The following is a 61,077-nucleotide window of genomic DNA, read 5'->3' as shown; positions in this document are numbered from 1 at the left end:
ATGGTAACAAGGAAGTGATTCTTCAGTGAGGAAGAAGATAGGCTTTCACTACATGAGGGGCATTCCATGCATGCCTGTGCAGTGGCGTAGATTCTTCCTAGTTTGTACTTCTAGTTTGTTTGTTTTTTGTCGTGAACAACAAAAGACTCCATTTACTACTGCATCATTAATCAGGAGAGGCTCTAACCCTCTCCTCCTCCTTTCCCCTCCCTCTCTTTCGTTCTCCCTATTTCTCTCTCTTTCTCTTCACTAAAGCCAAACAGAGCCAGTGATCTCATTGATGTGGATGTGTCATAGTCAGAGCCAGTGTTGCTCCAAGTCTGTCCAGCCTGTAAACATTGTATGTCTATTTTTGGTTACTGTGGTGCAAAATCAGTGTGGACCCCGGAAACGGGCAGCAACCTGCCATAGTGAGTGAAGTACTGTCTCTCTGGCAACGGCTCACAGTTTCCAAATGGGCATGGCTTCAGCACATACTTCAGCACAAGGTGTACCGAAACTCACTAATCCTAGGAAGTGAGGGATAGAATCCAAGCCACATGGTCCACTGTTGTTTTTTATATGCATATAATAAGAGGGGGGGGGGGTGATCTGCATTTCAACTAATGGGTGGTTGTAGTCTCAGTCTCAGCACTCAATCGCTGGTTGAAAACTGTTTTCTGCCCCTCCCAAAAGATAGAATTTGTAGATAATTGGCCCTCTTTCTGGGACTCACCCACAAACAGGACCAAGCCTGACCTGCTGAGGAGTGACGGACTCCATCCTAGCTGGAGGGGTGCTCTCATCTTATCTACCAACATAGATAGGGCTCTAACTCCTCTAGCCCCACAATGAAATAGGGTGCAGGCCAGGCAGCAGGCTGTTAGCCAACCTGCCAGCTTAGTGGAGTCTGCCAATAGCACAGTCAGTGTAGTCAGCTCAGCCATACCCATTGAGACTGTGTCTGTGCCTCGACCTAGGTTGGGCAAAACTAAACATGGCGGTGTTCGCCTTAGCAATCTTATTAGGATAAAGACCTCCTCCATTCCTGCCATTATTGAAAGAGATCGTGATACCTCACATCTCAAAATAGGGTTACTTAATGTTAGATCCCTCACTTCAAAGGCAGTCATAGTCAATGAACTAATCACTGATCATAATCTTGATGTGATTGGCCTGACTGAAACATGGCTTAAGCCTGATGAATTTACTGTGTTAAATGAGGCCTCACCTCCTGGTTACACTAGTGACCATATCCCCCGTGCATCCCGCAAAGGCGGAGGTGTTGCTAACATTTACGATAGCAAATTTCAATTTACAAATGGCGTTTTCGTCTTTTGAGCTTCTAGTCATGAAATCTATGCAGCCTACTCAATCACTTTTTATAGCTACTGTTTACAGGCCTCCTGGGCCATATACAGCGTTCCTCTCTGAGTTTCCTGAATTCCTATCAGACCTTGTAGTCATAGCAGATCATATTCTAATTTTTGGTGATTTTAATATTCACATGGAGAAGTCCACAGACCCACTCCAAAAGTATTTCGGAGCCATCATCGACTCAGTGGGTTTTGTCCAACATGTCTCTGGACCTACTCACTGCCACAGTCATACTCTGGACCTAGTTTTGTCCCATGGAATAAATGTTGTAGATCTTAATGTTTTTCCACATAATCCTGGACTATCGGACCACCATTTTATTACGTTTGCAATCGCAACAAATAATCTGCTCAGACCCCAACCAAGGAGCATCAAAAGTCGTGCTATAAATTCTCAGACAACACAAAAATTCCTTGATGCCCTTCCAGACTCTTTCTGCCTACCCAAGGACGTCAGAGGACAAAAATCAGTTAACCACTTAACTGAGGAACTCAATTTAACCTTGCGCAATACCCTAGATGCAGTTGCACCCCTAAAAACGAAAAACATTTGTCATAAGAAACTAGCTCCCTGGTATACAGAAAATACCCGAGCTTTGAAGCAAGCTTCCAGGAAATTGGAACAGAAATGGCGCCACACCAAACTGGAAGTCTTCCGACTAGCTTGGAAAGACAGTACCGTGCAGTACCGAAGAGCCCTCACTGCTGCTCGATCATCCTACTTTTCCAACTTAATCGAGGAAAATAAGAACAATCCAAAATTTCTTTTTGATACTGTTGCGAAACTAACTAAAAAGCAGCATTCCCCAAGAGAGGATGGCTTTCACTTCAGCAGTAATAAATTCATGAACTTCTTTGAGGAAAAGATCATGACCATTAGAAAGCAAATTACGGACTCCTCTTTGAATCTGCGTATTCCTCCAGGGCTTAGCTGTCCTGGATCTGCACAGCTCTGCGAGGGCCTGGGATCGGGAGAGACACTTAAGTGTTTTAGTACTATATCTCTTGACACAATGATGAAAATAATCATGGCCTCTAAACCTTCAAGCTGCATACTGGATCCTATTCCTACTAAACTGCTGAAGGAGCTGCTTCCTGTGCTTGGCCCTCCTATGTTGAACATAATAAACAGCTCTCTATCCACCGGATGTGTAACAAACTCACTAAAAGTGGCAGTGATAAAGCCTCTCTTGAAAAAGCCAAACCTTGACCCGGAAAATATAAAAAACTATCGGCCTATATCGAATCTTCCATTCCTCTCAAATATTTTAGAAAAAGCTGTTGCGCAGCAACTCACTGCCTTTCTGAAGACAAACAATGTATACGAAATGCTTCAGTCTGGTTTTAGACCCCATCATAGCACTGAGACTGCACTTGTGAAGGTGGTAAATGACCTTTTAATGGCGTCAGACCGAGGCTCTGCATCTGTCCTCGTGCTACTAGACCTTAGTGCTGCCTTTGACACCATCGATCACCACATTCTTTTGGAGAGACTGGAAACCCAAATTGGTCTACACGGACAAGTTCTGGCCTGGTTTAGATCTTACCTGTCGGAAAGATATCAGTTTGTCTCTGTGAATGGTCTGTCCTCTGACAAATCAACTGTACATTTCGGTGTTCCTCAAGGTTCCGTTTTAGGACCACTATTGTTTTCACTATATATTTTACCTCTTGGGGATGTTATTCGAAAACATAATGTTAACTTTCACTGCTATGCGGATGACACACAGCTGTACATTTCAATGAAACATGGTGAAGCCCCAAAATTGCCCTCGCTAGAAGCCTGTGTTTCAGACATAAGGAAGTGGATGGCTGAAAACTTTCTACTTTTAAACTCGGACAAAACAGAGATGCTTGTTCTAGGTCCCAAGAAACAACGAGATCTTCTGTTAAATCTGACAATTCATCTTGATGGTTGTAAAGTCGTCTCAAATAAAACTGTGAAGGACCTCGGCGTTACTCTTGACCCTGATCTCTCTTTTGACGAACATATCAAGACTGTTTCAAGGACAGCTTTTTTCCATCTACGTAACATTGCAAAAATCAGACATTTTCTGTCCAAAAATGATGCAGAAAAATTAATCCATGCATTTGTTACTTCTAGGTTAGACTACTGCAATGCTCTACTTTCCGGCTACCCGGATAAAGCACTAAATAAACTTCAGTTAGTGCTAAATACGGCTGCTAGAATCCTGACTAGAACCAAGAAATTTGATCATATTACTCCAGTGCTAGCTTCCCTACACTGGCTTCCTGTTAAGGCAAGGGCTGATTTCAAGGTTTTACTGTTAACCTATAAAGCGTTACATGGGCTTGCTCCTACCTATCTTTCCGAGTTGGTCCTGCCGTACATACCAATACGTACGCTACGGTCACAAGACGCAGGCCTCCTAATTGTCCCTAGAATTTCTAAGCAAACAGCGGGAGGCAGGGCTTTCTCCTATAGATCTCCATTTTTATGGAACAGTCTGCCTACCCATGTGAGAGACGCAGACTCGGTCTCAACCTTTAAGTCTTTACTGAAGACTTATCTCTTCAGTAGGTCATATGATTGAGTGTAGTCTGGCCCAGGAGTGTGAAGGTGAACGGAAAGGCTCTGGAGCAACGAACCACCCTTGCTGTCTCTGCCAGGCCGGTTCCCCTCTCTCCACTGGGATTCTCTGCCTCTAACCCTGTTACAGGGGCTGAGTCACTGGCTTGCTGGTGCTCTTTCATGCCGTCCCTAGGAGGGGTGCGTCACTTGAGTGGGTTGAGTTACTGACGTGATCTTCCTGTCTGGGTTGGCGCCCCCCCTTGGTTTGTGCTGTGGTGGAGACCTTTGTGGGCTATACTCGGCCTTGTCTCAGGATTGTAAGTTGGTGGTTGAGGATATCCCTCTAGTGGTGCGGGGGCTGTGCTTTGGCAAAGTGGGTGGGGTTATATCCTTCCTGTTTGGCCCTGTCCGGGGGTTTCTTCGGATGGGGCCACAGTGTCTCCTGACCGCTCCTGTCTCAGCCTCCAGTATTTATGCTGCAGTAGTTTGTGTCGGGGGGCTAGGGTCAGTTGGTTACCTGGAGTACTTCTCCTGTCTTATCCAGTGTCCTGTGTGAATTTAAGTATGCTCTCTCTAATTCTCTCGTTCTCTCTTTCTCTCTGAGAACCTGAGCCCTAGGACCATACGTCAGGACTACCGGGCATGATGACACCTTGCTGTCCCCAGTCCGCCTGGCCTTGCTGCTATTCCAGTTTCAACTGTTCTGCCTGCGGTTACGGAACCCCTACCTGTCCCAGACCTGCTGTTTTCAACTCTTAATGATCGGCTATGAAAAGCCAACTGAGATTTATTCCTGATTATTATTTGACCATGCTTGTCATTTATGAACATTTTGAAAATCTTGGCTCTCTCTAATTTTCTCCTTCTCTCTTTCTTTCTCTCTGAGGACCTGAGCCCTAGGACCATACGTCGGGACTACCGGCCGTGGTGACTCCTTGCTGTCCCCAGTCCGCCTGGCCTTGCTGCTATTCCAGTTTCAACTGTTCTGCCTGCGGTTATGGAACCCCTACCTGTCCCAGACCTGCTGTTTTCAACTCTTAATGATCGGCTATGAAAAGCCAACTGAGATTTATTCCTGATTATTATTTGACCATGCTTGTCATTTATGAACATTTTGAAAATCTTGGCTCTCTCTAATTTTCTCCTTCTCTCTTTCTTTCTCTCAGAGGACCTGGGCCCTAGGACCATGCGTCGGGACTGCCGCCCGTGGTGACTCCTTGCTGTCCCCAGTCCGCCTGGCCTTGCTGCTATTCCAGTTTCAGCTGTTCTGCCTGCGGTTATGGAACCGCCACCTGTCCCAGACCTGTTGTTTTTCAACTCTTGATGATCGGCTATGAAAAGCCAACTGAAAATTATTCATGATTATTATTTGACCATGCTTGTCACTTATGAACATTTTTGAACATCTTGGCATAGTTCTGTTATAATCTCCACCCAGCACAGCCAGAAGAGGACTGGCCACCCCTCATAGCCTGGTTCCTCTCTAGGTTTCTTCCTAGGTTTTGGCCTTTCTAGGGAGTTTTTCCTAGCCACCGTGCTTCTACACCTGCATTACTAGCTGTTTGGGGTTTTAGGCTGGGTTTCTGTACAGCACTTCGAGATATTAGCTGATGTACGAAGGGCTATATAAAATAAAATTGATTGATTGATAAAAGTCTGAACTTGATTCTGTCATAATGTTTAATTGCTAGGCAAGAAGACAGGTCTTATGTGTTTTGAAAATACTTGGTCCGGCCTCATTCTCAGTAGTGTTGGCCCTATAATGTAGTGCTGACCCTTTTAACTGCCAGCTTTCACTGAAATACAGTAAATTACAGTGGCCTTTCCAATCAACAAAGACGTATGAGGTATGTCCAAACTCACAACCCACTGGGCACAGATGTAATTTCAAGGTATAGTTTTGATTTAAATTTGGTTGTTGTCAACTAACGTGAATTAAACAAAAAAAGGAACCATGTCATTGGATTTAGGTTAATACAAAATTATTTTATGTTGATGAATGTTTGCAATTTCAATCTCTTTTCCACATTGATTCAACATCATTACATTGCATTTTTTATGTGAAAACAACATTGATCCAATCAGTTTTTGCCCTGTGGGAAAGGTCTCTTCAAACAAAGATTGGGTTTATAGTTACGAATATACATTTTTCAAGTCTATCAGATTTTTGTCTCAACTTTTGCCTCAGCAAACAGTTAGGCTCCAGTCAAGTCAAATAACTTTGATAATTTAGTTGAGAACAAGTTCTCATTTACAACTGCGACCTGGCCAAGATAAAGCAAAGCAGTGCGACAAAAACAACAACACAGAGTTACACATGGGATAAACAAACGTACAGTCAATAACACAATAGAAAAATCTATATAAAGTGTGTGCAAATGTAGTAAGATTAGGGAGGTAAGGCAATAAATAGGCCATAGTGGCAAAATAATTACAATTTAGCATTAACACCGGAGTGATAGATGTGCAAGTAGAGATACTGGGTTGCAAAAGAGCAAAAATAAATAACAATGTGGGGATGAGGTAGTTGGGTGGGCTATTTACAGATGAGCTGTGTACAGGTGCAGTGATCCGTCAGCTGATGCATAAAGTTAATGAGGGAGATATAAGTCTCCAGCTTCAGTGATTTTTGCAATTCGTTCCAGTCATTGGCAGCAGAGAACTGGAAGGAGAGGCGGCCAAAGAGGAGTTGGCTTTGTGGATGACCAGTGAAATATACCTGCTGGAGCGCGTGCTATGGGTGGGTGTTGCTATGGTGACCAGTGAGCTGAGATAAGGCGGGGCTTTGCCGAGCATAGCCTTGTAGATGACCTGGAGCCAGTGGGTTTGGCGACAAATATGAAGCGAGGGCCAGCCAACGAGAGCATACAGGTCGCAGTGGTGGGTAGTATATGGGGCTTTGGTGACAAAACGGATGGCACTGTGATAAACTACATCCAATTTTCTGAGTAGAGTGTTGGAGGCTATTTTGTAAATGACATCGCCGAAGTCGAGGATCGGTAGGATAGTCAGTTTTACAAGGGTATGTTCAGCAGCATGAGTGATGGAGGCTTTGTTGCGAAATAGGAAGCTGATTCTAGATTTAATTTTGGATGGTAGATGTTTAATGCGAGTCTGGAAGGAGAGTTTACAGTCTAACCAGACACCTAGGTATTTGTAGTTGTCCACATATTCTAAGTCAGAACCATCCAGAGAAGTGATGCTAGTCGGGCGGGCGGGAGCGGGCAGCGATTGGTTGAAGAGCATGCATTTAGTTTTACTAGCATTTAAGAGCAGTTGGAGGCCATGGAAGGCTAGACAAACTATGAAACTCATTTCCATTCCATCAAATACAAACAAATAAAATGCTCAACATAGATCATGCTGAACTTCAATAGTCTCAATAACCACAGACCCATCATTAAAGATCCATACAGTATACTCATTCACACGAGCGTTATCGTCACATTCAGACACTATCTATGGAACACTTCCTCAAACATTCCAGTCACATGTGTAGTGTTTGTGTGTCTGGTTCTCTCACCCATCGATCAATCAGCTACTGTAATAATAACAGACTGAATCCAGCCTCGGAGTGCAGTACAGAGACACGAGGTCATGTCTAGCACTGTGAATGGTTGACATCTCACTGGGGATGTCATCCTTAGTTAAACTTATAACACAGTTATAGGGAGGGACATTCTGACCCATTTACATATGTACCACTTTCTACAGCTTTCCCCAGCACAACGACAAATAGGAATGAAGTACCATTGTTGTCTATGGCCTGTGTAGGGTATGTATTGAGTTGACATGCTCATGTCTGTAGAGAACAAAATAAGTCTCTTTCCCATTTCCACAGAATATAAAGCAGTTCATATCCACTGAATTAAGGTGTCTCTTGCGAAATAGATTTTATCTCAATGAGACTAACCTGGATAAATAAAGGTTATGTAAAAATGAAGAGAACTCCTTTCCGTTATATTGAAATATGAATTGTTATTTCATGCAGTTAATTTGAAAGATGTATATAAGAAACATAGCTAAAGTTAATCAAATGGAATTATATCAAATGTGTCTTCTACGTTCAACCATTACTGATGAGTCTCATATGTATTCATGAGTTTCAATAACTGTCATCAGAAGTTTAGGAAGTTCACTATCAAATCAAATCAAATTGTATTTGTCACATACACATGGTTAGCAGATGTTAATGCGAGTGTAGCGAAATGCTTGTGTTTCTAGTTCCGACAATGCAGTAATATCTAACAAGTAATCTAACCTAACAATTTCACAACAACTACCTTATACACACAAGTGTAAAGGAATGAATAAGAATATGTACATAAAGATATATGAATGAGCGATGGCCGAACGGCATAGGCAAGATGCAGTAGATGGTATAGAGTACAGTATATACATATGAGATGAGTAATGGTAGTGTATGTAAACATTGTATAAAGTGGCATTGTTTAAAGTGGCTAGTTATACATTTATTACATACATTTTCCATTATTAAAGTGGCTGGAGTTGAGTCAGTATGTTGGCAGCAGCCACTCAATGTTAGTGGTGGCTGTTTAACAGTCTGATGGCCTTGAGATAGAAGCTGTTTTTCAGTCTCTCAGTCCCCGCTTTGATGCACCTGTACTGACCTCGCCTTCTGGATGATAGCGGGGTGAACAGGCAGTGGCTCGGGTGGTTGTTGTCTTTGATTATCTTTTTGGCCTTCCTGTGACATCGGGTGGTGTAGGTGTCCTGGAGGGCAGGTAGTTTGCTAGAGATAGCTTTAGGTAATAAAATACAGACATGGGCGAGTTGTTGAGAAGGAAGGATGGTGCTCTCTTCATCCTGATTTAATCAGAAATTGGACAAAGGGAATATCATCATCATCATAATCAATGGGAAGTCACCTCTGTGTCGTACTGTATGTCCTGTGCTGTCACTATACGCGTCACAACAGTCACACTACTCTCTGCAGCAGAACAGACATCATGGCAGACTCACAGGAGTAGGTAGGAATACTTTTGGTCTTTGTATAATGAATAGTTACATATTTTTAATATGGAGGAAAGACCACCAGGGTGCCCCTGAAGGAGAGCCAGATGTTGGAAGACCTCCATCTCCTAGCCCCAGAAACATCCCCCTGGACTCCCGACTGGTCAACCCTGTGAGGCGGTGGTGGTACTCACTGTGAGTGCAACTGTGGAGGTGGCAGGACCGAGGTGACCAGAAAAGCCAGAGGCACTGTGGGAAGTGTGGCCACATGCTCCTGGCAGTATTCTCCCGTCATAGCAGTGGGAGTGTGCATGATGGGGACTGTTGTAAACTGGATAAGGACACATACTCAATTGATTCATTTGTTTTAAAAGAAAATGGAAATCACTGTCAACTGTATATGTTTAAAGAGACTGACGGGAGTATTCACAAGAGACAGTAGCATAGCGAGAGAGAAGCTGAATCAGGCAAGTCTAAAGAACTCATGTGTAAAAACACTTACATTTGTACTTAAACTGTTTGATACTGTATTTGATCATTTGATAATTGCATCACTAAAGAAGCAATGTTTGCCTATCAAATGTATTGTTTACTGACTACCTGTCTGAAATGTAATTTAAAGGCTACCATTAGTACAAAATGTATCAGTTTTCTGCCTTATCCGCTATGCCCTCTAGTGGACTAATGTTGCAGCGCATCGGCATGACCATACACCGCTAACTGTAGTGTCCACACCACTCCGCAAATACAGGTCAAATCATATTGCCCTATACTCGTCAGTCAACAGTTCCCCAGGGTAAACAACCAAATGATCTAAACGTTGGTTGTGATGATGTCCCCCAAATGGCACCCAATTCAGTACACCACTTTTGACCAGGTCCCACAGGACTCTGTTCAAAAGTATTGCACTATATTTTACCTTAATTTAACTAGGCAAGTCAGTTATGAACAAATTCAACAAACTATAGGGAATAGGGTGCCATTTGGGACAGATATATTGTCAGTAGAAAGTAAAACATGTTCCTGGTCTATTGGTATACCTTGATAAGAGTCCATCAGAGCAGAAAACAGTTGTGTAATTTCTTGCAAAGTCAACCGACTGAGCCACCAAAATAACGGTTGGTGACAGACCACTGTTAATTCATTGCAAATGTTTATTACAATTTATGATGCAAACAGTAAGTCTCTCCCTTATTGGAACAGTTCATGGAATATGAGGAAATGAAAACACCAAGGGGCAGAACAGGAAAAAAATGACAGGTTTTGAGATAAGCACTCAATTCCTCACATTGTAATTTGGCATTTGCTCCCTCTTGTTGTACTTCTGTATATGGTCGATAAAAAACAAAGAACAAGGCATGCATAATAGTTTTATAATGCACATTGATCAAGGAAACCGCTTATTAAAAAATCCCATGTACATTTCATATGGTCCCTTTCTGCTAGGTTTTCACTCGTGGACTATTCCTCATATCTAACTTGGACACTATATTCATCCTGTTCAGGGTCGGGTTATGTTTCTAAGGTGAACCCGGGCCCAGCTCTGCTTGAGGGAACTCAACTGGCTTTCTAACATTGACAACTACTGAGATGTTACATAGCGCCAACCACTTTTTACTGCATGTTTTCATCAAGCTACTTTCAATAATTTCATTCACAGTTAAATATCTTTCTGATCTTGTCTGCTAGCTAACAATTTGAACCTTGAACCCCAGAGAGATGGTTATATAGCCAATATTATTCCTTTTCATTCTTCCAAATTAAAATGTCCCCTCCCATTGTTGTATATGGTCCTTTCTATCTTACCACAGCGTGTCGACCCCCAGAGTTCCATGCTGCCTACAACCCATTGGCCTACCTACACTCCAGTCTTGGCGCATGGGACTAGTCCGTGTCCACAGACAACACATTGCTGTTTGGAAATGGGATTACCTTAAATGCCAATACAAGTGACAAACTCTTAAGAAATGTAACTATTTCCAATACATTAATGTAGATCAATGCAGGGCTCGGTTTATTATAAGACAATGACACAGCCAGAGAGACGGAAGGGTTTTCTTTAAGGTGAGTGCTGCTGTCTACGTGGCCACACTTCTTACTATGTAAAAAATATAGGATGAAGAAAAGACATTAATGAAACATGATCAAACACAAGTCATGTCTGTATGTTGCCTTTCCTGTTAAAAAAGTGTATTGCGATGTGTACAACTAATCAGCTGTCTCACTGCTCAAAATGTGTTGGAAGGTGGCAGATTAGATTATCATTAGATTCATTTACAGATTTACAATTATATACTGCATTTGTCACACCAACAGATGTCATGGGGAGGCGAATAGATGGAAACAAAATAGAAAAGAATAATCCATTAGAATTTTTTTAACACTTCTGCAGAACCAATGCTATGTTAATTCTCTTGGAAAAAATAGAAAAGTGTAACCCAAAAAAAGTGTTCTGGAGACCAATAAAAGTCTATTGGGTTCAAGTTGTACTGTTTTTTTTCTGGTGGCGGAGGCAGACTTTCTAAACCAAACATGGGACTGAGTATGGTGGCGGTAGAAGTGGGGTGTCTCCCTGTAGCACCTCCTGGTGCCGGGGCTCTAGTCAATGTACTGGGAGAGCCAGCGGAAGCCCTCGCCGTAGCCCTGCCTCTTCAGCACGCTGCACATGAACACCTCCAATGGTCTCGTGTTCAGCTCCTTCATGGGAATGTTGCCCTGGAGACCAGACAAACATCGTCAGGGAACCACATCATTAAAATGTATGATTATTCTAAGCAGCTTTGGGGCTCCGTTTGTTTTTGTTCTTTTGTTCTAAAAACCTTAACTACATCATAGAGGTGGCCTTTCAACAGGATTGCTTTGGTTAATGGTGGGGCCAGGAGCTGACAGGGTGAAACTGTAGGCCCTAGTTATAGCCATGTCTTGTCCCTATGAGCACATAGACCCTTGAATGGATGAGGGTTTGTATCATTCTAAAAACAGTAGCACTGTTATTTGTTGTACAGTTCAGTAGTTCTACTGGGAGGAGAAGAGTGGGTGGGACAGTAGTATCAGGAGATGTGTGTTAGTGCAGGGATCTCCTTACCTTGCCTGTTGTCTGGCCATATAATCCAAACAGCTCACGTAGTTTCTCCTCACTGACGGCTTCTGTTTTGTCAATCTTGTTGCCGAGGACCAGGATAGGCACGTTTCCAATGGTCTCATCTGTCATTAGAGCCTGTGTGGACCACAGGACGGAAATGTCTGGTTAGTTATCACAATAGTCCACACTAAACATGTCATGATCTTCGACATTATCTACCCGTGAAACTGCAAGGCATGCCTTCATTGCAACTGACAAAATTAATTTATTTTAACCTCTTTATTCTCCCCTATTTTGTGATATCCAAATTGGTAGTTACAGTCTTGTTCCATCGCTGCAACTTCTGGTCAGACTCGGTAGAGGCGAAGGTCGAGAGCCGTGTGTCCTCCGAAACACAACCCTGCCAAGCCGCACTGCTTCTTGACACACTGCTCGCTTAACCCGGAAGCCGGCCGCACCAATGTGTCGGACAAAACACTGTACAACAGGTGACTGAAGTCAGCTTGCAACTCGTTAGAGCGCAATGGGACAAGGAAATCCGGCCGGCCAAACACTCCCCTCACCTGGACCAATTGTGCGCCGCATCATTGGTCTCCCGGTCACGGCCAGCTGTAACACAGCCTGGGATTGAACCCGGTGCTGTAGTGACGCATCAAGAACTGCAATGCAGTGCCTTAGACCGCTCAACTGACTAACTTTTAGCAGATATCATGAGCCATCATGAGACGTTAGGAATGGTAAAGAAACTATTGTTTCATCAAGCATATAAAGAAATCAGTATGAAACAAATAAACTGCTTATGAAAAGGCCATCTGTTTTAATAGAACATCTTTGGCATGGTTTAAGTTGAAATGTGATAGTTTTCAGTCCCATCCATCTTATGAGGTTTTTCCAATGTGGCTGTAAATCAATGACACTCACATCAAGTTCTGTTTTGGACTCTGGCAATCTAAGGAAGTCAATGCAATCCACAAGGAAGACGATGCCGTTGATGGCGGGGAGGTAGTTTTTCCACACTCTGCGAGCTTTGTGAACACACGCACAAAATAAGAGAAATTAGTGCAGTTTTGCTGGGATCCAAAAATTAACTAATCAATTCTCTCTCACACACACACACACACACAAGGGCAGTCGGGCACACATACCTTGTGCATGGCCTCCAAGGTCAAAGGTGGTGAAGGTCATGCCAGCGATCGTCAGTTCTTCCGAGGCTGGTGGGTAAAATGGGTCATGTTTACATTGGGAAACTACTACCCAAGCTCAGTCAATTGAGTAACCATCAAATAGCACTGCCTTTAATGAACAGAGAGGATGATCCACACTTCACTTGATTGTCGAACCATTAGGTCTGTTCAGAAGCTGGATTGAAAAATGATAAAAACGTGACTATAAAAGATCTACTCACTTGGATGTAAAGTTGGCACATGCTGTCCCATTCTGTCATCTTTGAGCATGTGCAGTAGCGTCGTCTTGCCAGCATTGTCCAGTCCAAGAAATACTAATTTGCCCGATTTCTTGTACAGTCCTAAAATGTCATTTAAATGTCTTTCTGAATTTTTTTTGTTCATTGAAAACAAAAAGAAGCTGTGACTTTATCACCTTATCCTGTTGAGACCTGTTGTCTTTCCTTTGCCTAACAATGTATTCACAATTAAACCAAATCTTTGGAAAGTCTAAGAAATAAATCTTCTCACCAACAAAAGAAGTCAAACTTGAAAGTATCAAGTTAAAACAGGTATGCATAAAATATAGTGAACAATACTTTTTCTTTTCTGAGTCAGCTCTTAGGCCTCGTCGTCATCATTACGCAACACCAAGAGAACCTCAGCAGTACCTGTTTAACAAGGTAAGCAGGAGTGCCACCACACCTCTCTGAGATGAGAGCTAGCTAGTGTCACAGAAACTAGAGAGGGCTCTAGAGGGAGGCTAAAGGAAGTGGTAGCAGCAGCCTGAAGTGAGCTTGTTTGTGTTTCACTGTAGCTAGGCAGTGGGGACACGTTACCATGTTCAACCACAAGAGGGACAACGTGGATTTCTAGGAACGACAGACAGCACCACACTTGTCAGTCTTTACAACAAGTGGAAATTAGGAAATAAGAAAAATAAAAGTTATCAGTACTGAGTAGCTTGAAATCCAGCTTCCTATTCAAGCCATTCAGAGGACAGTATTGAAAGTGGAATAGGTGATGTTTACATGGTACTTACCTAGAAACTGCAGTACGCTACTGAAACCACTATAAATCCAATCAAATATGAAGGACATATCCGGAGCTGGTGAATCCTGTAAGAAAGCAAGAACAGAAGTGATGAACAGGCATGCAAGTACAGCACATGACAAAACAGTTGACTGATTACTTGGCTCTGTAAACTTCCTTTGACACATGCACAAAAAAAACATTAGGCCTAATAGAAGCTGTTTCCTAAATCTCAAAGGAGACGTTGTAAATCAGCCACAAAGACAGCGATCCTGAGTGGCGCAGCGGTCTAAGGCACTGCATCGCAGTGCTAGAGGCGTCACTCCAGACCCGGGTTCGATCCTGGGCTGTATCACAACCAACCGTGATCGGGAGTCCCATAGGGCGGCGCACAATTGGCCCCGCGTCGTTCGGGTTAGGTGGAGGGTTGGCCGTATAGGCCGTAATTGTAAATAATAATTTGTTCTTAACTGACTTGCCTGGTTAAATAAAAAGTAATTTAAAAAAAAATCTAACAGTGAAGTATATTACTTATTTATCCCCGGATTCCAAAACTGTTGATAATCATCAATCTATATTACAAGTCTAAGAGTTGGCTACTTCAACCAGCAGAAGTATCAGTGACACAGGCAAAGTAACAAGACACGATTAGGATAGTATATTTGACTTTCCAAAGATAAACTAACAACAATTAACAAACTAACAACAATTAACAAACTGACAACAATTAACAAAGCATCTACAACCTAGAAGACATTACAATCCCTGCTATCAGAGATCAGCCTGAAGAACATGGTACATGTTGCACAGTTGCAAGGAGAGAGGCCCTCCTATCTGAAGGATTTAGCCACACGTGATAAGAACCATAACAATAATTGGCTCCCCTCAGGAAGTATCATCTTGTTCCAGTCGGATTAATTGGACAGAAGTACATGCAGTTCAGACCAATCTTCACACGGTCTCTTTCCTAACAGCCAAGACGTGTGTTCCTGAACATAGCCTTAACAACACTGACTCAGAGCATGCTGAAGTGCACCATGGGTCTTAGAAATGGATAATCCCAACCCCCACCAGATTTTGTTTGCCAAACTTTATCTTATTGTACTTTCCATGACAAAAGAACAAAGATTTCTGCATTGCGCATCCTTAAAAACTGTTTAACTAAACAAACCAATGACCATCTAAAAGTCCTCTAAAATAAGTTTGCATGCAGCTTTCTGTACATCTCAAAATAAACTGCAATTCACACTCAAAAGGTCAGTTACCCTTGAATATCTTATTCCCTTTCCTATTTTTCACTGCAACAAATGAAACGTGCTCTAACGTCTACACATAAATTCTTCCGTCAGTGAGCACTGAGCAGGATAAAAATAAGAAAAAAAGAGACGTGGCTGGCTGAGGTGGCTATTTTCCACCGCAATTTCACGACACCAAGACTTTTGTCTCAACACTCAGACTCAACTCTCTCCCTGGCTAGAGTGGCACCACAATGTGCCAGGCAGGCTGGCCAACCTGTGGCTCTAGTTACACAACATGCAAACAGCTCCAGGGCTAAAGTATAAGGGAGCTAAAGGTCAAGACCATGCAAATACAGCTGAACTAGGCTACACGTCAGCAGGAGCTCTCCCCCTGGCTGGCTCCCAGTGTGTGACGTGATCCAGCAGAAGATGCTGGTCTAACAGTGTAACCAGCAGATATAGGCTAGTGGAGATGTATCACCAAGCTATCAAAGCAAGATAGTAGAGCCCGAATCTGAACAGTTACCTTGATTACTTTAAGCTGGCGACCATACCATTCTGATTTTAAATGACTACAGTAGTCACCCTGCATAGAGATACAATATATTTAGTATTCTATTGTGTTTTGAAAAGCTGGAATCCTTAAGTCCTACTATTTCTCTTTAAGCAAGGGGTGAAGCCGATGACAAAGGACACCATCAAGCCAACTCGTTGAATGGCATACTCCAACCTATTTATATGTACATTACTGTATTTATACATGGGATATTGTTTTTCAACAGGAAAAGTTTTTTTTTTTTTTTATAGCTGGAGTGTACCTTTAATGGTGAAACAGCCATGTCTGTTTGCGATATTAAAACAAAGAAGTTGCAAACAATGAACAAACACTGTTTAATCCTCCTTGGACATCATTGCACGCGCGATAGGTGAGCCCAATATGTATTTCATTTTTTTTGTTTGCCATGCTGCGCGGCACTCATCAGCCTGGGGGGGGGGGGGTCTATGCTGACATATGGAATTGTTTTTAAAATGATCATACCATGGATCACTTAGCTATTTGATATAGAATTTTAGGACCCCTTTAGTTATCTCCCACAAAAAATAATAATAATATTGATTTTGGCCTTTACTACTATAGCCCATAGAAATGCATTGAATAACACATTCATAAATAGCAAAAAAGACAGTCAAATGTTTTATCATAAGGAATAAGGTTATGAAGTGTCTGTCCTATATCTAGGAGATATAAGAAAGCTCATGAAGTAAATAAATATATATGACAGATATTTAACCCATTTTTTGGGGTAGGTACAAAACTAATTTAATTTATTTTTATTTCACCTTTATTTAACCAGGTAGGTCAGTTGAGAACAAGTTCTCATTTACAACTGCGACCTGGCCAAGATAAAGCAACAACACAGAGTTACACATGGAATAAACATACAGTCAATAACACAATAGGGGAAAAAATCTATATACAGTGTGTGCAAATGAGGTAGGAAAGGCAATAAATAGGCCGTAGTGGCGAAGTAATTACAATTTAGCAATTAAAACACTGGAGTGATAGATGTGCAGAAGATGAATGCGCAAGTAGAGATACTGGGGTGCAAAGGAGCAAAAAATAATAATATTACGAAACTCTTTATATTATTTATATTAGCGAGCAGAATAGTGTCCAACTAATGCAAGAATTCACCAACTACACCCCCATACATTTTTTACCAAGTACCGGTTACCTTCAGACGATTCCTGTGACACTCACAGAGCAAAACGGAGAACACCATCATGTTCGCGAGAACCTCCCCTTTCCACAGTGGGGTCACATTAGTCTGCCCAAACGGTTCAGATGCTACAAACAGAGGTTGGCACCTCAGCGGTACCAACTTCAGCCGAGTCCCATGGGGCCAAACCGTTCGGACGCCGCAGACGTTTTCATGAGAAGACAGATTGTCGGGATGTCTCATGGTCTGACAACTGTATCTCGGCCACCTAACACTGCAAATGCGGAAAGCCACCATAGGCAGAAGCGGTGGATCTCTAGCATAAACTGGCAGGTTTTGATGCGATTTTTTACATCAATAGAGTCTAGGGGGTTAAATAATGTTCTATTTAATTATTTTCATTCCTCTGAACATCACAGTCCTTTATGTCATTGATCAATATAAGCCCAACAATAATATTTAGCATACAGCATGTAGCTTAAAAATATAAACATATATAGGAAAGTAGCAATGCACATGTGCAAAATATTGTAAGATATTTAAATATTAAGGTCAGAGGGCAGTGAGGTTTACTTAAGGATAATAGATAAAATATACTTCCAGTAGGATACCAGGGGTGTATTCACTAGGTATCAAACACAACCTACCTGAATTTGTCCAATAGAAACCAAATTTTGTTCCAAAACGTACTGTTTGCAACCGTTTTCTACAGTTTGGACTAATGATTACACCCCAGGCTCCCAGACAGATTTAAATGCCAGCCCAGCTGGCTCATGTTCTCACCTTGTTGCTAGAGCCTCTCAAATTGAAGGATTTGAATTAAACGGAAGCAAACTACAGGTTCTGACAGCTCACTATAATTTACATACACTGATCAATCAAGTCACAGTTTTCAGCTCAAAGTTTTCTAGACCTAGTAGAATTTGAGGTGAGAGCAGATAGCTAAAAAATAGCTGCTATAAATGGTGGAAAGGTAATGTTACTGGGATTAAATTCAGTGTAGTCCATATCAAACTAATCTGAAACATTTAACATTGGCAGGAATTGGAAGACAAAGGACAGTCACAGTGGAAAACCCGGTAATAAACATTTATTTGACTGATTTAGCTATTTATATCAGCGAGCAGTAGTGTCCAACTAATGCAAGAATACACCAACTCACACACAAACAAATGTGGATTATGTCTCCGACACATATCGATTTTGATTTCTTTGACTAAAAATAAAAACAATTTGAGCTCGAAATGGTGGCTGTCCGTAACATTGAATTGTAATTTACGATGCAAAACCGATATAATTAATAATATAGTTATGACGACTATATCCAGCTGGCTAACTAACGTTTGATAGCCAAGCTAGCTAAAGGATAGCGAGCTGTGAGTCACAAATTGTACCTTTAGTTGGCAGCGAGAATTGGTTTTGTTATTCACATTTATTGTAGCTTGCTAGTTTGCTAACTAACATTAAAATCTAGCGACAGTAGCGTTGACATAGTTACACAGGTAAGTTGCCATTAGCTAAGTTAGTGCATCTGAATTTATAGATACGTGTCATTTTCAGAGATAACTATAGTAGCATCGAGTTAATTGCAAACATAAGAAAGCGCTAGGTGTATTGACAGTAAAGCTGTTTGTTACAGCTAGAGAACATCTCAATATAAAAATGCACATACAAATAGGCCTACTTTAAGGTTACCACATTACGTGTCAAAGTAACTTGAAATTGTTAATTAGCTACCGTCAGCAATTTGATTGAGGGTTCCTGACCGACTAACTAACGTTAGCATATACCGTTAGCTAGCTATCCGCGCTAGCCTTAATAGTGAACGTTCAAATACACTTTCGAAAACCCCATATTTGAAATAATTAATGCTTACACTTACCCGTTATCTAAGTGTAGATCAATTGACTAAATATGTTTGCTCATAAAATCATGAAAATTTGCTTTATGGTCAAATGAGAGCACACACTTCACGTCTCAACCTTCGCGTTATGTTACAGAGCCACGACACAGCAATGCAATCTGTGTCCAATAACTCTCCAGGCCCAGGCATAGCCGCTTCCTGTTTATGTTTCACAATCATCTTTCCGGTAGGGGAACAAAAATGTGAACCATATTCTAGCACTCCTATAATCTAAACGTGTTAACACAGAACACATTTGATTTAAATAATGTTATTTGATAACAAGGCAGTTTAGTATGTCTATATTTCTGATGTGAACATGTTTCTACTTCCAGTCCAGACTCTTCAACTCCAGTAAATAAATCACCCTGGAGAAACGAATTAATTAAAAAGTGAACCATTAGTCTGGTTTTATATAAACTAATTGTATTTGTAATAGACAGTCTGTCACTATGTATTTAACCGATCCTACATGTTTTTACTCAAACATCAGAGGAAGCGAAGACAGTACAACATTGCGAGTGTTTCCAGTACTGTAGAAATCCAATATGCACAGGAAGTGCCACGTGTACCAACTGCGCATGCTTGAGGAGGTTTCACGTTGTTCGTGCTGGTTGGGGAATCCCAACTTCCTGTGCAAGAAGAGAGAAGCAACACAGATATTACGGAAAGGAGTCTCACACGATTTTATTGACAAGGCCTACACCCGTAGTTGGACGGGGAACGGTCCTAACCATGGTCTGTGATAGCTAACGAGTTGGCTAATTCACTTTTTTTTTTTTTTTTTTTACCTGAAAGCCTGTGATAAAGACGCTCGGTTAAACAAACAGATCCCATTGCTAGCTAACTTAGCTGGTTAGCTAAGTAAGACGCAGCTAGCTATTCGCCAACGTAGCTTTTAAATTTGATTACGGTCGGTGTCTATTTCAAGATGTCCAGTACGGGGTTCAACTCTCAGAATGGGCCAGGAGGACAGCCATACGCAAATGGTGAGCATTTTCGCACTGTTAGCTAGCTAACATTACTGCCTCACAACTGTTTAGTAACTAACGTTAGCGCGTTAACAAGATAGGCTTTTACTTTATCCTAATCTGATTTGGCTGGTTAGCAGCTGGCTAGCTAACTACATTAGCTTGCTGCCTTGCTAATAATGCTAACCTAAAAGATGGCTAATGTTAGTGGTGGGCTAACTTACTCTTATCAAGACTATAGTTTAAAAAAAAAACATTGTTCATGTTAGTTAAGTTAGAAATGTGGATATAAGTGATCGCTTTGATTGCCCACTACGTAACTTTTAGCTAGCTAGGATAATCTGTTTTAGCTAGAGTCGTTGACAAATTTACTCACGTATCTAGCTATCTAAACTTAGTTATAGCTGCAATTTGTGTCAGTCACTAGTCTAACTGATAATTAACGTTAGCTAACTACTAGTGCTACCTTGAATGACGTTAGTCATAACTCAATTGAAGATCAAGTTCAGGGGAGAGACTGATAGTTTGGGTCATGATGATGCTACAAGTTGTCAGTTGAGTTAGCCAATTTGCTACTGTAGTTAGCTATAACTAGTTGACTCGTACGTGGGACTTAGATTTGGGTAATTGACCAAAAAGATTAGCTATATCATTTGAGTCTTGTAATTTGATTGATACCCTGTCGACTGATAAACTGTCATCCTCTAGTTGTCTTATAGGGGTTTAGTCTTTGTTTAGGGCCAAACTTTCCTCTCATTTGTTGAGGTTCTTTGGGTAAGGGTCGCGTGACTGTTTGTTGCGTACTTCGTTGCCTTTTTCGAATCACTTGGCTGGTGTCACATAAAATGTAAAATGTATAGTTATAATCGTATTATGCTTTGCAACGTCTACTCAGAAGTGAATGACGTACCACAGCGCTTTTCTTGTGCTCTACTTCTGTGTGTACATGTGGCACATTGGGATGATCCGTTTTAGTTGGATGACTTTTTTTTATTTTTTTTTATTAAGTAATATAAATATACTTTTTGTCTGGCATTTCTCTCCCTGAATGACATGTAAAATATTTATATACATACATACATACATACATACATACATACATACATACATACATACATACATACATACATACATACATACATACAGTACCAGTCAAAAGTTTGGACACACTTACTCATTCCAGGGGTTTTCTTTATTTTTTACTACTTTCCACATTGTAGAATAATAGTGAAGACATCAAAACTATGAAATAACACATGGAATCATGTAGTAACCAAAAAGTTTTAAACAAATAAAAATATATTTGAGATTCATCAAAGTAGCCACTGTTTGCCTTGATGACAGCTTTGCACACACTTAGCATTCTCTCAACCAGCTTTGAGGTAGTCACCTGGAATGCATTTCAATTAACAGGTGTGCCTTGTTAAATTCATTTGTGGAATTTCTTTCCTCAATGTGTTTGAGCCAATCAGTTGTTGTGACAAGGTAGGGTTGGTATACAGAAGATAGCCCTATTTGGTAAAACACCAAGTCCATCTTATGGTAAGTACAGCTCAAATAAGCAAAGATAAATGACAGTCCATCATTACTTTAAGACATGAAGGTCAGTCAATCTGGAACATTTCAAGAACTTTGAAAGTTTCTTCAAGTGCAGTCGCAAAAACCATCAAACGCTATGATAAAACTGGCTCTCAAGAGGAACGCCACAGGAAAGGAAGACCCAGAGTTACCTTTGCTGCAGAGGATAAGTTCATTAGTTAACTGCACCTCAGATTGCAGCCCAAATAAATGCTTCACAGAGTTCAAGTAACAGACACTTCTCAACATCAACTGTTCAGAGGAGACTGCATGAATCAGGCCTTCATGGTGGAATTGCTGCAAAGAAACCACTAAAAGACACCAATAAGAAGAAGATATTTGCTTGGGCCAAGAAACACGAGCAATGGACATTAGACTAGTGGAAATCTGTCCTCTGGTGTGATGAGAGCAAATTTGTGATTTTTGATTCTAACTGCTGCGTCTTTGTGAGACGCGGAGTAGGTGAGCGGATGATCTCTGCATGTGAGGTTCCCACCGTGATGGAGGTGGTGATGATGTGGAGGTGCTTTGTTGGTGTCACTGTCAGTGATTTATTTACGATTCTAGACACACTTAACCATCATGGCTACCACAGCATTCTGCAGTGATACACCATCCCATCTGGTTGGTGCTTAGTGGGACTATCATTTATTTTTCAACAGGACAATGACCCAACACACCTCCAGGCTGTGTAAGGGCTATTTGACCAAGAAGGAGAGTGATGGAGTGCTGCATCAGATGACCTGGCCTCCACAATCATCTGACCTCAACCCAATTTGAGATGGTTTGGGATGAGTTGGACCGCAGAGTGAAGGAAAAGCACCCAACAAGTGTTCAGCATATGTGGGAACTCCTTCAAGATGGTTGGAAAAGCATTCCAGGTGAAGCTGCTTGAGAGAATGCCAAGAGTGTGCAAAGCTGTTAAGGCAAAGGGTGGCTCCTTTGAAGAATATCAAATATAAGATATATTTTGATTTGTTTAACCTTTTTTCTTACTACATCATTCAATATGTGTTATTTCATAGATTTGATGTCCTCACTATTCTACAATGTAAAGAATAATGTAGTACACACACACAGTCAAAATAGAGAAGAACCCTTGAATAAGTGTGTATAAACTTTTGACTGTGTGTACAGTTTGATAACTGTTTAATATCAATAATTTCTGGAGGGAAAGTTAACCATCCAACTGGACTGAATTAAACACTAGCTGTCAAATTGTGTTATTTGTACAGTACCAGTAGTATTCATTCTTTGTCTATAGATAACCAGAGAGAGTTTCGATTAGAGCAGGACATGTTCTTTATGCTGTTGGGTTTGGCTATTGATGATTTATGATTAAACTCCCTAGTGTAGAGTTCATCTGGCCTTCATATTTTCCTTATCTCTGTATTAGAGGCAATAAAAAGTCTCTACTCCAATATAGGTTTTTGAACTCTGATCATTCTGGACAGAGTGGATTTAATCTAGGGTGAATTCATCCTACTTAATTTACTTTAGGCCTAAGCAGTGCCTTTATCGAAACAATGGCATATTTTATCAGTGACCTGTTTGCTGTACAGTTGTGCTAAGATTTTGACTCCATGTTTGACTCTTATACTTGCCTCTGTAATTGGCTGAGCACGTGTACTCGGCCCAGGCCAGGTTCACTGTGATTGGAGGGAAGCCTTCAATACAACCACCGTGGCCAGCAGGCAGCTTAATGTTGGAGATTTCACTGGCCTGCCCGGAAAGACAGGGATTATGGGTGTTCATCTTCACCATTGAGGAGTTGTTTTCTAATCCCACCTTCTCCACCTGTTTATCCTGGCTTGTAATGTAGCTCAAGACTTCTTGGACATGTAGCACGCTGTTGCCGCCAGTCAGTCATGACTATTTAATTATAGGAAACCCTGTTTCTACCTAACAATCTTCAAGGTTAGGAGGTGTATTTGATTGCAAAAGCTCTATTTCTGTTCTGTTTTTGTGTCTGGTATCATTTGTTCAGATCCTCTATTTACACTCACTGTCAGTACAGGAGTGGCGTCCAGGTGAGATTAGACTATATCCTGCACTGTTACTGTGTTGAGAAATGTGATTGCTGTGTCAGTCTGTCCACATATCGTTTGCCTTATTTTGGAGACTTTGTCTGTATTTTCATCCCAATTTCCCTCGCTGCTATTTAGTGATTGGGGGGGGGAATCAATAGTTACATATCGGGATATTATTTTTGACAATATATTTTCATCAATTATAACTATTATTTAGTTTTGACAATATCACAATATTATTTTGGGCAAGTTTGCTGTACCTGCACCAAAACTCCAGTATTTGTCCTTGCATATTCTCCATCTTTTGAAATGGGGAGCCAATTTGTTTTCAGCACGTTTATTTCTGTGACTGATCTAAACTTGTTTTCTCGTGGCTCTCTTGTCCCTCTGCATCAGACATATGGTGAGCATATTGTTTGGACATTGAAACGCAATGAAATCACAGTATCGAATCACAATACATATAGAATCGTGAGAATCGCAATACATATATACATATATTGTATTGGCACCTAAAGTATCGTGAAAATATTGTATTGGGAGGTCCCTGGTAATTCCCAGCCCTATTGCATTTAGCCTGATGTTTTTGCTACTCTCAAAGTTATCTTGCCCAAATCCTTCTTCAGAGCCACAAACTGTTGTAGGACTAGTCAATAAATACTGCCAGGCAGTTTTACATCTAGTAATGAAACATTTTTTCATGTTTTTTATTAACTGACAGGCAAATGAGGCAGTCAGCTATTACTCTTTAGACCTTCTTTGGAATGCAGACTATAGTCATGGGATATTCACATGGGATGTCAGTGTGTTGCTGTATTTTATGTCAAACTCTGGCCTGGAATCTAATCTCTGTCATGATCCTGTCTTCCAGGTCCCTTACAGAATCAAGTAGTGCTGCAGCCACCAGGACCGGGTTACAACATGGCCCACCAGCCTCCATACAACCCAATGCAAGCCAAGGGCCCCATGCCGCCTGGCCCTGGACTCTATAACTCTGGGCCCTACCAGCCCATCCCACCAGTCAGCTCTTACCAGGCCTCCCCAGGTCAGCCCATGTTAAACAGGCCTCCTATGGGACCTCCCCACCCCATGACCTCCCCTCAGTCCACCAGCCCTTTCCCAGGCCCCAGGATGCCCCCAGAGCAGGCCACCCCTGCTCTACCTGTGTCTGCTAACAGCTACTACCAGCACCCCCCAGCCTGGCAGTATGGGGCCCTTCCACTGATGGGAGCTCCTCCACCAATGGGGGTGCCGCCTCCTATGGCCACGCCTCCCCTCGCGTTTGTGGATAATCACGTGACCTCCTCGCCTAGCTTGGCACCACTCCAGGCCTCCTCGGCGGGGTACAGCGCAGCTCCTTCTCCTGTCTACCACAACGCCATGCAACCCTCGGGTCCTCCCTTGCCTCCAACCTCCCTCCACAGATACACCCAGCCAGGTAAAACGCAGTGCAGGAGGGCTCTGGGATTAACACACTGTTACATATGCTACAGCAGTTTGACCTCCTACGATGAAAAACACTTGGTTGAAAAACATTTAGGCATTATGATATGACATTGACTGGTGGTTTGACTGTGTAGTGACACTTCATATCAGGATTAACAACAGGTCACTATGATGTCACAGGGAAGCGCCAGAAGTGTTCTAGCAAGCTGATGTTGGAAGTGGACATTGCCCCCTGCTGACACACACACACACACACAGATCCAATTGGCTGCACATATCTCCTTGGCAGAGACTCTTGAAAAGTTGTCCAGGGACCGATGGAGAGTTCCAGTAACCTCTGGTGATATACAAATCCATCACCAATATCAAATCAAAAACAGATTTTATTGCCGCATGCGCTAAATACCACAGGTGTAGACATTACCATGAAATTATTGATTACAAACCTTTACCAACGATGCAGTTAAACAAATAAATAATACAAAATACAAGTATTAACACAAGGAGTAAAATTATCAAGAATGGAGCTATATACAGGGAGTACCAGATCAATGTCCAGAGGTACGAGGTATTCGAGGTAGACATGGGCATGAATGCAGGGTAAAGTGACGAGGCATCAGGATAGATAATACGGTATTTGAGGTAGATATGGACATGAAGGCAGGGTAAAGTGACGAGGCATCAGGAGATGTAGTAATAACAGTAAGAACATGGTAGCAGCAGGGAGAGTGTGCACCTGTTCTTCAGTAAATGTTGGTAATTTATACTGGAATAGCTGAAAATAAATATTAATTCATAGTATTCCTTTTTTATATCTGTTCATGAGTTTTTAGTAGATAATTATTTTTTTTGTCTAATTAATGAAAAAAACATCTAATCAACAATGGCATTATTTTCAATTAACTCTGCAACTCTTCCACCTATTGACTTATTTCACAACTGAACAGTTTGCTGCCAAAACAAAGACAAATTAACATAGTAAAATATGTCTGCGCTATATATAATCACGCTGAAACCGTAATTTTAAACACCAATAGTATTCACTAAATTGAAAACCATCTTATTTAATTATTTCAGATATTTTTATGTGATGAGGCCACACAGAGAACCTGAGGTAATTAGATGTCTGTAAAAATCGGATGATTTAGATTACATAAAATCCTTGAAATTCTGGTTAAAGAATCTGGTGGTTTCTAGTAATATACCTTCCCTTTGCAAACCTGTGTGTGTGAGAGAGTGTCAGTGCGTGTGCATATATAGTCTTGTGAATGTGCATAGAGGCAGTGCAAGATAGTCTGGGTAAGCATAATTTCCTGGGTTCAGATAGACATTTTAGTCACTTACTCAGGACACACCCACACCACTAGCGGTATTTATGGTGTGTGGCTGTTGTGGTCAGAAGCCATCAGTGATTCATGAATGACAATCAAGGCCATTATCGCATTATGTAACAATGTGGTGTAAGAAATATCACGTTAGTCATCAAGGATGACTCCTTGATGACTGATTTTGAATAGGATTCACTCCAATTTGGCCAGTTGACTATTTTCATTCAAATTGATTTGTTATCTTGATTTGATGACAGAATATTTATTCACACTTACAATATCTGAATGACAGATTTTTGCTATTGGAAGAATGGTTCACTCTTGTCTGAAATGCCCCAGTCAGTGTAGTCTCTGTAGTAACTGGGGTTCATTGACATTAGCTAGCTCTGGGTCACCAGCATCAGCTGTCGTGGGACTCGTCACCTCCAGTGTAGGGATATAATGTTACTCTCCTCAAAGGGGCCTATTTTCCTCTTATGCACGATAGTCCCCATACCATATACGATATATTCAATTTCTCTATGGCTAATTGGTCTTTTGACCAATCATATCACATCTTTTTCAGAGTCAAAAGACTTGGTGAAATTAAAATCAGAATTGGGCTGCCTGTGTAAATGCAGCCATAGGCTACATTGTCATGATATGCATCAGGTATCATCATGATGCAGCCTGTAGGTGCCGGTTTTATCGCCTTAGGTTAGGCCTATGTACAGGTTAGCCTTGACCGAGCCAGTGATGCATGGGCTGGCAGCACAAGACTATGTAGGAGCCACTTCTGTAAATATATAGTTGTTATGTTGACATTTTGCCCAAGGTTTGTGTTGATGGTTGTGATAGGATACTGTATAAGACATTTTAATATGTATGGCAAATGATCCTGAATGATGTAATGTTGTTGTGGTTGTCTAGGCTCTGCCCCTCCAATGAAACCCGTGGCTCCTCCTCACACATACCAGCCAGGTATGACAGCACCTTACGGCCAGCCACCTACAGGACCCCCACCCTCGATGAGACCCACTCCACCCCCCATGGGCAATGCTACCCCTCCCCTTCCCTTTGGCCCCAAGACTGATGGTAAGGAAATATCAGTTCTGGGACTCTAGTCTTACATCTCAGAGCAGGAGTGCTGATCCATGTTCAGTTTTGTATTTTAAATCAAATGAATAAGAGGGTAACCTGATCCTAGATCAGCACTCCTACTCTGAGACATTTTGTTTTTATCCTCATCTAACAATATGTTGTTTACCTTGGTCTTTGAAGCATCCACAGATATTTGTAGTTTATTTGTTGTAAATTGAAGTTTTAGTGGGGGGGGGGTGTATCCCAGAGTATCTCCAGCAGCCACCCTTGGGGTCTCATTTCCTTCTCTTTCCTCCCACCATGACAGCTCAGTGTGGGAGTGATGCTAGTGATGATGCTGCCCACACTGAGTACGACAACCAGGAGAATGATATTGAGTGTCCAGGTGTGGTTTAGTCACTATCAGTGTTGTGGTACTTGTGTTTGTGTGTGTGGTCCCTGTGTACTTTTGATGTCCTCTATTAGATTTTTAGCATGGTTTCTCAAAGGAGGAAAGGCCCAGAGAACTTCCATGGATCTTTCAGATATTCTGTGTTTACATTCAACACTTTCTAAGTCTGTGTCTTAGTTTTTGCCATTATTACATTTTAGTGACCTCATGGGTATCCGATTTTTCATTACATTTTTCATTAAAGTGTCTTAATGTCTTTCATTGTGAGTGAATTAGGTGCGTTGAATGATGCAATTCCTACATTTACTCTATCATGTGGCAATGAAACAAAGTGACCTGAAACATAAAACAAAAATATCTATGCTAATTACTAAGTTCTCCGAAAACATTTAGTCAACACTTTCCCCCCCCCAAAAAACTGAACTAAACTCATCCTGACTCTGGAATCTTTGCTCTGCAACAGGACACATACCCACACCTGCTAATGGCGCTCAAGTTCCCAACAGCTTTGATCACTTGGAGACAGGCCCTAAAATGGGTAAGTCCTCTACTACTCCATAGTTTAATCAAAAATTAATGACTAATATTACATTTTAGTCCCCTATATTTACTGCTAGCAACACTCAGAACTGACATGAGGCCTGTTTTGTTGCTTGTCCATATAGCTGGCCCACCCCAGCAGCCAGCCCCCCCTGCTCGACACATGGGTCTGTCCTACCCCTCTTTACCCCCAGGGTACCAGAACACCTCCGCCTCCCCCATGCAGGCCCAGACGCAGCCTTACAGCCATGCGCCTCAGTCGTACCAGCAGGTAAGACACCAGACTGCTCTCTGTTTTCTAAAACCAAATCCAAGACTGACATACTAACAGTACAAAGCTCAACTTTCTCTATTATATACAGAGCTTAGCACTTGCCTGATCACGTGAACACTTAGACATTTTAAAATGAACTGTGAATGTTGAAATAGGACATGAATAGATTGTTCAAATATTGAAACTTACCAGTGTTGCGTCCCAAATGGCACCCTATTCCATATAGTGCACTGCTTTTGACCAGGCCTTTGTTCATTGTACTCACCACTGTACTGTCCTATGTTTCCTCCCCAGCCGTCTGCAGGTCCAGCCCAGCTGAGCCCCTCCCTGGCTGGGTTGAGTCTGCAGTCCCAGACCCCTGAGACTCTGAGGGTGGTTAACCTGCTGCAGGAGAGGAGCCTGCTCCCCCCGGGCCCCATCACCCCTCCTACGCCCTGCCTGCCACAGGACCTGCAGAAAATCAACTGTCACCCAGAGTGAGTGATAGTTTGTCTGGCACTGTTTTTCAACGTCAATCCCCACCACAATGTTGAATATTGTCAATAGTGTTAATGTACTTTTACTGTAAAATGTACTGGTTCAGACCTGTTTCTCTTGCCTCCTCTCTCTACAGGGTCTTCCGCAGTACCCTGACCAGCATCCCCCAGACCCAGTCTCTGTTAAACAAAGCCAAGCTTCCACTCGGCTTGCTGCTCCACCCCTTCAAAGATCTCTCGGTAAGATGTTGCCCACTGTCTCCCAACCCTCAGTAGACTCTTCCTTCTACCCTTCCTTCTTCTGGTAAAAGATAGAAGAATGCATTTAGCCTAGAATAACTGTGTATTTAATCTACGCATCTATGATCATGTCTTTTAAATGTAATTTGTTTTTCATTTGTGTGGAATTTGGCATTGACGATTGTCATAACCTAACATGTCCTAAGGGTTTGATTTGTCTGTGAACTGCAGCAACTAGCTGTATTAAGTTTTATTCTTCAAGAATCAATGGTTACAGCTTTTAAAAACTGATGTACCAATCCCAGATTGTGCCTTTTTTTTTATTATTTGGTTTGTCTGTATACTGCAGCAACTGCCTGTGGTCACCTCCAGCACTATAGTGCGGTGTCGCTCCTGCAGGACATATATCAACCCCTTCGTGACCTTCCTGGACCAGAGGAGATGGAAGTGTAACCTGTGCTACCGGGTCAACGACGGTAAGGACCACAGCCACCAAGCTCCTCTTAAATGACACCCTGTCTATTCCCCATATTTGGCACCACTTTTGACCGCATCCAATGTTCATTCCAAACACATGTTTTAAGTGAGAAGTTAGGCTGGTCTGAAGCGGAAAAAGGACATTCACTTGAGCACCAAGGCCTAACTTCACCCATGCTCTACCAATATATTCCAGCACATAGCTTTGACCTAAACGTTCAGAATATCATTCACCTGATGACAGTCGTGATGGACAGTCCTGTTCTTTTGACTGATGACAACCTCCATGTTTGTTGTGCAGTTCCAGAGGAGTTCATGTACAACCCAGTCACCAGATCATACGGAGAGCCACACAAAAGACCTGAGGTCCAGAACGCCACCATCGAGTTCATCGCACCCTCAGAATACATGGTAAATACACATTATATAGTCTTAAGATCTGTCTATTTAAAGCAAGTCATTGCATGTTATTTTGCCAGAAAATCTGTGGTAAGTGGTTACATTCCCCCCCTTTTATCTGCTACTTGAATGCAGATGAAATTAGCAGTGTTCCACTGTTGCCCCGTTCATAGTGATTCCATCAGGCTTTCTGATTCCATGAAGTTGTTTATGATTTCCTGGAGTTGTTTATCTAGGAAGCATTTGCATGTTTTGTTAGGATGTGATAAGAGTGTGGCGTGTATCAGTGTGTTTATATTGATGGTGTGAAACCTGTCATCCTCAGCTGAGACCCCCCCAGCCTGCCGTTTATCTCTTCGTGCTGGATGTATCCCACAACGCCGTGGAAACGGGATACCTAGATGTCGTCTGTCATTCACTGCTGGAGAACATCAACGCGTATGTCTACATCAGTTACAGACTGAGGGTGCTCCCCAAATGGCACCCTATTCCCTATATAGTGCACTACTTTTGACCGGAAGCCATTGGGATGCAGATTAAATACAGTCCTGGGATAATGTCCACAGCCCTGACAGGATGGTTCATTACGTATTGTCCTATTAATCTATGTAATAACATATTCTGTACTGATCAATACTAGGTAGCTTAAAGACTTCAGTTTAGCATCAGATAGCCCTAAAACAATGTTTATTTGAGTTTTTAATGTGACTATATACACATTTTTGTCAATTTAATAACAAAAAGTGATTCAGACACAGAAATAAAATAACTTACAGAAGTATTGAGCAAGAAGAAGGTCAATATTAACTGAACCGCACCACACATCAGTGTGACCTGTGAGTATCGGCTGACTGACCATGTGTGTTCCAGGCTCCCTGGAGACTCCAGGACAAAGATTGGCTTCATCTCCTTTGACAGCACCATCCACTTCTACAACCTCCAGGAGGGCCTGGCCCAACCACAGATGCTCATCGTTTCGGACATTGAAGGTGAGACATTGAATAATTCACTGTCTAGAAATGCTTAGGAAAATGAGGAAGGTCCACACTCACTATTTGCAGTGAAAGAAAGGAAAATGTATTTGTTATTTTGTGACAAATGCTTCACCCAATCGGGCTTCAACAGTGTCTAAGTTGTGACAACGTGGAAAAACACCCTATAGATAGGGCTACAATATAAATTATGCTGTACTTTTAAAGTCTTTATTTCAGGAGGTTGCAGTGGTCTAATGGTCTTCTATGCTGTTTTTTCCTTTCTTACAGATATATTTTTACCAACACCAGACAGCCTTTTAGTGAACCTCAATGAATGCAAGGAGGTAAGGAGCTCTTAAAACTATTCCTGTGCAGATTCCCAAGACAGGCTCTCAACAAAATGTTAAACGAAAATGTTACAAGTCCAATCTGTCAAACTATTCACAGCAACATCGTGAAAATGCATCGACACACTCACATTGGGCAACTTTTTTTTGCCTGAACCTCTCTGACACTGTTTTGCATTTCAAAACTTTATTGAAAAATTTGTTTTTATTCGTACAGCTGGTGCAGGATCTGCTGAAGAGCTTGCCCCAGATGTTTGCCAAGACCATGGAGACCCAGTCTGCTCTGGGCCCGGCCCTGCAGGCAGCCTTCAAGCTGCTGTCGCCCACCGGGGGGCGCGTGTCCGTCTTCCAGACCCAGCTGCCCAATCTGGGCGTGGGGGCCCTCAAGTCCAGAGAGGACCCCAACCAGAGAGCTTCAGCCAAGGTAGGGACTAGCGAGAGCCTGGGTCTCACTGGTTTATGTATTTTGTATCCCAAATGGCACCCTATTACCTATATAGTGAACTAAGTTTTTAGGTCCCATGTGTAGGAAATAGGGTACTATTTGCTGTACATATCTTTTTAATTACTTGGTAAAGAGAAGTATGCAGTGTGCACATCTGTTCTGCAGTGGCGGTTAACTTGATATCCATCTCAATACTGGAGATATCGTTTCAGACATTTCTTATGCCTAATATTCTCATTATTTTTTAGAAATGTTTTGTTGTGCTCATTGTCTTGTGGTGATTCCCCAGGATATCCCGAACCTGTCTCCTGCCACAGACTTCTATAAGAAGCTGGCCCTGGACTGTTCAGGACAGCAGGTGGCTGTGGACCTGTTCCTACTGAGCTCCCAGTACTGTGACCTGGCCTCTTTAGGTGAGTGGTGCCTTCTGACTCGTACATCTGAACAGTGTGTTATTATTATTAACAAAGTGACCTTTTTTCAGCAGTGCTCTGTATGTGTCTCTGTGTTGCTGTATATAGTACCAGTCAAACGTTTGGACATACCTACTCATTCAAGGGTTTTTCTTTATTTTGACTATTAACTACATTGTAGAATAATAGTGAAGACATGATTCCATATGTGTTATTTCATAGTTTTGATGTCTGATCAAAATTCTTTAAGGTGTTGATCCCATGTTTTATGAGCTGAAATAAAAGATCCCAGAAATGTTCCATACGCACAAAAAGCTTATTTCTCTCAAATTCTGTGCACAGATTTGTTGATATCCCTGTTAGTTAGCATTTCTCCTTTGCCAAGATAATCCATCCACCTGACAGGTGTGGTATATCAAGAAGCCAATTAAACCGCGTGATCATTACAAAGGTGCACATTGTGCTGGGGACAATGGAAGGCCAGTTTAAATGTGCAGTTTTGTCACACAACACAATGTACAGATGTTTCAAGTTGAGATAGCATGCTGACTGCAGGAATATCCACCAGAGCTGTTGCCAGAGAATTGCATGTTCATTTCTCTACCATAAGCTGCCTACAATGTCATTTTGGAGAATTTGGCAGTACAGACCACGTGTAACCACGCCAGTCCAGGACCTCCACATCCGGCTTCTTCACCTGCGGGATTGTCTGAGATCTGCCACTCAGATAGCTGATTAAACTGGGTTTGCACAACCAAAGCATTTCTGCAAAAACTGTCACTGTCTCAGTGAAACTCCTCTGCGTTCTCGTCGTCTTCACCAGGGTCTTGACCTGACTGCGGTTTGGCGTCATAACCTACTTCAGTGGGCAAATGCTCACCTTTGATGGCCACTGGCACGCTGGAGAAGTTTGCTCTTCACGGATGAATCCCGGTTTCAACTCTACTGGGCATATGGTGTCGTGTGTGTGTGCAAGCGGTTTGCTGATGTCAACATTGTGAACAGAGTGCCCTGTGGTGGCTGTAGGGTTATGGTAGAGGCAGGCATAAGCTATGGAAAACGAACACAATTTGCATTTTATCGATGGAAATTTGAATGCAAAGAGATACCATGACAAGATTGAGGCCTATTGTTGTGCCATTCATCCGCCGCTCTCACCTCATGTTTCAGCATAATGCTCGGCCCCATGCCACAAGAATCTGTACACAATTCCTGGAAGCTGAAAATGTCCCAGTTCTTCCATGGCCTGCATACTCACCAGACATGTCACCCATTTAGTTTGGGATGCTCTGGATCGACATGTTCCAGTTCCTGCCAATATCCAGCAACTTCGCACAGCCATTGAAAAGGAGTGTGACAACATTCAACAACCTGATCAACTCTATGCGAATGAGATTAGTCGCGCTGCATGAGGTAAATGGTGGTCACGCCAGATACTGACTGGTTTTTCTTAAGGGATCTGTGACCAACAGGTGTATATCTGTATTCCCGGTGCCATGTGAAATCCATAGATTAGGACCTAATGAATTTATTTCAATTGACAGATTTTCTTATGAGGTCTAACTCAGTAAAACCTTTGAAATTGTTAATGTTGCGTTTTTTTTATTTTCATTTATTCAAATGCCACATAAGGCCCTTCGTATGTAGAACATCTTACTCTGGTTGGACTCATGTGTAATCTCTGCTTCATCTTCTCTCTCCCTCTCAGCTTGCATATCCAGGTACTCAGCAGGAAGTGTGTACTACTACCCCTCCTACCAGCAGCAGCACAACCCAGCCGGGGTTGAGTGCTTCCAGAAGGATCTCAAGAGGTACCTCACCAGGAAGATTGGCTTGGAGGCTGTAATGAGGATCCGCTGCACTAAAGGTAACAAGTCATCACTCAATACTTTCTCACTATGCTGATTGCCTTGCATTATGTTATTTCACATGGAAGCAGCAGCACTTTAAATATCTGACATTACATTATATAACGTCCTTGTGGAAAGTGTTCGCTGAAGGAAATCTCAATGACAATTGATGAAGGATACTGTGAACCCTGTAAACTTGTGGTTGTGAGTCTGTCTGTCTGCTCCAGTTGATTTCAGTATCTGGGAGTAAAAACTGTCAGATTAATTGTATTTCATTCAAATCTCTCGGACCCACTTCTATATCTAAAAAGAAACGTCCTTTCACTGTCAACTGCGTTTATTTTCAGCAAACTTAACATGTGTAAATATTTGTATGAACATAACAAGACTCAACAACTGAGACATAAACTGAACAAGTTCCACAGACATGTGACTAACAGAAATGGAATAATGTGTCCCTGAACAAAGGGGGGGTCAAAATCAAAAGTAACAGTCAGTATCAGGTGTGGCCACCAGCTGCATTAAGTACTGCAGTGCATCTCCTCCTCATGGACTGCACCAGATTTGCCAGTACTTTCTGTGAGATGTTACCCCACTCTTCCACCAAGGCACCTACAAGTTCCCGGACATTTCTGGGGGGGGGAATAGCCCTAGACCTCACCCTCTGATCCAACCGGTTCCAGACGTGCTCAATGGGATTGAGATCCGGGCTCTTCGCTGGCCATTGCAGAACACTTGCAGGAAATCATGCATAGAACGAGCAGTATGGCTGGTGGCATTGTCATGCTGGAGGGTCATGTCAGGATGAGCCTGCAGGAAGGGTACCACATGAGGGAGGAGGATGTCTTCCCTGTAACGCACAGCGTTGAGGTTGCCTGCAATGACAACAAACTCTGTCCGATGATGCTGTGACACACCGGCCAAGACGATGATTGACCTTCCACCTTCAAATCGATCCTGTTCCAGAGTACAGGCCTCGGTGTAACTCTCATTCCTTCGACAATAAACGCGAATCCGGCCATCACCCCTGGTGAGACAAAACCGCGACTCGTCAGTGAAGAGCACTTTTTGCCATTCCTGTCTGGTCCAGCGACGGTGGGTTTGTGCCCATAGGCGACGTTGTTACTGGTGATGTCTGGTGAGGACCTGCCTTACAACAGGCCTACAAGCCCTCAGTCCAGCCTCTCTCAGCCTATTGCGGACAGTCTGTGCACTGATGGAGAGAGTGTGCGTTCCTGGTGTAAATCGGGCAGTTGTTGTTGCCATCCTGTACATGTCCCGCAGGTGTGATGTTCGGATGTACCGATCCTGTGCAGGTGTCGTTACGCGTGGTCTGCCACCGCGAGTACGATCAGCTGTCCGTGGCGTCTCACAGTACGGACATTGCAATTTATTGCCCTGGCAACATCTGCAGTCCTCATGGCTTCCTTGCAGCATGCCTAAGGCACGTTCACGCAGATGAGCAGGGACCCTGGGCATCTTTCTTTTGGTGTTTTTCAGAGTCAGTAGAAAGGCCTCTTTAGTGTCCTAAGTTTTTATAACTGTGACCTTAATTGCTTACCGTCTGTAAGCTGTTAGTGTCTTAACGACCGTTCCACAGGTGCATATTCATTCATTGTTTATGGTTAATTGAACAAGCATGGGAAACAGTGTTTAAACCCTTTACAATGAAGATCTGTGAAGTTATTTGGATTTTTACGAATTATCTTTGAAAGACAGGGTCCTGAAAAAGGGACAGTTTATTTTGTATGTTGATTATTGTGAAAAGAAAATATAAAACTCTGACCCCTCAACTTCCATGCAGGTTTGTCCATCCACACGTTCCATGGGAACTTCTTTGTGCGCTCCACGGATCTGCTGTCCCTGCCCAATGTGAACCCAGACGCGGGCTTTGCTGTGCAGATGTCCATTGAGGAGAACCTGGTGGACATGCAGTCCGTCTCCTTCCAGGCTGCGCTGCTCTACACATCCAGCAAAGGTACACTGTCTGGAGCTGCTGTGATGGGGGGGGGGGGGCTCTGAGATCGTGTAGGGAGCTTTACCATAAAAATATTAGCTGTGTTTGAATACTCACACTAACCATACTATTTGTGACATACATTGAGTATGTAGTGTGCTTATAGGTCATACTATGGATATAGTTAGTATGCCAAAAGTTCCTGGATGTTGTACTACATTCACCAAATGCAATTCTTCAGAATGGGCGTGGCTTCACATTTTCAGATTTGAAGAAAATGGGGGGGGGAAATATGCTGCCGAAGTCCGAGAGCGAATACTAATTATGACAAATGTTGAGCAATGTAATAAAGTAATGACTTTTCAAATAAGTTACATTACATGTTATTTTGTCTGACAATTTGTTAGCTACGCTAGCCTTATGAACCACGTAGCATATCATTACAGCAGTTGCTTGTATGTTAGCTAGCTACCAAACGTTAGTTTGCTACTAATACATTGTACTTGCCAATATATTAACTATATACTATCTAACTGTTATTGACTTGATTATTCACGTCATTCTTTGCTTAGTTAAGTAGTATAGTTGTTGTGCTTTCTCAATGGACATTGTTAATGAAGTCAGTAAGATGTCTAGCTAGTATTTGTTATGCTAGCAAGAACTTGCATAGCAACAGCATCGACTTCCGGTAGGCAGGCTAAGCGCTAGTAAACTCAACTGAAAAGTATTCCGTTGGATTACAGTAAACTAAAATTAACTAATAGTATGTAGTGTATATTCTCATTAAGTATGTAGTATACAGTATGTTAGTATGCGTATTCGAACACAGCTATTGTCATTCTTTTTCTGTGGGATTTACTTGGTTTAGATTCACTGGGTGCGTCCCAAATAGTGTTAAGTTCATGTTTTAAGTATCCCTATACTTCTGTTATTACGGGGCTATCACTCAGTCAAGAGTGCGCCTGCGCAGGGAGTCTGTTGGTTGATGAACCTAGCCTTGAGTGTAATGGCTACCTTGTAGTGTGTTCGTATAGTAAACTTTGTTAAACTGGAACCTTGTCGTTGTGTCATTTCGAGTTAACAAATAGCACCCTATTCCATACATGGTGTACTACTTTTTACCAGGACTCAAAAGGCTCTTGTCAAAAAAAGTGCACTATATAGAGAATAGGGTGCCATTTGGGACTCAGCCTCACTGTTTGTAAACATGAACAAGTGAGATGGAACACTTTTTGTAATGGATACTGAAATTTGAAGATCTTATTTCTTTCTGAAGTGCAATTTAGTTTTATTTGTTTCCTTTCTAGACAAATATTATATTTCCGATGCATACCAATTGTAATGCTGAAATAATAATAACTTGTTGCTTGGTGTTGTTTCTACAGGAGAGAGAAGAATTCGAGTCCACACCATGTGTTTGCCTGTTGTCAACTCCCTGTCTGACATCTTTGCTGGGGCTGATGTCCAGGCTATCACTGGTCTGCTGGCTAGCATGGGTAGGTAGTTCCAGGGACGCAGTGTTGGTGTAGTTATTAAAGGCATGTTTATTTCCATCAGTACCAGGTGAAGTCCTTAGACTGTCCCATCATCCTGTGGTCTTTAATGTCTCATAGTGAGAACACGCTTGTCATCCACGCAGTGCCTTCCATAGCTGCCTCATTTGCATGGACAGATGGTGATGTCAGATGGTTGCCTGGTTACTGTGACCTTTGTGGAGTCCAAGTGGCTAAATCAAACTGACTGAAGACTAATCTTCTTATAATGTATTGGAGGTTTTATTAGTATCAGTCACTGATAAAATATTCTACATGTTATTCAGTCACTTTATTTGGATGGTCTGGAAAGTCCATCTGTCGAAGCTCTACAGATAAACACCTGCTTGCTAAGGTTAGAGTTGAGTTTAGAATAAGGGTAAGGGCTAAATTTAGGGTTAGAATGAGGGTTAGTACAGATGGACTCTCCAAATAGTGTTACCTGTTTTTCTAAAGAGAAACTACTGTAATATAAGGTACTATTATTGCTGGTTTACCCTGATATATATATATATATAAGAAATGATTGAACCCACTGGTTGCTTTTTGTAATGAAGGCCATGACTGTAAACATGTACTGTACAATCATGTAAATTGTGAATCCCAATCCCTGAGGTAAAAATGTAGCTGAGAGTTTTGAATTCAATGCCCTGTTCCTGATGTGTGTCCTCCCCCTCTAGCTGTGGATCGCTCGGTGACATCCAGTTTGAGTGACGCCCGGGACGCGATGACCAACGCTTCCATTGACTCTCTGACATCCTACCGCACCTCTGTGCTCACCATCCAGCAGCCTGGCCTCCTGGCCCCCGCCTGCCTCAGGCTGTTCCCCCTCTACATCCTGGCCCTGCTCAAACAGGTAGACTACCCACCCACTCTCTCCCTGGCTAGTACCCTGGCAGTCTACGGCTTCATCCCATATGGCACCCTATTCCCTGCACTACTTTTGACCAGGGCTCATTGGGCTCTGGTCAAAAGTAGTGTACAATATAAGGAATAGGGTGCCATGTGGGATGAAGCCTACTTCCCATAGGGATTTCAACTTTCCCCCGAAGAGAGGCTATTCCTGTAGTTATAATCCAATTTAGCATGGCATAAAAACCAGCTTTAAAACACCATAAGAAATCCAGTCAGTCAGATAAACTGACCAAGCTACCTTTTGGCTTACGGATCTCCTTTGTGATGCTTTGCTCATATGTTGTTTTTATTCTCTGTGGTCCACAGAAAGCTTTCCGAACCGGTACAAGCACCAGGCTGGACGACCGTGTGTTTGCCATGTGTCAGCTGAAGTACCAGCCCCTGGCCTACGTCATGCTGATGATCCACCCAGCGCTGTACCGCGTGGACGACCTGACTGACGAGGTGAGGGCAAGGGGAACAGAGCATAGATAATGAGAAGAACAATATTTTTCTCTACAGTTATATTATATAGTTTATCACCTCTTATACACTCAGATCATTTAAAGAAAGAACACTGATATTCAGGTCTATGCTTCTGCTTTCATCTGACGTGTGGATATATTGCACTTTTCCTCTTTTATTAACCTAACTTCTCTTTTCGTCCCCCTCCTTCCACCCCCTCCACAGGGAGCCCTGAACATCAGTGAGCGCGCCATCCCCCAGCCCAGAGTCCAGCAGCTGTCTGTGGAGAAGCTGAGCAGAGAGGGGGCCTTCCTCATGGATGCTGGCTCGGTTAGTAGCATGATGATGATGTACACTATATATGCAAAAGTATGTCAACACCCCTTTCAAATTAGTGGATTAATCTATTTCAGCCACACCTGTTTCTGACAGGTGTATAAAATAGAGCACACAGCCAATACAATATCCATAGACAAACATTTGCAGTAGAATGGCCTTACTGAAGAGCTCAGTGACTTTCAATGTGGCACAGTCATAGGATGCCACCTTTCCAACAAGTCAGTTCGTCAAATTTCTGCCCTTGCTAGAGCTGCCCCGGTCAACTTTAAGTGCTGTTATTGTGAAGTGGAAACGTCTAGGAGCAACAACGGCTCAGCCGAATAGTGGTAGGCCACACAAGCTCAACGAACAGGACCGCCGAGTGCTGAAGCACATAGGGTGTAAAAATCATCTGTCCTCAGTTGCAACACTCACTACCGAGTTTCAAACTGCCTCTGGAAGCAATGTCAGCACAAGAACTGTGCGTTGGGAGCTTCATGAAATGGGTTTTCGTGGCCGAGTAGACGCACACAAGCTTAAGATCAACATGTGCAATGCCAAGCTTCGACTGGAGTGGTATAAAGCTTGCAACCATTGTACTCTGGAGCAGACTTTCACCATCTGGCAGTCCGACGGACGGATCTAGGTTTGGCGAATGCCAGGAGAATGTTACCTGCCCCAATGCACAGTGCCAACTAACGTTTGGAGGAGGAATAATTGTCTGGGCTGTTTTTGATGATTTGGGCTAGACCCCTTAGTTCCAGTGAAGGGAAATCTTAATGCTACAACATACAATGACATTCTAGATGATACTGTGCTTCCAACTTTGTGGCAACATTTTGGGGAAGGTCCTTTTCTGTTTTCAGCATGACAATGCCACCATGCGCAAAGCGAGGTCCATACAGAAATAGTTTGTTGATCGGGTGTGGAAGAACTTGACTGGCCTGCACAGAGCCCTGACCTCAACTCCATCGAACACCTTTGCGAGCCAGGCCTAATCGCCCAACATCAGTGCCCTACCTCACTAATGCTCTTGTGGCTGAATGGAAGCAAGTCCCTCACGCAATGTTCCAACATGTGAAAGGCCTTCCCAGAAGAGTGCAGGCTGTTATAGTAGCAAAGGGGGGACCAACTCCATATTAATGCCCATGATTTTGGAACGAGATGTTGGATGAGCAGGTGTCCACGTACATTTGGTCATGTAGTGTTTCATTTATTAGGGACAGCTACAATAACAGCATTGACACATTGCATCATCAACAGTCGGATGCATTTCACCATCATGCTTTAGCTTGCGCTAATTTGCATGATGATTATTGAGGAATCCTTCTGTCATTTGGCGTACAAAATAGATAGACTTGCAACACATCTACAGTGGATTCTTCTCAACAAACAGACAGATGCATAACACGAACCCAATGTGACTGACTTCAGTCTTCTCCATTCTCCAACAGGTGATCTATCTCTGGATCGGAAGAAACTGCAACCCCGACTTCCTCACGCAAGTCCTGGGGGTCCCAGACTACGCTGCTGTGCCTCAGAACATGGTAAGGAACCTAAGCACCTGCTCCCCCTTTAACTGTTTCTCTTAGCCCAGCTCCCCTGCTCCTGACAAGGTTCTGTATCGCTCACCAAGACCTCTGTGTATTATACTGTTATAAACCGAGTGGTTCGAGCCCTGAATGCCGATTGGCTGAAAGCCATGGTATATCAGACCGTATACAATGGGTATGACACCATTTTTTTTACAATTAAATTGGTAACCAGTTCATGTAATAGCAATAAGGCGCCTTGTGTTTGCTGTAAAAGGCCTGTATTCCTCGGCTAAGGGCTGTATCCAGGCATTCTGCGGTGCGTCGTGTTTAAGAACAGCCCCTAGCCCTGGTGTATTGGCCATATACCACTTAATTCACACGTGTTGGTTGTATCTTTTGTTTGTGACTTATATTGTACTATGTGTGTATATATTGCACTATAATGCTGTTTAAAATGCGATGCACAACACATTTCCTGAAAGGGAGATCATAAAGATATTATTATAATGTGTTGTATCTCCCAGAACCTTCTCCCGGAGTTGGACACTGCAGAGTCCCAGAGAACCAGAGTGTTTGTTGGCTGGCTGAGGGAACAGAGGCCCTTTTTCCCCATCCTGCATGTCATTAGGTAGGCAGTAGTAACTAGATATCACTGGGGGAGTTCAGAGGCCATGGCTGCATTCCAAATGGCCCCCTATTCCCTTTATAGTTCACTACTTTTTACCAGGGCCCGTAGAGCTCTGGTACAAAAGTAGTGCACTGTTTAGGGAATAGGGTGCCATTTGGTTGAGTTTGAAGCCCAAAATTAAATGAGAAGTATTAAGATCAGGTTGAACTCATTGACAACGAGTTTTGCTGACCTGTCAAATGACAGAGTTCAATTCTGCAAGAGACTGTGTAAATGTTGTGGATCCAACCTTCCCTTTTCTGTTCCTTTCCAGGGATGAGAGCCCACTGAAAGCCAGCTTTATGCAGAACATGATTGAGGATCGGACAGAGTCGGCATTGTCTTACTATGAGTTTTTACTCCACGTCCAACAGCAAGTCTCCAAGTAAACGCAGCGTATGGAGTCAGCCCTGGGAACACTGACCGGATGTGCATCAGTGTGTGAACGAACGTTGGGAAGATTGAACCTGGCAGGAACGGCTGACTCTCACAGCATCTTCAGTTATGGCGCACTATTTTTGTGTCTAGCATTGCCTTTCCTAAAGATTGCCCCCCCCATCCGCAGACTTTCTTTCAAACAGATCAAACTTTGTGGTGAGCAGGACATGGACAGAGGCAACTAGGCTAATTCTGATTTGGCTGCTGATTTGGCTCTTTGTTTTCAGCTGGAACATGTGAAGACCAGGGAATCCATGACATGATATTATGTACAGCAGTGATTGAACAAATCAGTGTTTATTCTCATAGAGCTATGCTTTCTAAGAGATCTTTTCAGATACAGTTCTGGCTATGGATGTGAAGTCTTGTTCAAAAAGCACCGTTGTATTTGTTAATAAAGTAATATATGTATCATGCTGAAGGCCATGTTGGAGGAGTATCGTCTAACCTCGGACTGTTTATTATTGGATGTCAACTTATGCATAAGAATACAGTATATCTCAGCTACGATGATGACAATAGTAATCTACCAATTAGTGGTAAAGGACAGAAGTTTGGTTATTATTGTGTCGAACAAATCTCTAGGCTTAATGTAAAGTCCAAAATGTAGATGTTTTTAAAGGTGAACAGAGCTCGTTATAATTTCCTGCCTTGAATGTTGTTGACTAAGGGGGATTCCACGGTAACAGAGTGACACTGAGACTTAAATATTTCACTTTAAAATGTATTTCAAACAAAAACCAGTGATTGCAAAGTTAAACAAACCATACAACTCTATGCATAATGTCTGTTACTGTGGAATTGGAATTGCCCCTAAGCAATGGAATGCCGTCTCATCTCTTGGGTCTGGTCTTTCCTTCAAAGACTCACCCTTTTTCCTCCTCTTGGACATTCAAAACAACTTATCTTTTTTTTGTGTTTTTAGTTTAATTTATGAGATTCCCGATCTGATTAAATACGGTTATTGCCTTGTATGGGAACTCACTTTTTATTATTGAAACTCTGTTTAAATACAGATACTATATATGAAATATTTTAATATAATAGGATATGGGAAATTCTTTAACACAGACATAACAAAGCCATTCTGATCTTTTAATCATGCTTATTGATACTTGTATATTGAAAATACTACATTATAATGGTAAAGAATTGCTGATTTTAGTATGAACATATGAAGATGAAATGACGCTAATAAAATGTTTGGGACTTTTTAAACGTAGTTGTGGTTTGTCATGGATGGGCAGAGTATGTTTTAGGTTACATGACCAAGGAGCTATTGAAATTAGAAAGTTTGAAAAATGAAAGAAGAAAAAAAACGTGTGAGATAAATGGACAAACCAAAGGGTGCGTGATATAGAAGGGTAATCAGTGGCCATTCTGAACCTTGTTTGAGTCCAGTAGGTCACATGACCAAGGAGCTATTGAAATGTTACATTTTGAAAAATATAAAAAACATGGGATGAAAATGGACAAACCAAAGGGTGTGCAATGTGTAGGCCTACTGAGTGTACATAGGTGGAAATTCACAAGAAAACAACTTTCACTTGTCTACAAGACAGTAATATTAAATTGTCATATTGTCAAGGTAATTATTTAAAAAGTCCTTTAAAAGTGACCAGCTCTTCCGCACTGGTATCAGTCCCACATAACTATTCAAAATGATGTTCTGACAGTCTGCCGGGACTGAGGAATTCTTCCGTTCCACTGGTTGATAAGGACTTCTCTCAAGAACACTTCACCGGTGATCTTGTATCGTTTCTAGTACAGTCATGGATATTGCTGCAGCCTCAGACGAATGATTCTCTTAACCTGTAACAAAGGAAACAAAAAAGTGAATGTAACATGTCCTGGTTTCAAGAGAAATTGATATGACATAGATTTCCATAAGCAAGCATGTCCCAATTTTGCGGAAAAATGTTTACATTTCACCTAGATATCGCTAATATGACAACTGCGGTGTACAACATAGTAAGATGATCAGAACCTGATCTGCTTCTTCACCTGAGATTGGCCCCCAATTGCTAATCAATCAGTTCTAAATTCTCCAGGCTCTGCTTTGTCATCAACATGGACAAACTTGCAATGAATATGGACAACTTTGCAGTGAATGACATGTATCCATCGTGATTTACCCTGAACTTTTACTGCTTACCTCATGAGCAAAACTTAATAAGGACCTTCCCATTTTGTCCCTAATGTGTCTGTCACATATTGTTTTACCATCACCCACTGTCCTGGCACTACATCATGTCCCCCCTGGGGAGTTATTCCCCATTAGAGAGTTGTATGCAATAGTTAAGCATTGTGTCACTCAAAGTGAACGTTTGCTTTTCTCAAATCTAACATGCCTGTGTTATCACGTTGTCCATTGTAGTAACTACCCATTAACTACCCATGTCCAGCCTGCCTCCCACCCACAGTGCTTGAATCATCTGTGTATAAGATAAACTCAGGGTTTTCCAACAAATAACTATAAACCCATCAGAGAGCTGATCCAAAACAACTCACAACAGTCGTGTTAAAGTAATGTGGTGTCTGTAGGATACATCAGAGTAGCTGGATTACATGGTGTCTTTTCAACTATACCCATGTACAATAGATCTTTAATCAATACTTTAGTAGCGTCCATAGCTTCCTTGCTGATGGGATATTGTTTTGTGCAAGATGGGGCAACACCTGTCAAGCACACTGATTCCATATCTAAAGTTCCACACAAATGTTTCTTCATAGTCCAAATAGCATGGTTCTGAACTGTAGATTCCTGCATCACTCTTTATTGATGGAAGGTGGAAATTGAAAAATGGTTTGGTTTGTTTCATATCTGTGTCCCCCCCACACTCCTGTTGCTCTCATCTTCTTGCCCGTGTACTGAGGACATATTTTTTGCACAAGATATGGGAAAATCAGTGACTTCAGCACCCGTATCTACAAAAAAAAAATATACTGCAAAGTTGTTAACCATCATGTTCACATATATTCCACCCGATTTCCTATATACACCAGCTGAGATGGGACGTCAGAGGGAGTCTATTACTTTACCTCCACAGCATCCAGCAAACTCTGCTGCTGAGCCAGAGAGAGCTTCTTACATTTCTGCACCAACATTGTGTCATTTGGGCTGCTTCTAGTGGCCACTTCTCAGAAAATCCGGTTTAATTTTCGGACATTCTAGTTGCCGGTGACCAGAAATCCCGCAATAATGACATACACCAGGTTTCTTTTTTACTGAACGGATAATGTTGTTGGTTTCACTCGGAACCTGCATAACTCTGATAACATCCACGTCTCGTGGATGCTTAAACGTTTTTAAACATTCATCCAACTGTTTTGGAGATGCTGATTTATGTATGATCACTGTCACTAGAAGTTTGTCTTTACTTCCTTTTACAGCCTGTGTTCTGGTTGGCCTAAGACATCGTTCGTCACTGTTGTCAGAATCTGTTGACTCAAAGCCAAGTAGTGCTGACTAGTTGCTTGAAACCTGATCTGCCTTGCACAACTCAATGTGAGAATAGAGATTGAAGAACAGAGGCCACAGGTGGGAGTCACGTCTGAGTTTTTCACCCGTGTCTCCTCCTCTACTTTGAAATGGCTTTTTATATCACTAGTGATACGGTGAATTTAAAATCTCTTTCATGCTCACATCCGAAAGAGCTGTTCCGCCCTTTTCCAGAGTGGTTTTCTCACTTAGCTATGACATTACATTAATTTAAAAAGTTGTATAATATATATCTCTATGTTTATATATGTATTTACCCCCAGAATACTGTATATACATACAGCTGAAGTCAGAAGTTTACCTAAACAAGTTTTAATGACTCCAACCTAAGTGTTTCAACCACTCCACAAATTTCTTGTTAACAAACTATAGTTTTGGCAAGTCGGTTAGGACATCTACTTTGTGCATGACACAAGTCATTTTTCCAACAATTGTTTACAGACAGATTATTTCACTTATAATTCACCGTATCACTATTCCAGTGGGTCAGAAGTTTACATACACTAAGTTGACTATGCATTTAAACAGCTTGGAAAAATACAGAAAATGATGTCATGGCTTTAGAAGCTTTTGATAGGCTAATTGACATCATTTGAGTCAATTGGAGGTGTAGCTGTGGATGTATTTCAAGGCCTACCTTCAAACTCAGTGCCTCTTTGCTTGACATGGGAAAATCAAAAGAAATCAGACAAAAAATTATAGACCTCCACAAGTCTGGTTCATCCTTGGGAGCAATTTCAAAACGCCTGAAGGTACCATGTTCATCTGTACAAACAATAGTACACAATTATAAACACCATGGGACCACGCAGCCGTCATACCGCTCAGGAAGGAGACGCGTTCTGTCTCCTAGAGATGAATGTACTTTGGTGCAAAAAGTGCAAATCAATCCCAGAACAACAGCAAAGGACCTTGTGAAGATGCTGGAGGAAACAGGTACAAAAGTATCTACAGTGGGGAGAAGAAGTATTTGATACACTGCCGATTTTGCAGGTTTTCCTACTTACAAAGCATGTAGAGGTCTGTCATTTTTATCATAGGTACACTTCAACTGTGAGAGATGGAATCTAAAACAAAAATCAAGAAAATCACATTGTATGATTTTTAAGTAATTAATTTGCATTTTATTGCATGACATAAGTATTTGATCACCTACCAACCAGTAAGAATTCCGGCTCTCACAGACCTGTTAGTTTTTCTTTAAGAAGCCCCCCTGTTCTCCACTCATTACCTGTAGTAAATTCCTTATTGACCATTGGGACTGGTCCACTCAAACTCTGCATTGTGTATTTATCTTCAAAATATTCTCATACTTGTTTGAAGTCAGTAGGTCACATGACCAAGGAGCTATTGAAATCTAACATTTTGAAAAATTCATGTAAAATCGTGTGAGATTTTAAAAAATCGACAAACTAAAGGGTGTGCAATATAGAAGGATAGTCAGTCGAGATTCTGAACCTTATTTGAGTCAAGTAGGTCACATGACCAAGGAACTATTGAAATTCGAATGTAAAAAAGGTTTGTACTTTGTTTACGCTCCTTAACTAATTAAAATGGGAATACAAAATTCTGCTCACATTTCCACGTTTATTAGCTTTGGAAAGCGAATTAATGTCCAAATCGTAAAAATAAGACCTGTGCAATGTTGTGTGAATTTTTTTCAACATCATGACACTTATTTGTGGTTTGAAAGCTATTGAGGTCAAATATCCAACTTGAAACTGTCCTCAGTGTTTACATTTGACCACCAGGAGGATGCCCTCTTCCACAGAAAATTATTTTATCAATAGCAGTTGGGGAAAAAAGGTGCTTGTGCATTGATAAGCACACCAAAGCACATCCAATATGATATTACCAATATGATTATTAAAAGAAAGATGCAACATCTAATAGTCTATTTCCCACCATAGCCTGCTGAATTTGCAAGAAAACCTTTCTTTCATTTTGATTTCTGCAAAAATGTAAATGTGGCACTGACTCGCCCATGGATTGCTGTTTCAGCATTGCTCAACGAAGAGTTTGGCATTCGTCTTGCCATGCTATACATGAACGCGCAGTTACAAACTGGCCAGAGTTAACGGCAGTTGCATGATCAATATCGTAAGTCATGTACATAATTATGGATCTATGAAACCGAAAGATGACCATCACTGATAAGTGTTACGGTCCTTACCGTGAATGATGCCTTGCATCAGCCAATCATTGAGACCATATATTTTAAAAATCCATGCCCTATAACCTATAGGTGGGACTTACCTCTTATCTATAAAAAGAGAGGTCAAGTTCACTTCATTCTTTTTTTATCTGGAACGCTGAAACAGGTTCCTAGCGATAAAGGACAGTGACGGTTATCCTTCGGTCACATAGATCCATAGTTATGTATACTGAACAAAAATATAAATGCAACATGTACAGTGTTGGTCCCATGTTTCATGAGCTGAAATAAAAGATCTCATAAATGTTCCATACACACAAAAAGCTTATTTCTCTCAAATTGTGTGCGCAAATTCTTTACATCTCTTTTAGTGCACATTTTTTCCTTTGCCAAGATAATCCATCCACCTGTCAGATGTGGCATATCAAGAAGCTGATTAAACTGCATGATAATTACACAGGTGCACCTTGTGCTGGGGACAATAAACGGCAACTCTAAAATGTGTAGTTTTGTCACTCAAGTTTTGAAGGAACGTGCTATTGGTATGCTGACTGCAGGAATGTCCACCAGAGCTGTTGCCAGATAAATAAATGTTAATTTCTCTACCATAAGCCGCCTCCAACGTCATTTTAGAGAATTTGGCAGTATGTCCAACCAGCCTCACAACCTCAGACCACCTGTATGGCGTCATGTGAGCGAGCGTTTTGCCCTATGTCAACATTGTGAACAGAGTGCTTCATGGTGGCGGTGTGGTTATGGTATGGGCAGGCATAAGCTACGGCCAACGAACACAATTGCATTTTAATCGATGCCAATTTGAAGGTCCATTGTTGTGCCATTCATGTTTCAGCATGATAATGCATGGTCCCATGTCGCACGGATCTTCCCCCATTTTCTGGAAGCTGAAAATGGCCTGCATACTCACCAGACATGTCACCCATTGAGCATGTTTGAGATTCTCTGGATTGACGTGTACGACAGCATGTTCCAGTTCCCGCCAATATCCAGTAACTTTGAACAGCCATTGAAGAGGAGTGAAACAACATTTCATATGCCACAATCAACAGCCTGATCAACTCATGCGAAGGAGATGAGTCGCACGCCCCTACTTTCTTTTCAACAGATGCATTTCTGTATTCCCAGTCCTGTGAAATCCATAGATTAATTTATTTAAATTGACTGATTACCATATGCAGTATGAACTGTAAATCAGTAAAATCGTTGAAATTTGTACATGTTGCGTATATGTTTTTGTTCAGTATAGAAACCTGTGTGAGTCTAAAGAAAACAAACTGCTACAGATAGCTGTAACTGGTAAATTGAGGCAAGAGAGACAAGTATACCAACCAAAAGTAAATCAACCAGTTACGAATAGTGCTGTAGGGATTAGTAACAGTATAACCAACCAGCTCTGAATACTGCTGTTGGGTTTAGTAACAGTATAACCAACCAGTCATGAATACTGGTGTTGGGTTTAGTAACAGTATAACCAACCAGCTCTGAATACTGGTGTTGGGTTTAGTAACAGTATAACCAACCAGCTCTGAATACTGGTGTTGGGTTTAGTAACAGTATAACCAACCAGCTCTGAATACTGGTGTTGGGTTTAGTAACAGTATAACCAACCAGTCATGAATACTGGTGTAGGGGTTAGTAACAGTATAACCAACCAGTCATGAATACTGGTGTAGGGGTTAGTAACAGTATAACCAACCAGTCATGAATACTGGTGTAGGGGTTAGTAACAGTATAACCAACTTATGCCTATGGCATAAGGGGAAGACAAGCGAATAAGAGGCAATCCGGAATTTCGATTAAGACATTAATGAGTGAGCTAGGACGGATGTAGTCAATATGTTTAGCACTTTTGAAATGTACAGCAACAGAATTGGGGAGAGAGTGGGTAATTCTGGATAAGGCAGGTACTTTTGTGTAGTTCCAGTCGCTAGAAGTGAGGACAGAGATAATAGTAACATAATATTCAGTGCGGTCTAATTTGAGTATAATGAAGTCTGTTTCTTGTGAGGTTTTCTGTCCTCAGATACAGAGAGCTGTGAAAGCCTGCCTGCAGATGAAGAGGTCCCAATGAAGAGCAGTGGTTCTCAGTCCTGGGAACTCAAAGGGGTGCACATTTTTGTTTTGCCTTAGCACTACGCAGCTGTTTCAAATGATCAACTCATCATCAAGCGGTATTTATTTATTAATTTGTGATGCTATCCTTGATATGATCCTGCTATTGTCACATGCACATGTGTATGCACATGCATCTATCTATCCAATGTTATCATGATTTGTTATAAGGGATATTATACTTTAGTAATCCACAATGACCTGGTGATGTAAAAGTCTAATAATGACATTATCTTCCATAATCCTACAGATGCCTTGTAACTGGATATTCCTTCAAAACGATTGCCTACAGTTACCTTGTAGGGCACTGCAAGGTTGGGTGACCAGGGCCATCTGGGACTGCCTCCTGGGGGAATTCAAGTGTGTGAATTCAGGCGTCCTGCATCCTGTAGGATGGACACGAGGACCAGGAGTGGATCTGCAGCTCGCCGCCGTGTGCCGTGTGCCAGAGGAGAATCTGCTACTCTGCAGGATGTTCCAAGGATGGGGTCCAACAACGCAGCAAGAGAGGCAATCTGTGTGTGTGAGATCTTCACCTCCTACTTCTTCGAAGAGGGTGCTGTTCCCTGGCAACACCATAGATTACACTATGCACAACCAAAAGCTCTTTTAAGAGCCATCCACATTGCAGTAAGAGTATTCTTCCATCTACTTAGCTATGTCAACTGCATTTATTTAATTCCCAGTTTCTCTCCCTTTGATTTCTACTTCTCAGGTGAGGGTGTGATGTCTGTACAAAAACAAAACAGGCTATTTTAATTCACCCATATTGAAAAACATTTAGAACAATTAGACACCCTATAACCCACACCTACACACTCATGTATCAATCTGATTGATGGATTGTATTGTGCAGTAAGCAGGCTCAGGTGTATAACTGTGGCTCCTTCCACCTTCAAAGAATAGGCAAGAGGGCTAAACATGGAAAATAGTAAGACACTTCATTATTTCTATAACTACACGTTATTCAGCATAAAGTACTCTGCAGCCACTTAGTGTGGACACCAGTTGAGGCCACACACACAGATTCCTGTTGAACACTTGTCTCTTTAACAACCTTATTTTCTCAATAACAGTCTCTCTCCTTCACTTCATCCCTCTCTCCCCTTCTCCCTAAATCCTCTAGGTTATATCAGCTGTGTTGGTGAACCCCTCCAGCATCTGAACTGGCTACCAGGGTTGGGAAGTAAGGGATTCCAAAAAATCCGTTACATTACCAGCAAAAATATTGTAATCAGATTACAGATACTTCTGAAAAACTAGTTGATCTCTTTGACAATTACTTTTAAATTCAGAAACTCCTCTGACACTCCTCTGTTTTCTCAATGACATTCAAATCAGCATTGAAAAAAGGCACAAGTTTAAGTTTGTTCCACCTGAGCGAGTCTGACCACAAGTCAGAGACCACTATGATGACACACCAAACAGGTTTAATGGATCCAGGGAAAAGAGCAGGAATAGGCTTTTGTAGGCTACAGTCCAAGCTAGGTCTTCCAATGGTGTGACTGCTGTCGGCATCCAAAGATTATCCAATTTGAATAAACGCTTGGTGGTAAGGATGACAGCAGTGGTGTAGTCTACGGTGATACGGATATCACTTATTATTGATATCTACATGGCGCATTGATGTGAATCACACTGCTGCTCTCTCATTTAGCTATTTGTGCCTCACGGATTGTGGTTGTTGTGGATGGCTGTTGACATATCCAAATGTATATTTCAACCCAATAATGGTTGAATTCAAGGATTTTAAGCTTCCTCTCAATCATTGTTTTTGAAACCAGTGGACAGCCATTGAAAAATACGCTTTTGCAACAGTTGCATAGTGCGGATCCCAGCCTACGGAATAAAAGTGGGGCTTTTATTGCTCAATCTAATTCATGCTGATAAAAAAACAATTATCCATAGGCCTAACACGGGACCCAAACCGGCTGCACGCGCGCGCCATCGTGCAAACATTTATTTTGTCCCCCTACACCAAACGCGATCACGAAACGCAGGTTAAAATATCAAAACAAACTCTGAACCAATGACATTCATTTGGGGACAGGTCGAAAAGCATTAAACATGTATGGCAATTTAGCTAGTTAGCGTGAACTTGCTAGCTAATTTGTCCTACTTAGCTAGCTTGCTGTTGCTAGCTAATTTGTCCTGGGATATAAACATCGAGTTGTTATTTTACCTGAAATGCACAAGGTCCTCCACTCCGACAATTAATCCACACATAAAACGGCCAACCGAATCGTTTCTAGTCATCTCTCCTTCCAGGCTTTTTTATATTTGAACTTATATGGTGATCGGCATCCCGGCAAAACAGTTTGTCTTTCAATCACCCACGTGGGTATAACCAATGAGGAGATGGCACGTGGGTACCTGCTTCTATAAACCAATGAGGAGATGGGAGAGGCAGGACTTTCAGCGCGATCTGCGTCAGAAATAGAAAGGAGTTCTATTTTAGCCCTTGGCATCGCAGACGCTCGTTGGCTCACACGAGCAGTGTGGGTGCAGTAATTGAATAACATGGATTTCTACATTTATTTTGCGACGCACGCGACGTGTCCGGTCTGGTCAGCATGTTATGGACACATGCTCAAACTCATACACTTTTGATAGACTTAAAAGAGCAATCTGTAGTTGCTGCATCCCTTTTTTACTTATAAGTTATATATACAATACCGGTCAAAAGTTTGGACACACCTACTCATTCAAGGGTTTTTCTTTATTTGTACTATTTTCTACATTGTAGAATATTAGTGAAGACATCAAAACTATGAAATAACACATATGGAATCATGTAGTAACCAAAAAACTGTTGAACAAATATAAAAATATATTTTAGATTTTAGATTCTTCAAAGTAGCCACCCTTTGCCTTGAGGACAGCTTTGCACATTCTTGGCATTTTCTCAACCAGCTTCATCTGGAATGCTTTTCCAACAGTCTTGAAGAAGTTTGTACATATGCTGAGAACTTGTTGACTGCTTTTCCTTTACTCTGCGGTCCAACTCATCCCAAACCATCTCAATTGGGTTGAGGTCGGGTGATTGTGGAGGCCAGGTCTTCTGATGCAGCCCTCCATCACTCTCCTTATTGGTCAAATAGCCCTTAAACAGCCTTGAGGTGTGTTTTGAGTCATTGTCCTGTTGAAAAACAAATGATAGTCCCACTAAGCACAAATCAAATGGGATGGTGTATCGCTACTGAATGCTGTGGTAGCCATGCTGGTTAAGTGTGCCTTGAATTCTAAATAATTCACAGACAGTGTCACCAGCAAAGCACCCCCACACCATCACACCTCCTCCTCCATGCTTCACGGTGGGAACCACACATGCAGAGATCATCCGTTCACTTAGTCTTTGTCTCACAAAGACACAGCAGTTGAAACCAAAAATCTCTAATTTGGACTCATCAGACCAAAGGACAGATTTCCACCAGTCTTATGTCCATTGCTCGTGTTTCTTGGTCCAAGCAAGTCTCTTCTTCTTATTGGTGTCTTTTTCTTTGCAACTCTGCCTAGAAGGCCAGCATCACTGTTGACGTTGAGACTGGTGTTTTGCGGGTACTATTTAATGAAGCTGCCAGTTGAGGACTTGTGAGAGGCGTCTGTTTCTCAAACTAGACAATAATGTACTTGTCCTCTTGCTCGGTTGTGCACCGAGGCATCCTACTCCTCTTTCTGTTCTGGTTAGAGCCAGTTTGCGCTGTTCTGTGAAGGGAGTAGTACACAGCGTTGCACAAGATCTTCAGTTTCTTTGCAATTTCTCACATGGAATAGCCTTCATTTCTCAGAACAAGAATAGACTAACGAGTTTCAGAAGAAAGTTCTTTGTTTCTGGCCATTTTGAGCCTGTAATCGAACCCACAAATGCTGATGCTCCAGATACTCAACTAATCTAAAGAAGGCCAGTTTTATTGCTTCTTTAATCAGAACAACAGTTTTTAGCTGTGCTAACATAATTGCAAAAGGGTTTTCTAATGATCAATTAGCCTTTTAAAATTATAAACTTGGATTAGCTAACACAACGTGCCATTGGAACACAGGAGTGATGGTTGCTGATAATGGGCCTCTGTACGCTTACGTAGATATTCCATAAAACATTTGCCGTTTCCAGCTACAATAGTCATTTACAACATTAACAATGTCTACACTGTATTTCTGATCAATTTGATGTTATTTTAATGGACAAAAATGTGTTTTTCTTTCAAAAACAAGGATATTTCTAAGTGACCCCAAACTTTTGAACAGTAGTGTACATCCATTGATTCTTGAGGAATATAACTTAGAAATGCCTCATGAGCTTAGTTCAACTGTCACACTCCATGAGAACCCAAAATATAAGCTTGTTTTTCTCCAATGTTTGTAAACATTGTAAATGTAAACAAAGATGTAAACATGGTTTAAAACAATAATTTTGATATCATGGATGGTCAATCCTTGCATCCATATCTCTGTCTATTCATCTGAGAGTGGTTACATTTCTCCAGGCCAATCCCTCAGCTTTTTACCGGGGCGACTGTTTTTTTATTGTTTCATCTGTGGATTTGCCCTTTAAACAGCTGCATATTATCAAAATGTCTCCAACTAAAAGGTAAACAATAGGCCTATAGCAAATGCAGCATATGGCATTCATTTTTCACATGTAAATAGCTCTTTTCAGTAGTGCTCAAAGCATACCATTCCATGAGCGCAGCATTTATTTTTCAACTCGAATCAATGAGCCCAATCAGTCCTTCATGACAACAAAATCATAAACAACAGAGTAGGGCTGGCTAATAAATCCTTCGTTCTGGGATTATGCTCAGGTAAAACAATTTGTCTAATCTATCCTTCCATATTTCCAAGTCCTATTCTTGAAGATCAAGGTGTATAACATTTATTGGAATGACTGGAATTCTGATAGACTTTGTTTATTAAATATAAAGATCTAATTTAATAATATTATTATATGTAGTAGAAAGCGATGGGTTAGAAGAAGCCTACACAACCAACCCATAAAGTAAAGTTTAACATCCATATATGGCCAGCTATGTAAACTTTAACATTGATTTATTATGCAATAATGTTGTTGAATTGGTAACATACATGTTTGTCTTCTTCTAATGCCTCTTACGGGGAAAGTAATCTAAAAGTAACAGAAAGCAATCAGATTACGTTACTGAGTTTGGGTAATTCAAAAGTTACGTTACTGATTACAGCTTTGGACAGGTAACTAGTAACTGTACCAGATTACATTTAGAAAGTAATCTACCCAACCCTGCTGGCTACATAGAGGGCACAGCATGATCAGAAATGAGAGGTCACTTGGTCGGGTCAACAGGAAGTATTATTAAAGAGATGCTTTACAATGAAATACAGATAGAGATGTAGTAGTCCAAGAGTTTATGATCCAAGGTCAGTTTTGCATTTCACCTCCTGATGATTATGATGATTGACAGTGTTAAAAAAAAAAAAAAACACAAGGCTTAAGCATGTTATTGCTCTCTCCATCTGTCTCTTGTCTGCAGGTATGTTTTGATGTGAGAGAGGATGCCAACCCCCAGTCCCGTCATCGCCACCTCACCCGCTCTTAAGATAACCTTCGGGCCGACTGGGAGCCCAAGGCTGGTTAGGAGACACCACTAGAGACACTATTATGTAATTGTGATGAACTGAGAGAATATTATGGTATATTATGAATCATTAATCATATGCTGTCTTCCCTGCCCCTCTGTTCTTACCTCTTTCATCACCTCTGCTTTCTTCCTCTGTTTTTATAATGCATTGAAGTACAGATTGAACTTGTATTTATAATATAATATTACAATTATAATATATATAATGCATGTATTATATATTTATAACACTTGGATAATGAACTTCTTTCAATAAAGCGTTTCACATTCTCTACTGGTTGAAATTAATTATCTCATTTGATGAAATACTACACCTATCTTGTGTTTATCAGATCAATGTAGATTAAGGAAATTAGATAGAGATGAACTCGTTTTAGAGTATTTACATGATGCATAAGAAGTGTAGTGTACTGTTTTTTAAATTCTATTTCTCTATATATGAATGACAAATCAGCCTTTAACCTTTCACGAGCCTCTACCCCGGGTCCGGGATCACCCCCCACCCCCCCCACACACTGATTAGCATAGCTAGCATAGCTTCACAAGTAGATAGTAGCATCTAAATATCATTAAATCACAAGTCCAAGACACCAGATGAAAGATACAGATCTTGTGAATAAAGCCACCATTTCAGATTTTTCAAATGTTTTACAGGGAAGACACAATATGTAAATCTATTAGCTAAACACGTTAGCAAAATACACCACTTTTCTAACTCCATCAGTTTCTTACTCCTTCAGGTGCTATCACCAATTCGGCTAAACTAAGATATTGATAGCCAATAACCTATAAAAAACCTCTTCAGATGACAGTCTGATAACATATTTATGGTATAGGATAGGTGTTGTTAGAAAAAAGTGCATATTTCAGGTAGAAATCACAGTTTACAATTGCACCGACCATCACAAATCGACTAGAATTACTAGATAGAGCAACGTGTATGACCAATTTACTCATCATAAAACATTTCATAAAAATAGACAAAGCATAGCAATGGAAAGACCCAGTTCTTGTGATTTCAGACCATATTTCAGATTTTCTAAGCGTTTTTCAGCGAAAACACAATAAATCGATAAGTTAGCATACCACATGTGCAAACGTTACCAGAGCATCGATTCCAGCCAAAGAGCGCTATAACGTAATCACCGCCAAAATATATTAATTTTTTCACTAACCTTCTCAGAATTCTTCAGATGACACTCCTGTAACATCATTTTACAACATACATATACAGTTTGTTCGAAAAGGTGCATATTTAGCCATACAAAACCGTGGTTACACAATAAAAATACTAGGAAATCAAGCCTCAATATGTCTGACGTCATCTATCAGAGTGATCTAGTTTAATTGAAAGCTAATCATATACTTGACTAAAAAATACAGGGTTGACAGGAATCGAAAGACAAATTAGTTCTTAATGCAACCGCTGACTTACATTTTTAAAATTATCCTTACTTTTCAATACAGGGTTCGCCAAGTGACGCGATAACAAACAAAATGGCGAAATATGCGTTTAAAATATTTCGACAGAACAACAATTTATCATATTAAATATTGCTTACTTTGAGCTGTTCTTCCATCATATTCTTGGGCAATGTATCCTTTCTATGTTATAAACGTCTTTTGGTCGATAGATGTCCTCTGTCCTTCGAAATGTCCACCACCAACGACCGACACCCCGAAACGTTTCCAAAGCTAAAAAGGGCACGACAAAGAAATTCCTCAAAATCGCACTAAACGGATATAAATTGCTATAAAACGGTTCAAATTAACTACATTATGATGTTTTTAACAACTATAACGACTGAAAACATGACCGGAGAAATCTAACTAGTTAAACAACGATTTGGAATGAGGCAGGTCCGATGCCTATCTTGCTTGTGGCGCGCGGAGAGAGAGAAAGGTAGTCCCACGTTTTGTGGTTTTATATGGGCTGGGATTGTGCAATAGACTCCATTCAAAACGTGATGACGTACAGACACCCAGAGGAAGACGTAGGCAGTGTCGGTTTCTTCATAGCATTCACTGTCGCCTTAAAAACAGACTCCAGATCAGGGGTAAAAAATTCTGAAATCTGACACCTGTCATGAAAAGTGCTGTAGATATTGTTCTGTACCACTCAGAGACAAAATTCCAACTTCTATAGAAACTAGAAGGTGTTTTCTATCCAATAATAACAATAATATGCATATTGTACGATCAAGAATTTAGCACGAGGCAGTTTAATTTGGAGACCCAAATATGCTAATGCAGAACAGCACCCCCTATAGTTGCAAGAAGTTAACTAGTCAAATCATGTTTCTAGTCTTTTACATAGTTACAATGTGTAACCATTGATGTCCCTGGACCAGGATTGGTATACACTGTTGAAGTGTATAATTGTAATACATACATGCAGACACTGCATCATTCAAAGACTGGAATTTGATACTCCTGGTATTGGATATGATTGCATCTCAGACATTCATACCTGAACTGCACCTTTATTTGCCAAGGTAGAGTACATGATCATTGAATATATTAAATGTACAGGCTACAATGTGGGGATCTCATGCATGGTAATAACTACATGTATATATGACTTGTGTCCTTGGCACAAAGTTATATTATATTCTACTCAATCCATAGGCTTCATTCATGTCATTCAAAGACTGTTTTGAAGTTGATATAACTGGCTATGATAGCTGAGGTTCTGTAGCTAGGTTCTGAACTAATATGTATACCAAACGTTTTAGGGTCCATACACAGATCGGCTACATAGCTAGGTACACATCCATAGGCATACAACTATTTTTATCCTCCACTGCGCAATAAGCAAGAAAATAGTTGGCTAGCTACGTTACTTCAGCTGCATTGCATGGCAAATATCAGCAAGGCAAGCTTACAAAATTGTACATTCAATTTGCAGTAAATGCTTCAGCTAGCTAGATTCTTTACATCCACTGTTTCACAAGATGTCAGCCTGGTTTGCTGGTTGTTTCAGGAGTCCCTAAAACATTAAACAACCAGAATTACAATTTCAGACTGATGTCACAACACCCATAAAGCTAGCCGGCTAATGTTAGCTAGTCAGCTAGCTTGCTAAATAGCGATTTTCGTAAATTAACAAATAAACAATGACAAATAAATATGCATAATGTAAGAAATGTTGTCTTCATTGACCTTAACACATAGCTATAATACTGTTATAATGCCTTCCTTATTAAAGCAGACTTTGTTGCAAATATCTTGCTACACCCCACAGTTAAACACCATCTGCCCGTAACAGATACAAACCTCACTCCCCCACGCAGGGGAGAATGGCTGACTCAGACCTTTTATTACCACTGATAAGGGAGGAATGCCATTATACGAGCACGCACATGCACACACACACACACACACACCCTTGCTTTAGGCTGGGTTTCCAGGAACAAAGAACAGTGACAGGAACCAATGAGGGATGGACACCAGCGTGGAGGGAACGGGCCTCCACTTACAGCGACCAGTCAGGAGCACGAACTACAAGAATCTACCTACGTCATTTACTGTATAACTTGAACTGCACAATATGTTTCGGGTCTCTTCTTCCGATAGTTCCCTAAGAACTAGACGAACGGGGCCGTGCAGCACGCTTTGCTCAGATATCTTTACATCGAATAAACTGTCTTACTATATACCGATCCACCCTGTCCAGCGTCTTGACTTGGTCTCATTTCTCTAGTAACGAATCATCAACAAAACTTGGTAGCAGAGGATGGTTTTCAACCTTTGAATTCGGTCTATAGAGAGTTGATGTGAGAAAAGAGAAGTTTGAGACAGATTCCAGAAGGACGGGTGACCTGTTCACAGGAGCCATCGGGGATTCAACTCACCCCAGGAAAACTGATCAAAGAGCTCGACATTAAAAGGCAAGCAGAGCCTGTTAAATCAAAATCTGTATAATTGTATTATAGCCAATATCTAAATTGAGATCAGGATGGCTGGGTGTGAGTATGAATTTCTGTTAAATTTGTATAAAAACGTTAAAACAAAGGCATGGTGTAAGGATATCTGCGTTAAAAATCCCATTCCAAGTAGTCTGATGAACAGTGAGGAATTAAATGGATTTTGTCTGAATGTATTCCAAGTAGTCTGATGAACAGTGAGGAATTAAATGAATTTTGTCTGAATGTATTCCAAGTAGTCTGATGAACAGTGAGGAATTAAATGAATTTTGTCTGAATGTATTCCAAGTAGTCTGATGTAACAGTGAGGAATTGATGAAATGATGTGAAATGATGAAATGTGATATTGTGTGATCAAGTTGGTAATAGCGAACCTGAGCCTACTGGAGTTGGCATTCCAGTAGACAGAAGTCTATGCTTGATATTCTGAATGTATTCCAAGTAGTCTGATGTAACAGTGAGGAATTGATGAAATAAGTTGCATTAGCAGAACCGAGACTAGTCGATAACTATTTTTCGATTAGGAGCATCGGTAAGAAGAATAAGCTTGAACTAGGAGTATGGGAATTAAACCTGAACTCTCCAAATTAATGTAACTGCTTGACCGTTTCACGAGACTGATTGTTAACTACTGGTATTCTACAGTAAGGCTGTGTTGAAGTGACCGCCGAGTCAAAGTTGAGCCGTGTTGCAGCCGCTGTGCTGAGTGATGACTTGATTGTATTAATCTGATTTTTCCCTCTTGAGCTGTTGGTATTGCCTTAAGGACTAGAATTCATTTGACAATTATTATAGAAGCGCTAGGATATATTAATATATTGTCCCAAAAGGACACATTTGAAATACTTTGGGAAAGTATTTAATTAATTAGTTGAATATGTGATAATAATATTTTTGAGAAAAATAAGTCCTAGAATTATTTTGACAATTATTCTAGGAGCGCTTGAATTTACTAATATATTGTCCCAAAAGGACACGTTTGAAATACTTTGGGAAAGTATTTAATTAATTAGTTGAATATGTGATAATAATATTTTTGAGAAAAATAAGTCCTAGAATTAATTAAATAATTATTCTAGAAGCGCTTGAATTTACTAATATATTGTTCCAAAAGGATATAACTGAAATACTTTGGGAAGGTATTTAAATAATTCATTAATTATGGACAAATAAAACTTATTGAGAAAAATAAGTCCCATAATTAATTCAATAAATATCTCAGAAGCGCTCGAATTTATTAACATATTGTTCCAAAAGGATATTGCTGAAATACTTTGGGAAAGTATTTAATTAATTCGCCAAACATAAAGTAATAACAGTCTTTGTGTGCGAGGGTGAGACACAAGAGATAAGTCTGTGTCGGCACCAAGAATACATCGCTGGAGAGCGACCAGTGACGGGCTAAGTACAACAAGATAGTAAAAGACCCAGACATAGCTTAAACGACAAAATGGCCACAACCATCGCCCCCAAACTCAAATTCAATGAATGCTTAGATCAGAGAATGCAGGACAGAAGAGGGGGAGGGGTCCGTCCCATGATGTATCAACCACGTGCGGCCTTTCAACCCGCATACAATCACCCCAATCCAGACCCGAATCAGCAATCACCTCCCCCTTTCCAGGGCATGTCTGACGAATATGCCCCATGGCCCTGAAGCTGCCCACCACTAACCTACACTCATCA

General features: G+C 41.3%; 2 protein-coding genes across 3 annotated transcripts; one reads left to right on the top strand and one right to left on the bottom strand.

The window, feature by feature from the left end:
- Window positions 1–10,002: 10,002 nt before the first annotated feature.
- On the bottom strand, window positions 10,003–19,508 carry sar1b (secretion associated, Ras related GTPase 1B). Its single transcript, XM_071339414.1, has 7 exons — window positions 18,981–19,508; window positions 14,150–14,225; window positions 13,350–13,469; window positions 13,090–13,155; window positions 12,866–12,969; window positions 11,948–12,079; window positions 10,003–11,577 (listed from the first exon to the last, which is right to left on the bottom strand). Exons 2-7 carry the CDS (start codon window positions 14,205–14,207, stop codon window positions 11,461–11,463), a joined length of 597 nt encoding a protein of 198 aa, XP_071195515.1. The 5' UTR covers window positions 14,208–14,225; window positions 18,981–19,508; the 3' UTR covers window positions 10,003–11,460.
- A 99-nt stretch (window positions 19,509–19,607) lies between these two features.
- LOC139537728 (protein transport protein Sec24A-like) lies at window positions 19,608–43,284 on the top strand. 2 transcript variants are annotated; one of them, XM_071339412.1, is made up of 24 exons: window positions 19,608–19,990; window positions 24,452–25,018; window positions 27,264–27,428; window positions 27,742–27,819; window positions 28,289–28,363; window positions 28,491–28,636; window positions 28,934–29,115; window positions 29,253–29,355; window positions 29,705–29,831; window positions 30,134–30,243; window positions 30,557–30,669; window positions 31,102–31,220; window positions 31,494–31,549; window positions 31,770–31,976; window positions 32,287–32,410; window positions 34,119–34,277; window positions 36,065–36,238; window positions 37,603–37,713; window positions 38,430–38,605; window positions 38,971–39,108; window positions 39,334–39,438; window positions 40,881–40,973; window positions 41,486–41,589; window positions 41,903–43,284. In XM_071339412.1, the coding sequence occupies exons 1-24, from the start codon at window positions 19,933–19,935 to the stop codon at window positions 42,015–42,017; spliced, it is 3,405 nt and encodes a 1,134-aa protein (XP_071195513.1). In that variant the 5' UTR covers window positions 19,608–19,932; the 3' UTR covers window positions 42,018–43,284. The 2 variants fall into 2 exon arrangements, with proteins under 2 accessions (XP_071195513.1, XP_071195514.1); XM_071339413.1 differs by lacking the exon at window positions 27,742–27,819.
- The last annotated feature ends 17,793 nt before the right edge of the window (window positions 43,285–61,077 follow it).

Source organism: Salvelinus alpinus, chromosome 13, assembly GCF_045679555.1.
Source record: "Salvelinus alpinus chromosome 13, SLU_Salpinus.1, whole genome shotgun sequence".
Classification (NCBI taxonomy): Eukaryota; Metazoa; Chordata; class Actinopteri; order Salmoniformes; family Salmonidae; genus Salvelinus; species Salvelinus alpinus.
This window is presented reverse-complemented; position numbering and strand designations above follow the sequence as displayed.

What these genes read in the sequence shown, in the direction of transcription:
- LOC139537728 (XM_071339412.1), top strand. Translation starts at nt 19,933, where the DNA reads ATGTCCAGTACGGGGTTCAACTCTCAGAATGGGCCAGGAGGACAGCCA. An exon ending in CTGCTGGAGAACATCAACGC is followed by an intron (nt 30,670 to 31,101) that starts GTATGTCTACAT and finishes TGTGTGTTCCAG; the next exon opens with GCTCCCTGGAGACTCCAGGA. An exon ending in TCCTGGCCCTGCTCAAACAG is followed by an intron (nt 38,606 to 38,970) that starts GTAGACTACCCA and finishes TGTGGTCCACAG; the next exon opens with AAAGCTTTCCGAACCGGTAC.
- sar1b (XM_071339414.1), bottom strand. Translation starts at nt 14,207, where the DNA reads ATGTCCTTCATATTTGATTGGATTTATAGTGGTTTCAGTAGCGTACTG. An exon ending in TAGCGTACTGCAGTTTCTAG is followed by an intron (nt 13,470 to 14,149) that starts GTAAGTACCATG and finishes ATGACATTTTAG; the next exon opens with GACTGTACAAGAAATCGGGC. An exon ending in ATGGCCAGACAACAGGCAAG is followed by an intron (nt 11,578 to 11,947) that starts GTAAGGAGATCC and finishes TCTGGTCTCCAG; the next exon opens with GGCAACATTCCCATGAAGGA.